General features: G+C 34.8%; 1 protein-coding gene across 1 annotated transcript; it reads left to right on the top strand.

The window, feature by feature from the left end:
• Nucleotides 1–3,194: 3,194 nt before the first annotated feature.
• On the top strand, nt 3,195–59,310 carry LOC136026038 (transcription factor IIIB 90 kDa subunit-like). Its single transcript, XM_065702198.1, has 10 exons — nt 3,195–3,241; nt 18,896–19,104; nt 22,523–22,764; nt 25,689–25,944; nt 28,045–28,205; nt 32,845–33,013; nt 45,569–45,756; nt 51,910–52,126; nt 54,996–55,232; nt 58,139–59,310. The coding sequence occupies exons 2-10, from the start codon at nt 18,912–18,914 to the stop codon at nt 58,360–58,362; spliced, it is 1,887 nt and encodes a 628-aa protein (XP_065558270.1). The 5' UTR covers nt 3,195–3,241; nt 18,896–18,911; the 3' UTR covers nt 58,363–59,310.
• Nucleotides 59,311–60,948: the final 1,638 nt, after the last annotated feature.

Genomic DNA, 60,948 nt, shown 5'->3' with positions numbered 1-60,948 from the left:
AGATAAATTTCACCGTAGTCACACTGATGTTTGAAGGATTTAGCTATGTGGAAAGATTTTGGATGTCTCCATAAAATAAAAAAAAATTTCGGCATTCACTTATATCCAGTGAATGCTACTTAGTATCTGGGACCATGCTGGCTATACATAACAGTAATTTACTCACACTTTTTCCTTCTCAAGACCCGAACATAACTTGCACTTCACTGAAAACTAAACACATTATAAATGTTTTGAATTTTTTTTATTTTAATAAGAAAATCCTTAAAACTTTAAGGAATAAATATTAATTAGTATATGTTTATTAAACTGACAACCCACGTTCATTTGTTTTTTATTTTAATTTTTTTCAGTAACGTACAAATTATGTCCTGGTCTTGAGAAGGCATGGGGGTTGTCAGCACAACTCGTGTCAATTTTTGCTCGTTTTGAGTATGACTCGGTTATTTGTTGTAATTTCTATTCATTTTGAGTTTCATTTATTTATTGATAGTGATTTGAGGTAGCTTCACGCTTTGAAGATTATTTGACTTTATTTCTGCTCTCTTTTGACCTAAAAGATTTCTTTTCTTTGTCTTTGGAAAAAATATTTCTTTGGAAAACTTATTTTGTGGAAAGAGTTTTTTAGATTAATATGATAAAGTGACGAAGAGTCAAGAACAATAATTGAAAAACAAACAGTCAAGGCTTGTTTTCAACCAGTGAATAAAAAAGGGTCGAAAGATATTTCGGCAAAGACATTGATATTTGATGTGTGTGGGTCGGGGTAGATCCCTCCGATCAGTTTTAATTGATAAAAATGTAACTAGAACTTGAAATTTCCGATAAAATGAGCAGCCTCTAAAGCTTATGTCACCACCCCTTACATAAAAATTTTATATTCCCCTGGGGTATAACTTAGAACGCTTGCGCTGGGCTAAGTTTTTATCGGATGGGTTTGGGGAACAGAGTTTGGGGGGGGTTAGTTGCCCAATGCTCTCTTTTAATCTTTAAAAAATGAACTAGAACTTTCCATTTCCTATCAAATAAGCCCCCTCTGAAGTTTATACGAGCATCCCTTTCATAGGAACCATATTTACCCCCAGGTCATAACTTAAAACCCCTACCCTGGCCCCTAAGGGGTTGTGTCTACACCCGAATTTTGTCATTTGACTTTTGAACTATTTCTTACAAAATGCCTATCTCAAAATTTTTATCAGGTCCATTTGAAGACAAAAAGGCATTTGGAGGTTAATCGTCCTCTGATCACTTTTGATGACTCTTGAAAAGTTAAGAGCTTTTTATTAGCTCTTAACTTTTCAAGAGTCATCAAAAGTGATCAGAGGACGATTAACCTCCAAATGCCTTTTTGTCTTCAAATGGACCTGATAAAAATTTTGAGATAGGCATTTTGTAAGAAATAGTTCAACGTTTTCACTGCACGCATTGGGGATAAAAGGCTTTGGGGGGGGGGATCTATTTGCCCTACGATCACTTTTGACTCTTAAAATTGGCACTAAAATTCTGATTTACCATCAAATGAGCCCCATACGAAGTTATACACTTATCCCTTCCATAAAAACCTTATAAGCCCCAGAGCACAATTTACAATACTTGTGGGTTCTGGAGAGCTGCGTTAACCTTGAAGTTTCTGTTATTTGATCTTGGGTATATGTTGAACAAAATGGCTAAATAATAAAATTGGTTAAGTAAATTTTGGAAAAAAGGGGTTGAGAGAGGGATGCTAATTGCCATCGGATCACTTTTGACTCTTAAAAAGTGAATTAGAACTTTCAATTTCTTCCTTAACCTTAAATGCCCCCGGGGCATAAGCAGTGACCACTCCCTGGGCTCGGGGGGGGGGGGGGACATTTTGAACCCAAAGTTTTGTTAATTTGGGTAAATTCAACGTCCAATCCCTTTTAACTTTTAAAAAGGGCAATTAAACCTCCAATTTCCATTCAAACGAGTCCACTTTGAGTCTGTAAGACCTTCCTTTCAATATGAAATGTCTCTGGGGGAAAAAACAGTTAAATATTGATAAAACATTGGAAACTTATGGCCTTTACTTTAGTCAACGTTATAGCATTGATCCTTTTTTTATTTATTTTTGTTGATTTATTTTAATTAATATTGCAGATCTTTCATATAATTCACAATTTTAAGAGCTATAACCAGGTACGGAGGTAAAATTTTAGCTTAGATGAACATGTATCTAAGAGCAACACATAATTTGAAAAAATAAATAATTTTTTCGGAAATATTAGATATTGGGGAGGGGGAGCTGCAAATTCCAGAAGCCTAAAATTTTGGTGCCAATTGCTTGAAGATCACCTTATTCTGCCTTTTGCCTGATAACCAAATAACAACATATTTTGGTGGAATTCTAAACAAAATACTTTTCTCTATCTTCGAAAGTGTTTAGGTTAGGAAAAATAAAACTTATATCAATCAATATATCAAGGGCCGAAAAAATTCTCCGGGAGGGTACTGCCAATATACTATGTTAACCCATTTCTAGTTTCTAAGTATTAACGAATTTGCCAACTTGACAGGTTCTGCCTAATGGAATTTTAATAAAACAACATTATATCTTCATACTTAATTGCATTTTCTTTTCCACTGGTTTTAGTTTTGAAAATGAGACTGCTGTGATTTTTAAAAGAATTTTAAGCCATATCAATATTTTTTTTTGAATTTAGTAAATGTACATACAGATCTCTGAAAACTCATAAATTCAGATTAAGCATATTTGTGAAACTGAAAATTCTTTTTTGTACTTCATTTAAGCAGAAGATCAATTTTGCAAGGTTCTGCTTTTATAAAACAAAGATTTTCAAAACTTAGCAAACGTCAGTGCTCTATAAAGGGAGAGAGAGTGCAGATATGTAATTCAAAACAAATTTCTGGGACATATTACAGTCTGTAGATCCAGCCCTGAAAGTTTCATTTTACGAAACTAACCACTTTCTGAGATAGCGAAAAGCACCTAATATAGAGTTTTATCCACATTTTTCTGCATTGATAAACCAACTATTGAAGATACTAAGCGAATATTGCCGAAAATCTGCTTTTATACTTAAAAACGGTTACATTATGACATTAAAAAGAAAAAAAAATTAGATTTAAAGTTTCGACACCATAATCACTTTCTGGACCGAAATTTTCAGCAGAGTCATTCGTGTAATATATCGGCAACTTTGTATATACAAATGCCGGCACTTGTCTACTTTGTTTTTGAAGAAGCTGAATATTGCATTAGGTGAAATTTTCTTTTAAAAAGCAATTAAAGTTACAGAAATTTTAACTTCTCAACAATAAAAACCACTTGTTAAGCATATTAGATTTTTAGATCACAGGGTAGGCTAGCCTACCAGTGTAACATCATCCTAGCCCTCCCCCTGTATTTATTAAGGCCTAGGTAGACTAAAATAATATACCTTTTGTTTCCTATGTTCCATAGGAAAGCTCTGTTCCACGTAGCCTTATCATTACACGGCTACGTGGAACAGAGCTTTCCTATGGAACATACGCTCCAAAGGAAAGATTAAATTGATAAAGCATTTTGCTAATTTTCTTATTTTCTTTGTTTTACTGTTTAAACAGTTAATATTAAGGTATTTAAGATATTTTTCCTTCTCTTCTTTTCACCCTGTGACTGGTTTTGTGGAATTTCTTTCTACTTTTTTTTTCTGTTGTGATTGGAAAGGCTTTCATCATGCCTAACCCCCATGATTCAGGGGGATCTGGTGTTCTCATGGGTGAGGACAGTATCATTAGAGTATGGTTGACTAAAACAGGGCAGCCTGGTCTTCATAATCCACCACTGGGTGTAATCATGAAAGGAATTATGTTGTTGAGAAATCAATTTAATGAATGCCAAAAAGATACAATTTTGGTAGAATCCTCAAATGGTTCTAACTGCCTTAAGATCAGAAATCAAGCAGTACTGAACAAGATACTAGCGATAGGGGAGCTAGTTTTGGATAATAACCAATCATTAACATTCTCATGTGAGAAGGATTCCTCAGCTCAAGGCTCTCAGGGATTGCACTCAAACTCCCCCAACGGTTTCATGCCTGAGGGGCTGGTATTCTTTGACAAGGGTATTTTTACAAGTGAAATCTTATTAGATGAACTGATGGATCAAGGTTTCACAAGAGTACGTCCACTTTTTGGTCAACAGACATCTGACAAGATGAATGTTGATGGGTTTATCCTTACTCCTTCACTTGACCTTCCTGAATTTATTTGTATTCTGGGTATGGAAAAAAAAGTCAAGACATATATTCCCCATGTCGTGATCTGCAATCACTGCCAAAGGCATGGCCACACTGCCAAAGTATGTTGCAGTAAACCTAGATGTTCAAGATGTGCCAACAACCATCTAACATCTTCTTGTATTATTAAGAGAGACAATATTACACTATTCAAGTGCCCCAATTGTCTTGGCAACCATCACGCTAAAGACAAAGCATGTCCTGTAACAAAAAATGTTGAAAAGGTTATTGTTAAGGCAGTACAAGAAAAAATCACTATTGGTGCTGCAAAAATAAGTATGCAGATATCCTTAAATCCAACATGCAACTAAATGACACAACTCCAGCTCTTTCTAATGAAGAATTCCCTCCCATTCCATCCCCTGAAAACCCCACTCCTAGCCCATTCATGTCAACTCAACAAACAGTCTTAGAACCCCTAATCAAGAAAATAATTGATGATATCTTGACAGTTAGAATTCCTGAAATGATCAGCTCATTCCTATCCTCAAAATTTAAACAAATTGAAGATTCTATCTCAGGCCGTTTGGAAAAAATGTTTCAAGACTTTAGTTCCTCACATGCACCATCTGATAGAACATTTAAAGATCTCACCTCAAATCATTCTATTTCTGAAGATGATTTGGAATCTCTTGACTCTGTCCCAATCTCTACTTCACCTGTAAAACCAACATCAGAAATCTCCAAAAAACCTTCTCCAGCAAAAAATCAATTCCTTAAAAGAAATGCAAATGCTCTCTCACCTATCTTGAAACAGAAAGCAACTAAAAACAAATGGAAACAATCCTTAATATCAAAGACAGCTAACAGTTTAGAATGAAAATAGTTCAATTTAACACTACAGGTCTACCCATTGATCGTTTGGTTGAGTTAAAAAGATTTTTGGACATTGAATCCCCAGAAATTGTCTGCATCCAAGAATCCCATTTGTCCCCTGGAAGAAATTTTATTATACATCACATAGAAAAGATAGGATCCTAAATTCCTCTTCTCAAAAAGGTGGAGGCCTATTGACTCTTGTGAGAAAGGACTTGATTAGCTCTGTTGTCAATATTGATGTCCAGTCATCAATGGAAATACTAGTTATAAAGGTTGAGATGGATGACCTTCCCCCCTTGTCAGTAGTCAATATCTATATAAATAAACCCTCTTCTTTCAATAACCCAACCTTCAAGAAATTATTAGATCTTTCCCCAAACCAACTAATACTTGGAGATTTCAATCTTCACCATCCCCTGTGGGACTCAACCCACCCTAGAGACCCTCAATCATTGTTGCTCTTGGATTCAATCTCTATCAGTCAGATTTCCCACACACTAATCACACCTAAGAATTTAGGAACTTATGTGCACTCCTCCAATGGTAAAAACTCAACCATTGATCTTTGTTTTGTTGGTAGCAGACTATCTGCTTATAGTAAGGTGTCCAGGTTCCATGACAATCTTGGTAGCCAGCATTACCCACTTATTACAGAACTGTCAAAAAGACCAGTTCTCTCTAAATTTAACATTGCTCCTAGATGGATTTTCAATGATGATAATTGGAAACCATGGGCACTTAAATCGGGGAGTATGGTACCAGCCCTAATTAATGATATAGATGTTTTAAATGAAAATATCACTAAAAGCATCATTGATGCTTCAAATTTATTTTTTAAACTCCAAACACAACTAGTAAAAAATAGGAAAAAAAATGTTCTCTTTTGGAATAATAATTTAGAATCACTAAAACAAAATAAGTGTAATGCTAGAAAAATCTGGCTTTCAGATAAAAGCAACCTTTTCAAAAAAATTGAAATGAGAAAGGCCGAAGCTACTTTTAAGAAACATGTCCTAGCTGAAAGAAAAGCAGCTTGGGAAGATATTTGTGAAAATCAGTTTAATCAGTCAACTCCTTCTAAAACACTTTGGAAAAATTTCAGAAAATTTGCAGGTTATCAGCATAGTGATCAGTCTACTCCAAAGATTAAGTCCAATGGTGGTTCAATTATGTACAAGCCATATGAAGTGGCAGAGTCTTTGAATAGTTATTTTGCAGGTCAATCTTCAAATAGTAACACATATAATAACTCTATGTTTATGGAAGCTCAGTTTCCCCCAGGGTCTGTCACTAATCTTGACAAAGATTTTGATATGGATGTGCTAACTTCTACAATACAGTCTCTAAATGACTCAGCATGGGTGAAGATTTGGTCCACAATAAGATGCTTAGAGCTCTTCCACCGACTTTCTTGGTCCCTCTTCTTTACTTGTTTAACAGATGTTGGGAAAGTGGCACTGTCCCATCTGCTTGGAAGTCTTCTATTCTAGTCCCAATATATAAAGGTAAAGGGGATCGTTCAGACCCAGCTTCATACCGCCCAATTGCCTTAACCTCATGCATTGCTAAACTCTATGAGAAAATGATTAAGCTGAGATTTGAACCCCTTATTGATAATTCTCTTATTGCTGAACAAGCAGGTTTTCGGAAAGGTGGATCAACCCTTGATAACCTAATTCAACTTGATCATGACATTAAGAAAGCTTTTACAAGAAAGAGAGTTGTTTCTGCAGTCTTCTTTGATATTAAGAAAGCTTATGATACATTGGACCCCTTTGCAATCCTAAGACAGGCTCATAAATTTAATGTTGGAAATAATTTCTGGAAGTGGTGCAGGGCAATGCTTTTTAATAGGATTATTAAAACCAGAGTTGGATAGTTGGATCCATATGCTCCTCTGCTAGTACAGTCTCATTAGGTGTTCCCCAAGGAGGAGTTTTGAATCCTCTTCTTTTTAACATACTGATTAATGATATTATTTTGGCTGATATGCCCTCAATAAAGTTTGTCTTATATGCAGATGACTTAGCTCTTTGGACTGAAGGCTCCTCTCCTGAAGCTTGTCAACCCAAGCTCCAGGGAGCAATTGATAAACTGTCAATATGGCTTAATACAAAAAAATCTGGTTTTTTCTATCCCAAAGACCACTGGCATGGTTTTTTCTAGGAAAATTGACCTTAGGCAAGATTGTCTCTCAATTAATCTGACTCTATATAAACAACAAATTCATTTTGCCAGGAATGTCAAATTCCTTGGTATGTGGCTGGATAGTAAGTTAAATTGGAATGTTCATATCTCTCATCTTTGTGATGCACTTGAAAAACGACTGAATTTTATGCGTGCTATTGCTGGGCAAAAGTGGGGAGCTAGCCGAGATAGTCTTCGAAAACTATTCACATCTATAATATATGGAAAGATTGAATATTGTCTCCCTGTCTATTACTCAGCTTCGAAAAAGTTAATTTCTAAAATTGAATCAATAGTTCACCATGGCCTGAGATTAATCACAGGTGCACTAAAAAGTACTCCTATTGCAGCTCTGTTCAATGAGGTTAATATACCTTCTTTAGAAGAAAGATTCTTGAAACTTTCTTCTAATTACTTTATGAAAGTAAATACTAACCAAAACCTCCATGTTCTCAAGGAGTGTCTCATAAATCATACATTTCTCTATGAAAATCGGAAGACATATAGTAGTCCAGCCATTATCAAGTTGGTCTCCTTGCTCAATGGCATAGGTGTTCCTGAAAACCTAATCTTTTCTTGTCAGACCCAGATATCTCCCAACACCCCTAATAGCATTGATAATGTTATAGATATAAAAATCCCTGGCATGGATTGTCCTAAGAATAAAATGAATAGTCTAATCCTTCATCAACTTACACTAGCTAAAATGGTTGAATTTTATAATTGGAAAAAGATATTTACTGATGGATCTGTCTCAAATGATGGGAAGGCATCCATAGGCATTTTTTCTGAGTGGAATGGCTCATCAGTTGGGATTAGAGTTTCAGATGGAATCTCCATTTTCCATGCAGAATGTCTTGCTCTCCAAAAAGCTTTGGATACAGTGCTGGAAGTAGGATCAGGCTCATTTGTTATCTTTTCTGACTCTGAAAGTGTTCTTTCTGATCTAAAAAAGAGGCAAGGAAAAGTTATTCCAATTGTTGTTCATCTACAGGGAAAAATTCAGAAAATAATGTCTTCTGATGGTCTTCAACTGAAAATGGTCTGGGTTCCTTCTCACATAAGGATTAAGGGAAATGAAATTGCTGACAGTATTGCAAAACAGGCTATCCACCACCCAATTATTTGGAAGGTTGCTCTCACTGTAAATGAAACTTCAAAGTTAATAACCTCTGCTGCAAGTTCTATTAGAATTAATAATAGATGTATTGCAACAACAAATATTTATGTTTTGTCTTTTGAGGGGCATTATATCCCACATCACCTTATCCATCCAAATAGGAAAATTGCAAACTCTATTTTCCGTCTGAGAACTGGTCATGCAATGACCAGATCTCGTCAAGCACTATATCATCTTACAGATAGCAAGTCATGCCCTTTTTTTAGGTGTGTAAATATTGATGAAACTATAGATCACATTCTCTCAGAATGCCCTCGTTTCACAACTGAGAGAAATATTCTGATCAGAAAAATTGAATCATTGGGCCTGAAGACGTCCACTTCTCTCGTTTTAGGTTTCACTCGTGTTAGTAAAGATAAGGAGTTAAAAATATTGGAGGCATTGGGAGTTTTTGTGTCTTCAACAAAGATTTTCAACTGGTTGTAATTTTTTTTTTTTTTTTTTTTTTTTTTTTTTTTTTTTTTTTTCATTCACAAGAGTGTGGTGAGAAGAGAAGATGATTTGATTTATTTGATTTGTATGTTCTTTTCGTTTCTGTGATTTTAAGTTTAATTATTGTTTGGTGACGCAGAGGGCGAAAGCCGAGCGTATTTTCTCTACAACAACAACCTTTTGTCTGGTGCTATCTTACTCTTATTTGGCAAATTTGGAGAAATTTCCTTTAATGATCTTTGAATTATGAGAATATACCATTTGATGTCTTCTATTAGCCTGTGCTCTTTTCAAGAATAGGCCAATAATTGTTTTACTTGGAAATCCAGTTTTGAGCCCTTTTCTGACCCTCAGAGGTGTTATTACTAAAATTTTGATTTACACTATCTTGGAAAGGGATGAAGCTAGATAAAATGAAACTTTTGGGGGTCTAAATATTGAATTATAACCTTTAACAAAAGTAAAACAGTTCAAAATAGGGATGAAATCTTTTTATTGACAGTGAACAGATATAAAATTTAACTGGATATTTCAAACACATATAAGTGTTCATCATCAGCAGTAAAACTTTTACTGCTGATGATGTAAATTACTGCAGGAGTTTTACTGCTTATGATGAACACTTATATGTGTTCATAATATCCAGTTAAATTTTATATCTGTTCATTGTCAATAAAAAAGTCTCATCCCTATTTTGAACTGTTTTACTTTTGTCATGGAAAGGCAGTGTGGTCTTCAAAGTTATCTATATAACCTTTAAAATTCTTTGTGTTGTGAAAGTGAAATGTTAGAAGACAGATCATCTGCTTAAATGCAGTACAAGAAAACTGTTTTCAGCTTCACAACTTTGGTTGATCCCAATTTATGAGGTTTCAAAGATCTGCAAGTATATTTTCTACCTCTGGATAGTCCTAGGCCCACATTCTATTGATATGTGGTGAAGCAACCAATAGTTGGCCACTTTGATCACTCAGCACATTTTTTGACATTTTATCTACTATAATTACTCTATTATGCCACCTAGAAAGTTGATTTTTTCACAGTTAGGATTGCCTCTGTTTTCTGAACAAATAGGTCATTAATTTGAATAGTTTTGCTTATACTATGCTACCTATTTTCAAATTTAGCAATAGCTATCAGTTCAGCTAATAAATCAACATATGTTTCTCTTACTGACAAAGATATTATGCAATAATACACAATCTCAGCCAGAGTCTTGCCTTTTCTCAGTCACTTCAAAAAACCTGTTTAGACATTCTTTGCTGAGATCTATGACTCAGGCTCTTTGTCTTGTTATTAGACATTTTAATGTCTTGAATTTTTTTATTTTGAATTGGATTTTCAGAGAGTAAATAGTAGATCCAGGATTTTTTTTTTTTGGGGGGGGGTGTGCATAATAAGTGCTCGATTAAACTTGCAAACAAAGAAATATCCACAATTCAAAGGGAACCTCAACAGTTATGCATTTTAGGTAGGTAGTGGAAATGGTCTAAAGTGCTAAAGAGTTTGGCCTTTATTTTAATACAAACCAGTAAAACTGCTCAATGCATCAGCTCTTTGTCTCAATACATATTAATTTTTAAAAGGTTAAATATTTTTGGATAAATTTAAGAAATTTGTTATTTTAAATTGGATTTTCAGAGAGAAAATACTGGATCCAGGATTTTTTGGGGAGGAAACATAATAGGTTGCTCGGATAAACTCACAATTGGGTAAACAAAGAAAGGTACTACCCAAAGAAATACCCTCAATTTAAAGAGAGCCTCAACAATTATGCATCATGGTAGGCAGTGGAAATGGTCATAAATTTAATCTAAAATCTGGTGAGGGATAAAGTTCTAATGAGTCTGTTGAAACTAAAATGGTAAAAAATATTGTAAAATACCTCGCTCTTTACACTAAAATATAACTTTTGTCCCAATTGGTTAAGAATGACTCCTGAAATACATGGTCCATTTAATAAGAGTAATAAACTTTTTTGAATGTTCTAAAAAAAAAACTTTGGAATAAGGACCATGTGTGTGATTTTCTCTGTATCTCTCTCTCTCTCTCTCTCTCTCTCTCTCTCTCTCTCTCTCTCTCTCTCTCTCTCTCTCTCTCTCTCTCTCTCTCTCTCTCTCTCTCTCTCTCTCTCTCTGTGACAATGTTTCTGTTTGTCACTCCCTCAGAAATAATTACCCTAAGTATTTTTCTGATGGCTCAATGAATTCTGGGATATTTTGACATTAAAATGCACCATTTTGAATCATCTCCCTCTCTAAGTACAAAACAATCAGAAATCCCCATTCTAGAAGTTTAAGTACTTTTTAAGTTTAGGAATTTGTCCATTGCTTACAAACCATGTTTGTTATTGGGAATCATATGGACATTTTTTGCTGGGAATATTTGGTAGGAATAAAATTTTTTGAAAGATATTATATAATTCTTTTACATAGGCTAATTCTTTTTATTTGTCTTTATTCCTCTTTGGATGCACAATTTTATCCAGAGAATGTTGCAATGGAAATTGTCCAGAGGAAATTTTCAGCAAATTGAATGAAATTGTCCAGCAAGATTTTCCCATGAAAAATATGATTAATATCTACCAAGATGCTTCTTGTTATTGTATAGATAGATAGATAGATAAGTTTATTTGAAAAGCCCAAGGGCAATATACACACAAAAATATAAATAAATAAAAAACAAGCAAGGAAATTAAACAACAGTAGAAATTACAAGCATGCACAGAAACAGAATACAATGCAAAAATACTTAATCTAATGACAAAATAAATTAATCATATAAACTTTTTCTTCTTACTAAGGATTTATCTATTTACACTCCCACTCGAAATATTATAGTTGGGTTACTATTTTGTAGAATATTTTCTCAAATGCCTTACTTAAAGCAGGGACAAGCACTATTAAACAATAATTCACATGAGCTTCCAGGTTTCCTTTCTTAAAAAGAGGTATAAACAATGATGTCTTCCAAACGCTTGGCCATTGTCATGAAGTTAACACCTTATTACAAAGAACAATTATTGGCATAAAAAGGTACAAAAGTTCTTAAATAACTTTATTGGTGTACCATCAACACCCACACCAGTACCACTTTTGAAATTCTTAAATACCAACTTAATCTCTTGGCCATTCATATCACCCACTAAATCATAATCGTGTTCCCTCATAAGATATCTAACCGTCTCTGGGATGATATGCTATTGCATATTTGAAACACACTCAATACAAGTAACCTAGCTTCGATTCTTATCTTTCTGGTCTTATCCCTTTAAAACTAAAACCTGTCATTGGATCTCAAATTGCAATTTAAAAGTCTATTCAATCTTCAGTCAAAGCGCTTTACCTAAGTTAATGGGCTTTAGGTAAACAAACTTGTGTCCCTAGATGAGACTATATAGCCTAAAAAGAAGCTTGGGTTTGTTTATTTTAATTTTAATACCATTTAAGGCATGCTGGGGTGAGGGATTGCCAAAAGAAACCTTAAAAAACAAATAAAAGCTACGTTTGTGTATTTTTAATATGTCTTTTTGTATTGGAGATCTCCAATACATTGAAATGGAAATTTCAATGTATTCAAATTCAATTCAATTTCCATTGAAATGGAAATCTCCGCCATACACAGTTTTAGGCTCTCTCCTTGTTTCTGGGGCAGATTCATGGATGATGTGATTTGCATTTGGAAACACGGTTTAGAGTCTTTAGACGTTTCCCATAAACATTTAAATAGTTTTGACAAAAACGTAAAATTTACAGTGGAGTTTGAAGAAGATGAAAAAGTATCTTTTCTGGATATCTTATTGATTAAAAGTGAGTTCCATTTACTTTTTTCAGTATATACAAAGCCTACTCACAGTGATAGGTATTTGAACTTTCACTTGTGCCACCCTATTTCAGTGAAACGAGGGGTTGTGATTGCACTGGTGGATAGAGCTTTCAGAATTTGTTCCAGGCTATAGAAATTAAAAAAAAACCATATATTTGCTAATATTTCAATAAATAGAGACACAGGGAATTTAAATATTGACCCAATTTATGGTGTTCTTTTGAAAAATGAGCCAATATTCAATAAAGGAGTTAAAATTTTACGCAATCACCAGGGGACAAGATTAGCTACTAGACCAAAAAGAGTTGCTTCAATATTATCTTACAGGAGGATTATTTCGCAACAGAATAATTAACTAAGTTTCAACTTTCATAATTTTTCCTCAGTTGCTCTTTGATTCTCATTGAAGTAACTCAAATAGCTGCTTTTCCCTACATTTGAGCCAATATTGAATATTGGCTCATTTTTCAAAAGAACACCATAAATTGGGTCAATATTTAAATTCCCTGTGTCTCTATTTATTGAAATATTAGCAAATATATGTTTTTTTTTTAATTTCTATAGCCTCCCTTGCCCACTGAGAAAAACCTCTATCATTAAAAACAGCTGTAGCCTCATCAAATTGTATAAAATGTTTGGGATAAAAGAATGTAAGTTCAGCTAGAGCTGAAACAAAAGTTTCCAGAGGCTTTCTTAATTGTAGGGTTTTTTCTATTGAGTTGTGATGCTCAATAAATCTTTCAGTAAATTGTTGGTGAGTTCTACCAATATAAAACTTTCCACAGGAACAAGGAATTTTATACACCCCACTAACTAAATTTCCCCAGGTTAAATCCTTCCCAGAATTAAGAAAGCTACCTAATGGTCTCACTGATTGGAAACAAGTATCAACGTTATGTTTACCTAAAATTCTTTTAAGCATCTCTCCCAAAGTAGGTACATAAGGTAAAGAAATGAAACTTTTCGGTAAGTTTAATTCTGTGCACTGTGAAACCCCAATAACCCTATTGTTGTGTTTAATGCATCTATTTTTTATTATTTTATCAATGAATTTAATCGGGTAGCTATTACAAAATGAAACATCCCTCAAATACAACAATTCAGAATCTAAAAACTCCCTGGAACAAATTCTGAAAGCTCTATCCACCAGTGCAATCACAACCCCTCATTTCACTGAAATAGGGCGGCACGAGTGAAAGTTCAAATACCTATCACTGTAAGTAGGTTTTGTATATACTGAAAAAAGTAAATGGAACTCACTTTTAATCAATAAGATATCCCGAAAAGGTACTTTTTCATCTTCTTCAAACTCCACTGTAAATTTTACGTTTTCGTCAAAACTATTTAAATGTTTATGGGAAACGTCTAAAGACTCTAAACCGTGTTTCCAAATGCAAACCACATCAGCCATGAATCTGCCCCAGAAACAAGGAGAGAGCCTAAAACTATGTATGGCGGAGGTTTCCATTTCAATGGAAATTGAATTGAATTTGAATACATTGAAATTTCCATTTCACTGTATTGAAGGTCTCCAATACAAAAAGACGTATTAAAAATACACAAACGTAGCTTTTATTTGTTTTTTAAGGTTTCTTTTGGCAACCCCTCGCCCCAGCATGCCTTAAATGGTATTAAAATTAAAATAAACAAACCCAAGTTTCTTTTTAGGCTATATAGTCTCATCTAGGGACACAAGTTTGTAAACCTAAAGCCCATTAACTTAGGTAAAGTGCTTTGACTGAAAATTGAATAGACTTTGAAAAGCTGTAACAAAGGGTATTGAAATACTTTTCATTTTTAATTTATAAAAAATAAATTTGAACTTGATTTTTTAGTTCTCAGCTTACTATGTTTTATGATGTTTCAATAAGTATCTGGTTACATGGATAGCTCGCCTTTATTGATAGTTCTGTTGGTGAAAGCTGGCAAAATTGATTAAGAAAGGCAGCATACACCTCTTATGCATACCTCAGGTACTTAGGCATCAATTTCCTAGTTATTGCCATTGGGTCTATGCAAGTTAGTATTGCATGGGGTCCAAAATGATCTTGTGCTGCCACCCGATCATCCTTTGTCCATACCCACTCTTTTTCAGTCCTATCCTGGCCCTGGCTAAGCTGTAGCATGCAACATTTTGTCCAATGGTTATGAATATTGAGAATCAAGGGTTGTCAATTATTTGTATAAACAAAGAAGGTTAAGAAGGTTGACGTGTAGTGTACAGTGTTGTGACAAGTATCAAATATTAAGTACGTTCAATTTTGGTACTTAAGTATCAAGTATTAAGTACCAGACCACAACTATACTTAAGCAGTAATTGAGTTTTAAGTACAGAACTTGTACTTCAGTAGTACTTCAAGTACTACTTTAAGTACCACTATACTAGCACCATTTCTAGCTCAGTCATCTCTAGTTATATAATGGAAATAAAATACAGTCATATAATAAAGGCATTATGCAGTTTAAATAAATAATTAAACACCACAAAAGACAGTAGAGCTCCACTTCTTTGAACGTTAGTTAGTTTTAAACATTACCAGTGCCACACGTATCCACTGACGAAAGTTAACAGTCTATTAAAGTAACTAATTACAGGATTCTAGGCAGTTCTAGGAATTCTTCAATGGTTTTTTCTTCTATTTCCATTTAGTCCAAACTGCACCGTACTAGGTCAAGAAACATTGAAGGAAGTGTAGCCTCCCTTGCTCAAGGTTAATGATTTGTCTTCTGGTGGAAATGCTGGTACTGGGAATATGCTTTTAGCACTGCTAAGCACTCAAGCTTTTGGTCTCCTAGCAAATTCCTTTGTGGAGACCAAATGGATCCTCCAGTTAAAAAAAGTCTTTCAACAGGAGCTGAAGATGGCAATACACAGTTGTATTGTCGAAAAACTTGCTGCACATGAGGGTAATCCTTAAGAACGCAAAGGTCCCTTCGTTTGTCTCCTAGAAACTGCAAAACCTCTATATTCACTTTGTTAAGTGCAGAGTTAGACTGCAATGAATTGCTCTCATCTTCTGAGAATTCATAGAAACCATCAACTGACAAGTGGCTGGACTTGCCATTATAAGGATCACATGTTCTCATCCTTTTAGCCTCCTCAACCCGCATTGTTGTAGCTGCTTCTTTCCAGCTGTTGAGGAATATTTTGTTCTTAAACATGGATGTGCTGCAGGGTATGAGGACGTAGTCTTTGCAGCTTTGGACGGAACCCCCCAGAAAGCTAAACCACCACTCAACACCATCTAGTAGTGCGCTAACCAATGGAGCAGTGTACTTCACAGGCTGCTTGAGCTTCGTCAGGTTTTTGATTGTCAGGTAAATGCTACCAAAGAAACATTTTTCTTTCAGAAAAATATTTTCAAACAATTTTTTTTTCAAATTTTGAAATCCTACTACTTTTGAGTCTTGAAATTCCTTTTTTTTTTTGAAATATCCTTTTCTGTAAAAAAAAGTAATTCCGTTGAAGTGGAATGTACTTGGAAGAGTACTTGAAAGTACTTAAGAATTATTGGTTCTTGTGACTTTCAAGTCCCTATTTATTTTACTTAAGTATTAAGTACTTCAGGTAGAATGTATTGAGGTAAAACTCAAGTACCTTTATTTTATACTTTAGTAGCACTTAAAGTACAAGTATTGAAGTACTTCCCAACGCTGGTAGTGTAGGACCATTATGAGATAACTAAGAGGTAAACACAATTTGATGCACTGTTCAATGCTCAATCTTAAACAAATTATCACTTCGCTTGCAAATTCATTTTAGAAATTTGGAACATTCTTGAGCATGTATATTCTGGAATCTGAAAGACAGGTTTGATTTACTTTTTGGCTTACTCAGGAATAGGGGTCTTTGCTAGGATTTAGGGTCTGGAAATATCAGTGTGCAATGTTATATCAAAATAAAGTGTTTTATTAATGCTAAACACCATGTTAGAAGATAACTGAGTGATGGATTTTACTGTCCATTCAATACATAAGGCAAAAGATGTGTTGGATTTGGGCTAAAACAGTTTCTAGCTATTTTACCAAGACTGAGGTTTACTTTTTGGTTTACAATCTAGAAATACTAGTTAACAATGTTGCAATTGTTTAGTTTAGGCTATGCTAAATTTATCCTTTTTTTTTAATCACCTCAACAACTAAAAGGCTAATTATTTAGAGTATGAACTTTTAAGAGCTGACTGCTTCTAAAGGAAGCTTGTTAATAAAATAAAAAGATAAATTTTTCATTCCACAGATTTATGAGATAGCCAAGATACAGGCTTACCTTTACATTCAGATTTTAGTCCTGAATCTAAATACAACATTGATATCCATTGCAACCCCCCCTCCCCTTAATGGTCAAATAAATGTCCCAAATAATATGTACCCAATTCTTTTCCATCAAATGGATTTCATGGCAAACAGGCAAGGAAATAACAGTAATTGTCATTGCTTATGTACAATTTTGGCTATAAATTTGGTCAATAAGGGGGAGGGGAAGATAAATGAAGGTTATGTTTGGATTTAGGATGACATTCTGATTGCGAAGGTAAGTGTGAAGGTAATTTCTTAGCTATCTCAATAATCTGTGGATAAAAACAAATAAACAACAATTAGAACAAGTACTAATAGTTTTCTTCTTTCATGCTCTTTCCAGAAACCATAGTCATTTTTTGGAAAATTAACCCCCAATTGTGTCCTCTTAATCACATTATTAAGTATTTTAATTGAAATATTTTATATTACAGTTACATAAGTAGTGGTATGAATTCTCAAATGTACAATTTCAGAGTCACAGTATACAGCATAGATTAGATAGACAAACAACACTTACGTCGTCTTTCAATTAAAAAACAAACAACACAATGAATAAAACATTCTATATGATTACATATAAATTATTAACAACTTCCCTGAAGGTTATGTTTCAACTACCCTTGAATAGTCTAATATGATCTGCTAGCCTCATACCCTTCAGTAAAAAAAAAAAAATCCACACCTATATTCTTGCAAAATGCAGAAAACAAGGTCATTATCAATTACTTTAAGCCTGAGACACTATCCCCAAAGAACAGGAAAAAGAGTTGGAGCCAAATATATCCGAAAAGCACTCTGGTTAGAAACAACTCAAGATTTGCAATCTTGTATTTTTTTCCAGTTCATCATTGATAGCTCACATGATACCCCAAAACAAAAAAAAACTTTTTTTTGTAGCAAATGACATTATTTAAAACTTGACACTGAAAAACTAGTCCACAAACAAATGCAGCCAATGCTGTAAATGCATTGTTTTGGTATAAATATATCTTCTACTAATTTTTTGTAAGAAAGTGGATAGCCATGACTGTCATGAGCTATAATTTCTTAAGAAAAATAATTTAGTTATGACCAAACCAGTACTTGATTATAAAATGTCTTACAAATTAACAGGTTTTAATAAGTTAACTCGAGTTAAGTAGAAATAGGTTTCCTAAGAATCCTAATAAGCATAGCAGGCGCTACAGGGGAACAGGATATTATTGGCATAATAAATAAATGTTGATGGTTTTAAGGCTTCAGTGTGTGGAGATAGGTTTGAGAAGCAATATTGAGGTGACACAGTTTATAAAGTTAGAAATAAACATTGTTGAAAAGGGGATACTAGGTAACAAGAAGTTAACAAAGTGAACGGGTTTATTTGCCTAGGTAGCACTACTTGAAGGGATAGTGCATACAGGGAGAATTTGAATAAAAGAATAATCAAGGTGCATGGTGTTTTTAAAAAGTTCAAAGGATTCAGAAGATATGTTATAAAACTTGAAGTTATGTTGAGGAAAATAGGCTGATGTTTCTTAGAGAGATTATCCAAGGATGGTGTAAGGTGTTCTTTTGAAAAATCCTGTATCAAATAGTAAGCTGTACAAAAAGCTCGATTTGATCTGAATTTATAGGGCTATAATGTAAGAAAGCTTTATATGGTTGAGGTTGGATTTTACTGATAAAGGATGATATGTTGCTAAATATTAATTTTTTTGGTAATCTATCTGCCAACAAATGAAAAGAGAGACCTCTGATCAATTACTTAAGCTCCAAATGGAGTAGGGTGGAGGAGGGTCACAGTAATTGGTGCAGTTTAGTACAATCTTGCTTATTTTTGATTAATGCACCTAAAATAAAGCACATCGCTCATCATGAATCTTAATAATGTAATGTTTATATTTTTTATCCTTAGATATCTGTGAGGGAGAATGGATCAAAAATGTCCCAGCTGTTTCAGCACAAATGTGTCTTATGATGGAAAAAGTGGAGAACTAGTATGTGAAGAATGTGGGACTATAATTGATGCATTTGCTGTTGATGATTCTGTAGAGTTCGTTGAGAATACTACTGGTGGTGCTTCACTTGTATCCAGATTTGTTACTCATGAGGGAGAAGGTGCAGGTAAATAATTTATTCCTTTCTTGCTATAGAAAAGTTTCCACACAGAATGTATTTTTTGGGCACAGAATAAAGCAATAATAATGTAATATAGTTTAGATTATTCATGCAGGACAGTGATTTCCAAAGTTGTCCAGGTAGAACCCCAGGGGTTCACAAGAGACTCGACAAAGGTCTATGTTGGCACGGCAAAAAAAAGGGGTCAACCATTGGTAAACACGGGTCTACAAAAATTTATCTGGTTTAAATTGGGAAGAACTAAATTGTTGCCTTGACTTCCCCTGTCAATGTAGGCAGATTGTATATTAAGACGCTCTGTGACTGTTACTTGTAAAAACAGTAACCATAATTCATTGTGTCATCCACCAACAACACCTAATAGGAAATAACTGATAGATTGAACCAATCACTTTAATTTTTAATTAAAGTGAGTACATTGAGTACTCCATTTATTTACACAATTGTGCAATACAAATGATGAAGACTTTCAACAAATGCCTTTATGGATGGTTGTTGAGAGGTGCATGTTCGAAAAGATTTTACTCAATTTTTCAATCAGTTTTAGAGTTGCTGGAAAATAAAGATCCAAATTTAAAAGAAGACTTGATCTATTTGAAAGCAGAAATTGCATATTTAACAGGCTCTTTAAAAAAAATCAGTAATATTAACTTATAATTACAAGGGACAGGTTTCAGTTTCGAAAAAAAGGTGTAATTTCAGGTTTTCTTGGAAAATTGAAACATATTAAGTAAAATATTATTCAACGCGAATTTTCCTGGTTTTCAAACTTATGACAGGTAGGTTGTCTTGATGAATATATTCAGACATACCTTCAACATCTAATTGCCCTGCATGATAACTTCGAAATAAGATTTGAAAATATTCTGAGAGTAGAAATATCACCATGGATCATAAATCCATTTGATGAAATAGAAATGAATAATGTAATACTACAAAGGGAGCTGGTCGAGCCTAGGACTAATGGGGATCTGAAGGTAAAATTTAAAATGTGGTATCAAGATAGCTGCAGGCACAAATATCCAAAAAGTATCCTGGACTTTGGGGAATTGCGATAAAGTTTTGATAGGGTTTCCCTTGTCATATCTTGTCGAAAAAAGTTTTACAAACATTTTATGATCTAGCGTTTGAAACTATTTAGTTTCTAGCTTATTGGTAAAATTCTAAATAAAAATGTAGCTTATGAAACAATGTCAATATGCTGCAAAGCTGCTATACTCTTTTAAGATCAATAAAATGGTAGCCCATACAAAGAAGGGGAATGTTGTTGCTGTGAAGCACATTCTCGAACGTCGAACTCTTACCTGAGTGAAGCGAGTGTAATCAGAAACTAGACAAAGGGCTTTTTTGTTTTGTTTGTTATATTTATTTGTGGTTTCCCAACAATAATAAATTGATCCACAGAAATATTAACGGGAACCTTAGGGTCCTCAGAAACCTTGATTTAGAACCCCAATTTATTGTATATAGTGAAACTAGTTCAAAAAAATTCTTCCCAAAATTGCTATGTTTCTAGTTAGAATGAGGTTGTGACCTTTATTTTCGTTTATGCCAAAAAAATGTTGTGTCTGACATGTTCATAGTTAAACAAGAAAACGAAATGAGCTTTGGAAAATTTTTGTGGTCAATTCATTTTCCTGATTAGTTCCCTGACTCGTGAGACTAGTTTTCTTATTTTTGTTCTTGAAAGTATAATGTTTTTATTTTTAAATGTTATTGGAGCAATAACCGTTTTGACTTTCTGGTTCCTCAAACACTCCAATTTCTATCGCCATTTTTTAGTACAGCGGTTAGCATGTTGTACATTGTTCAAACCAGAATCGTTTAAGAATTTTCGATCTGTTTCGATCCAGCGCTTCTCTCCTCGCCCTCCACACTACAAACCTTTTACCAAAAAGGTAGACATCTTGCACCTTTTTTTGCCGAAATCATGTAGAGAATTTAAATGTGTCTTGATTTGAGAACTAAAGTGGGTTCGTGGCCCTACCAACCAACTTTTTAGCATAAAGATAGGCAGGTGGTCTGGTAGGGACTGTAAAGTCCAATGGCGTATTCTTTGCCTTTTTAATGTATACATTTATATATGTATATATATATATATATATATATATATATATATATATATATATATATATATATATATATATATATATATATATATATAAATATATAAATATATATATATCCCCCGAAGTTTCAAACTTTGAAGCGTTTTAGCACCTGGACTGAAAGGGCTAGCAGACCAAAATCTCCTTTAGAAAGTCTTCTTGGCTGTAGTTACCTTTTCACAAAATTTTTAGCGGGTCCATACTCCTATGAAAATTCATGCCCTCTGTCCCTTTGCCCAAAGCTCGTGTCAAGAAATCTTCAAATAGGGTTTTGGGTACTTTTGCCTAGAGATTGGAGTTGACTATACGTCTCTAAAAAACTATCTATCATGACATCCAGCAAAACCAGCTAAATCCTACCTCTGTTCCAAAACGAGCTTAATCTAACCTAAAGACTTACAGGATTCGTTTTGACTGATCCAGGGCGCGTACAAGTTAAATCCAAGCAACGAGATCCCATATTCGTATTAGAGTCAATATTTTTGAAAGTCCTAGTGTACTTTCTTTCAGCCCACTATTAGAAAAGGGAAACAAAACACCATTTTGAAAAAGGGAAATAAGATGCTTGCCTCCATCTTTTCCTTTTCTTATATTTCTTTTCTTTTCCATTAGAATTGCAAGTAATACATTGTTATCAAAGCTTCAATTCAAAATTTCTTAATTTAAAAAGAATATGCTTTCCTTTTAACGGTAAGCATATTTTGGTGTTTCAGACGTTCAACAGGAACCACTTTCGTAGCTGGACTAAATAGCTAGAATATCATATATTTGAGTAACAGTTTGCACTCCTAATCATGCAAAATCTTCAGAATGTTTTTTACACTTTGGGTAGCTGCAAATAGTCAACCTGTGGATAGTGCATTAGTGAATCAACTCCATTTTTTAGACAATCCCTTCTTTTGCAATGAAAATCCCGTTTGTTTGCCGTCCTCTCTAAATATTCTATTAACCAAAATGGGAAATTAATAAAAAGAATGATATAGTTCTCAAAAGATAGGTTTCATTACTGCAGAGTAAACTGACATATTCTCAACATGGAAGAAGAGTCTCACAACCACTGTTTAGCGTGAGTTACTTTTTAAGGAAGTATGTTTAATTATATTGCAATTCGAGGGTCTGCTACTCTACTGTATCTATACTAGCAGAAGTTGCGAGGGAATTTTACGAGATATAATGGATAGTATATGTTCTTTTTTTAAAATAAAATCTACCCTTGACTCGGGTGGGTTGTAGACATTATTTATTCTTATTATAGGCATCATTTCCTGTCTGTACGTCTCTGATACTTTTTGTAGGAATTGTTGCATCCAGATCTGTTACATTTAAGAAAGGAGGAGATCGCATTGAAAATGTTTCTGCACTCTTACGGATAGATGGAGACAGAAATGTTGTAGACTTTGCCAAATCTATATATCAAGATGCTGTTGAGAAAAGACTGACTTATCGCCGATCTGCGAGAATTACTGCGGCTGCTTGCGTATACCTGGCTGCCAGATATAAAAATAAAGAGCTCATGTTAATAGATATGGCTGAGAAGGTGAGATCCCAGTATTGTTGAACCAAAGGACTTTATTTTCTTTCAAACTCTGTAGGAAATAAGTTAAAACCGTCGTTTTTTTTCAGATATTCCATTACAATCAAGATAATAACAGTTTTGTAACATCTCTAGATTTTATAATATAGCAATTTCGGTGTTGCTGAATGTAATGCGTATTTTAAAATTTCAGACATTAAAGGGTACTTTTCATAAACTTTCTTTCTTCAAATTGTACTCCTAATAGAGTATCCAACTAATTTGTAAAACAGTAACATGAGATTAGACTATAGATTGAATTAGATATTCATTTTAAATTGTTCTTCACACTCAGTTTTTTTTTTATGGTTATGGTTTAAGCTCCCTGTGATGGCTGTAGATTGTTATTTTCTGTATTTCTATGGTTTTAATGTTTGGCCTAAGACGCCAATTTGGCTACTTTTCGATAGCTGAAGTTCAACTTTATACATCTGCCAAATCATATTTCTAAGATGTGCTTTGCATTCATGTAGATTAAAAAATACGTTGAGATCTGGCTGGAAATTGTTAACGAAGGAAAGTTTTCTTATTGTTAAGTAAGTTTAGGTAATTCTTTAAGAAAAGTTAAGTAATGTCATGATTCTTGCCTGATGGATGGATAAGCCTGAAACCATTGGACCTAATTTTATAAGTAGATTGTCCTTTGGTGCTAGTTATAGCTGTGTGCTTATCGCAAATTTCAATCTTTCAGAGATAACATAAACCTTAAACTTCTGAAACCCTTTGTTCTTAATTGTACAGAAAATATTATTTGCTCATGTCTTGTCTGCCTTGTAATTCATAACCACTTTTATTGGACATGTAAATTTATATCATCAACTTAACCTCTATAAAATATTTTACATATTTTGGCATTCGAGAATCGAAACTTTTTAGGTAAATTTGTTGCGGACTTTGTATATGTTGCTAATTCGCCCTGTCGCATCAATATGCCAGATTGTTAAAACCAGTCAATAGCTACATTTCAGTTTGTTCCTACTTAGACTATAATTTATCTACTCTTACCTCGATATAGTGAGCGGTGCAGGGGAATTCCCCTGAGATTTATCTGGAAAAATCTAATCCCTCCGAAAAAAGTTGTTGTCTAATATTCCTAAGGTTTGAACTTACTTGATTTTGTGTCAGTTGCTATCATGAAGAAGTAGGCAATTGCTTTCTTTCTTTTTTATAGCACAAAATAGTCCTGTAGGTAATTCAGTTTGAAATAAAATGAAATATTGTTTTCCTCTGAGAGTTCTTTCTTTGCCTTTTTCTGCTTTTACCAATAAATTTCTGTTTGTTAAATCTGAATTGACCTTGTAAAATGATATTCGTTTTGTATAAATGTATGGACTTATGTATTATGTAATTATGTATGGACTTATGTATGTATGGTTTTATGTATGAACTACAGCAAAAGAGTGGGGTACAGACAACTGGAATATCAAGAAAGAGTACTATTTAGTACTATTGAAGATATTTTAATCATCTAGTCCTACAATAAAATTTATCAAACTGTATGCTAAATCTGTAATTATGTGCAGTGACGCCAGATGACAGAAGATAGTTTTCTCTCGATGGACGTTTGCCTGTGCTAATTTTTGTTTGTGTGTTTGGATTGTCTTCTGGAGAGAGTCAATAGACTTGTATGATGTGTCAATTTCTCAGGCATTTGGAGTCTATTCTTTTGGTGTCTGCTCTGGGTAATAATTGAATTAATTCGCTTTTCCCCGTCTTAATTGGTGTGGGCTTTTCGTAATTGGCAGCTAACGGTAGTAGGGATCCTTTATTTTTGAACCATAACGTGAATAGGGTGAATTGTGCTATTAACGTGTTAAATGTACACTGTAAGTACTTAAAATTTATTTGTCTTCGATTCAGTAACACAAAATATGTTATACCACATTATTATTTAATCGAAGACTATTCTTTATTGATTCTAAGTCACAGAATTTTAAGGCCACTAAAATTCGCTCATATTTATAGAATTTTTTTTTTTGATCTAAAATTAACTCTTGATTTTGATTGACTTAATCCAAGAATAAACAAAAAAAAATCAAACAGGCACATACTTTTCCACAGGGGTTGAAAAGAATCCCAACTCTATCCGAGACCAATTTTGAAGACTATTCCTGGGAAAAAGTGACATTAATGCCCTAATAAAGCTATTTGTTCTCGATTCGGATTCAAACCGTATGCACCGATTTTAAAATACTGTATAAAGTTCAGTTTGCTAAATCTTTTTTCCTTGAGGAGTGGGGATACTAAATGGAGCCAAAAATTGCTGCAACCTTGCAGTGCTTTGCTAGCATCAGGTAGCTTTGTACTGTGATCAGCTGTTAGGTGTATCAGGTGTATCATGTACAAAATTCATAATTAAGGGCTGTTGCTGAACTATTTGCAGTATTGTTTTGAGAATTTGGCGGCAACTACTAAGGTCTAAACGGTACGGATTATGATATTAACACTTATTATCCTGACTCTGTAAATAATGCAGACCCTTGAAGCTCATGTTTTGACCAAGAGGGGTACTTTAAGATTAACCTATCATTTATTGTGAAATCGGATTCAATGCCATTAGTAAAATTACCTCTGTATAGGAATTTGTAAAATCGTCAGTACAATTAAAACTCGGGTGTATTGATTCATTTAAGCCAAGAATTTTTGTTCTAAGCTTTGGGAAGTTTATCGTTCACACTTCTTATAAATCAGGCCCGCGGGAGATAACACCCAAGAAAAGTTTTCGCTTGTCTTTTGTAGACTACAAAGTCTACAAAGACTACAAAGTCTTTTGTAGATCTAAACCCTTCGAGGATGCAATCTTCTGGATACCATAGCTCATATAAGTTCCAAACTAAGTGCATAAAAGCTATTTTCTGAAATTTTACTTTAAGAATTTTTTTTTTCAGTGTCAATTAGATGTCACCAATGTATTCCGCGCGTTTTCAGATTTGTGTTTCAAACTGAACTTAAAAGTACCGTTTCATGATCCTTGTTTATTTGTTGCTCGGTTTGCTTATGCTTTGGGATTGGGTCAACAAACCAGTGATGTTATTAAGATATCAACTACGTTCGTAAGACGAATGAAAACTGACTTTATCACTCTTGGAAGGTATCCAACTGGTGTAATAGCTGCTGCCCTGATTTTTGCTTGTAGAAGTCTTGGTAAGTTGTACATCTCATCTTTAATAAAATCTATTTAATGTGAGGGGAATAAAGTACCTAAAAGGTGAATGAAATTACAAATGCAAAATAATGTGTATAAGGGGGAGGGGATGATTCCATTTTGCTGGGCTGTTTCGTCATTTTCATCAAATTACAGATAGATTAACTGAACTTTGAAGGATTTTAATCGAGAGACGATAATTATTCCAAATTTTGTGTTTTGTACCTAAGATTTTAATTTGAACCCAAGCTTGCAATGAAAATTATAGCACAGGAATTCCATTTAAGCAAATGATTTTTTTTTTAGCAAGAGTTAGGATTCTAGGACCAATTACTTCCAATTTAATCTTTGTACCACGGATCGTGGCTGTTCAAATTAAAAACTCCACCTCTTGATAGGAATCGATTTATTTTCATGTTCCTTAGACAAATCCTCTGGTAACTAAGAAAAGCCTTTCTACTTTGAATTTAGCAGACGGAATAGAGAAACACTTTCTGGTAATGATAATGGAGTGAGAGAACTGCTCTTGTCCCCTTTACAAAGCTGAAGTTTATCTGCGTTCCTATGGTGAGTCTAATAGATGGCTGAAATTTCTTTAAAGTTCCATTTCAGAGCCAACCAAACCATCACTGATTGTTTACAAATCTTAGTCTTTGTCAGACATGAGGTCAGATAATATTGGGTATATATCAGTCGTAATTCTTGGCAATTAGGAAAAGACAAGATTAAGCTTTATCTTGAATCATCAAACCAATTAGCTGGGCAAAATAGTAAATGAAACTAAGAAAGAGACAGATAAACCTAATTTATTTAAGGAAACATGTACTTAGTGATAAAGAGGTGCTTAGTAACAAAGTGATAAATGGACGGGGCCGTAGAGAGTTCTGAAAATTAGGAAAAATATTCTCAGTGCGGGTATTCTTCTCTTTTTTTGTTTTTGGAGCATGAACAGATGTTTTTCCGCCTCACATGACGTCTGAAATCCAGAGGTTTCTTGGGAATTTGTTTAACCGCGAGATCTCTAGACTTGGTCCGAGTATTGGAAATGGCGGAATTAGCATATCGCAACCAAATGCCATTTCTCTTTTCTTTTAAGTTGGCAAAGCAGGGCTTTCAGTACGAATGAGAATGGGATTTGCTCTTATTTGTACAAAATCCTGGACGATTAATTTTAGACCAACTCAATTTTACAGCTAAGTTCACTGGAAAGGCGCGGATAACAGAACGGACAGGCGTATTAAAAATGACAGTAGGACAAAACAGGAGGAATGCATACTTTTGTACTTAAATTTATCCAGAAGTTTAGGCAAGGAGAGTGACGTATTTGCTTATTTGTTGATATTTAAAATAATTATATACCGCTTAAGATTAACGGAAACTTCGATGCCAAGGAGTTCGACATCTTTCACTAGCATTGCGGGTGGGATAGGGTCTGACAAATGGGAGCATATTCCAGGAAGTTCATGGTCAGGATATTTGACTTATGAGTATTTACTTTCATCTTTAGATTATTTAGCTTCGTCCAAAATATGGGATAGGTTTTTAAGGAGGTCGCTTTCAACACTTCTCTGACAGACTTCGAGGATTGTTAGATCAACCACGTATTTCTGTATTTGAAAGAGCTCGCTTGTTAATCATAAAAGCTACATTTGAGCAATCTGTAGCTCAATCTTCCTAGAAAATTGAAAGGAAAACCTATTGCTGATTTTGACCCAATGCGTTATTTGCTCGCCTGAAGAAAAAAATATTTAGGAATATTTGGTGTTCGATTAGGGAAAATGTAGGATGACCTCAGTGAAATTGGCCTGTTAAGAAAAAAATATTAGATGGTGTCTCGTTTTTCTGACGAAATGTAAGCATTAAATGCCCAAAAAATTAAATCAAGGACCTTGTGTCAATTAAAATCTCTCGTTTTTTTTAATCATTTTTCATCCATATCTTCAGTTAAAAGTAATTTTAGAAAAGGTTCCGAAAACTCCTCTGCTTTAAAGCTGGAGAAATTTGAACTGGCTTATTTCTGTTTTAAAATCGTAGCTTGGACCTTCTTATGTCTTGTGTATTCTCAATTTTTATTCATTGTAGCACACATACTGTTTCAGGCATACATAAAAGTGTGGACGATTTGGTAAAAGTGGTTAATTTGCATCATTCAACAATCAAAAAAAGAATGATGGAGTTCGCTCAAACTGAATCTGCCAAATTGACAACAGAAGAACTTAGACGAAGGGATGCGACTGGACAAAATCTACCTGGATCTGATGTGAGCGTAATTATTAAGCATAGCCTCGCCAATGGCATAGTTTAATTACGTGTAGACAATCAAATTTTTGGTGCAGGGGGGGGGGGGGCTTCCAAAAAAGGGGGCTTTCATAGCATAGAGCGAGTTACTATAAAGAAAAATTTCATTATTTTGGTGACTTCTTTTTTTTTAACACACCAAGTTCTTTTTTTTAAGATTGGTCATTTGGATATTTTTGTTAGAGATGCAATACTACCTAGCTGTTTGTTTTATGTTGACTATTTTCAGGTTGCATGACAATAATATACTTATTTGGGCATTAATTTTGGTCTCTATTTATCGTGGAGATAAACAGAAACTTTAGTTTCTGTTTTCTTTTTTTTTTTTTAACGGTACATTTAGAAAAAAAAATTCTTGCGTATATTGTTTCAGTTTTCTTAAAAAAATGGTATACAAAGGTTTAGTAAAATTAACTCAAAGGAGGGTCGAGATAAAGAAATTTGGTTTGAATTTTTTCTTTTTTTTATTTCCCAAAAATGCATTACTTGTTTTTTTTCTATTTTTACTGCAATTTATTGCCACCAGTTTGAAATTTGAATTTTTGAAGAATCAAATATTTATTTCAATGGGAAGACTTAGATGGGGGTAGAGTAATCTTTCAGGTTATATAAGGCCATTGTATTTTCCCCGACTTGACTGGCATACAAACGAAAGTCTCAATTTATTATGTAAATAGCAGTGTTCTGTCAAAAGGATTGTATAGTTTTTGAAGCACGGGAGAAAGACTAAAATGAAAGTGTAATTGGGATGGTTAATTTGCGATAGCAGAGAGAAAACTTAAAGGAAATGTGGAATACCGAGATTTCCAAAACATTTGCTTGACAAGTACCCGTTATCGATGCTTGTTAAAAAAAATCTAGTATAAATAAAATGATGAAATCGCTTGAATGAAACCCCTCTTCAAAAGAAGCTATAACCGAAGCTTTAAGCCTGAAAAAAATCACTGCTGATCGCAATCACTTAGAATCTCTGATATCTCAAAAGGTAGTCGCTAGATGGTTTATGTGCTCTGTTTTTGAAGAGCTGTGAAGCTGTAAAATGTCTATCAAATACTATTTAAGTATCACTATTCGTTTTCCAGGATAAAGCTTTGAAACTAGACTTCAATTAACACCGTCTAAGTGTGCACGGAATTAGGGGTTTAGTAGGTTTCTAGGCCCAGTTTTTCATTCTTTCCTTTGAAAGTCGTTCAGATCAATTTTGTTTGTGGGAACAGAAGAATGGGGCCTACACAGCATTCAAATTAAATATTTCCTTTAGTTTTCTTTCTTGTCCGTTTAATTGGTCTGTTAGCCTTTTGTACAGACATTAATTGAGGTCGAGAGTTATTAGTTAATAAGAATTAGTAAAATTTTTGTCATTAAAATCAAGGGACGTTAAAGTTAAAAAAGAACAGAGATTGCCTCATCTATGGAGAAGGCTCTGACTCTTGGACCTTTGATCTTTATCCTGGTCCCTAGAAAAAAGCTTAAATTATAACTTAAATCAAGTAGATTACAGCCAAATTTTATTGCGATGGGGAGGGTAGTTCCCTAACATATAGCTTGATTCTTGTTTTCTAAAGTACGATATATTGTAAACGATTTCAGACTTCAATATAAGACTTTTACTTTGCGATTTTGCGGCATAAGACCTGAGTTTTATACGGGACTTAATAAAAAACAACAATATTCTTTTCACGTGATATTAAAGAGCAGCATTAAAACCCAAAACGAGTAGAAATTAGCCCCTATATGGGGGGTGGGGGAGTGGCTGCCATCCCCTCAACCCTTTGCTCTCTACGTGATAGTTTATAGCATTGAACTTATAGCATTTTAGGGTGCCAAAGATAAGGCCAGTTGGTTAGTCCAGGTGTTTTATTTAACGATTGCCTTAAAAAAAATTTAACTTCTGGTTTTATTGTTTAAAGCAAATGTTAATTTAAAAGGTAGGGTAAAAAATAAATGATTTTTTTATGACATTGCTTTTATATTAAATTTTTCTTTAAGCATTGGGGGAGAAAAGTTCAAAATATAATCCAGTATGTAAAAAGGGCAGAATTCTCGTTTTGCATATGAAGAATAGTCCCCATTTTTATGACCTTACATTTCGTTTAAAAACTCTTTATAAAATGTGTTTTAATAATTTATGTTCGTTTTTAGTATCCTATTCAGGGCTGCGTAAGTATGAGGGAAGCTCCCGCCCCAACTGCCTCTGGCCTTAGCACTAGAATTTAGGTTTCCATTATTTTGAAGATAAGATTCGCCCACAAAAGAAACCCAATGACTATAATCTGGGATGAATGTATGATGGCACCTAGCACGGCATTCGAAGCTATGGATGAGATTTTAAAAGAGACCATGAAACTTCCAAAACCATTTGGTGGTAATACATAGGTTGTTTGTGGAGATTTTTGTCAAGCATTTACTGTAATACATATTGGCACTCCAACTACCATTTTAGAAGTAAGCATAGAGTATAGTGAACATCGGAGGAAGTTCAATTTTTCAAAACATTACGTCTGGCTGTAAATACTGAATTTAATCATTGTTTAGTTAAATTAGGTTACAACCCTTTAAATAACAAGTATAGGTCTTCTGATGATGCACTAGAAATTTCTCAAAAATACTGGTCCAAGATTTTTTAATTATAGAAATGATTAACCAATGTGGATGCTGAAGGTTATTCCATCCGAGCTGTACTGTGTTGTAAAATTTGGAACTTGAATGAATAATTTGGAAAGCATTCTATATACTTGAAGGCCAAGAAGTAACATGTCTTAGTGGAGCCTCCTTTGATGAGGCAAATAATGAAGATAGGCAACATTATCCTATTAAATTTCTTAATAAACAGTTCCTTCGGGAATGCCACTATAAATACCACGGCTAAAATAAGTTGCTGATGATGCTTTTATGGAATCTTAATGGAATTCAGTTTTGTGCTAGAGATTTAAAATCAAATTTACATTAAAATTGTATAAATTTTTGAATCAGCCAGATGAAAAAGAAACTATTTTTTCCTAAAATAGGTTTAGCCTGAATGACCACAGAGCTGCCATTTATTCTTTCAAGAATAAAGTTTTCAGTATGACAATGCCAGTGAACGAGTCGCAAGTGCTACCTTTAAATATGTTTGCAATATATCATATGTCTTTATATATTTGTAGTTATGTGCAGATAATTATGCAGACTATTGTAAGCTACTAGGGCAATCCAGATTTAGCGAAGAATCATCAACTGTTCAGGAAGACCTCAACAAGCCTTTAAAATAGTCCGAAGACCGGGACCTGAAGTTCAATGCATCCAATTGTAAAGTTCTTCTTTGTGGCCGAAATAACACCAACCGATCATGTACCATCGGGACCAACAACTCGGGGTGATACTGGAGAAAAAGACTTAGGTGTTATTATTGACAGGGAGCTCAAGTTCTATAGCCGTACACGAGATCAAGCTGCAGATGTAAACCAGGCTCTTGGGCTCATCAAGAGAAACTTTTACCACGAGGAAGCCATTGTGGTAAGGAAACTCTATGAGGCATTAGTCTTCCCATATTTAGAGTTTGAGATGCTATTGGCGTTTCCTCAGTATAAAATGGATGCTACGGCACTTGAGAGTATTCAGTGCCTAGCCACCAAGCTAATACTGCACTAACGAGGAAAAACCTTATGAAGAGCGTCTTAGATCCCTAAAACTCACAATGACGGTATACAGAAGAAAAGGGGGAGACGTCATCATGACTAGCAAGCTGCTTGAACACGCAAGTCTAAGTTCAATTGTCTCTCCATTCTCTCCAGTGCCACCAGGGAACACAGCCAGAAACTGCAGATCCCCAGAAGCCAACGACGTTTGTGACAGAACTTCTACGCTGTTTGCTCCGTACCATTGTGTAATAGTCCCTAAGACGTTATTGTTCAATCCAAGACTGGTGAATCAGTCAATAAGGTGTCAATCGTGACTGGACGAATGCGGAATAGAAGCTGACCTGAGATCCTCCCTAACCTTGATAAAGTTCACAGCCCCAGTGAAATTCTCTACTTCAATACCGCCTTATCTCGCTGGCCAATATGGTTTAAGATTGTTAACTTATCTTTTAGAGAATCATCTTATTTTGAAAATAGGTGAGGAGCTGTTATGGTTTATAGCCAAGAGTTTGTAAAACTAATAAGAAGGAGTTTTGGCACTCTGATGTAGGTTTAATTAGAATTAAAAAGACAAGCACTATTGGTAGTGCAGCGCTACTTTGTAGAATGAAAAAGCAAAACAAGAATATAACAAAAGAAGCTTAATGGTAATTTGCTGTGTTTTGGTTTGAATGAAAGGTCCAAGGCTAGTTAGATTGCAGCCAGACATGTCTGGAAGTAGGTAGCTTTCTTTGTTTTTCAAGTTATTTTTTACTGAAGAGATTTCACCTTTTTGGGGGCGCAATTACTTTGCAAGATAACACTAGATAATGCTAGTTTTTTTTTTCATTGACCTGACAGGGTTTCTGTATTGTAAGTTTTTCATATTCTGTGATCTGTACTTGATAGATGGCATTTAGGATCTCACTTTAATTACTTAGAATAGTTCTTTTAACATGAAAACGGATTGACGAAATGAATTCTAAAACTTGTTCTTTTTAGCTGCCACCTTGTGTTGTGGGCCAAAAAATCAAAGCTAGAATGCCTCAGCCCAAACCCCCATCAGCTGAAGAAATCAATTCAATGGTAAAACTAATCAATTCAAAGTTGGAGAAAGCTCGAGAACGATATCAACGAATGATCATGGCAAGGTACATGACTGGCAATCTAGGTAGAATTTAATTTGTTTTTCTATAGTATGGTAACGTGTCTAGGTAGATCTGCAGACAGCTGTATTTTCTCATTATTTTTTTCTTCAAGGCCATACGATACCTTAGAGAATCACACTATGTCGTTCAACATAAACCTTTTAGTTTGTGTAGCTAAACTGCTTAGAATTGTTTGGACAGTCTTTCCAAAACCTGTACTGATTTTATAATAGATCCGGATAAACGACAGAAAACTAAAAGCTTACACATACCTGGAAATCTTAATGAAACTCATATCATCAGAAAATGTAATTCTTTTTTTTATTAGAGTGAGCAGAATTTTCCTTTTTAAAATTCAGCAAAGGATAGTCCCGAAAAACTTTCTAGCATACATGCCTGGAAAATGCTGAAGATCGGTTCAAAGGAATTATATATTTGATTAGTTGGGCTGCTTTAAAAGCTTTCTCTGGAGAACTTTGGGTGGTTGATTTGAAAGTACCGTCTTTGAGTGATAAACTCGCCGACAAAAAAGGAAGTGAATTTCACTGTCTTTTTTAGTCAAATTTAACAGATTCTCGGTAGCCTCAGATGATTGCTAGTCCCCTGGGATGATTCGTTTGTCTTTGAGACAGTCCGCCAACGCTGAAGCTCCCAAAAATATTTTTAATGAATCGCGTCCTCTTAACTGTCATGATTATTTTATTGCAGAAGGCACAGCTAATAGTTCGGGGTCTGTTGGAGCAACAGATGAACCGATTTGGTGCTCCAAATGAGCTTCGCTTTTATATATATATATATATATATATATATATATATATATATATATATATATATATATATATATATATATATATATATATATATATATATATATATATATATATATATATATATAGCCCAATTGCATGTAATACGGAAATACGATAGAATGCCAATTGTGCGTCGTTTTATGTGACTTATAATAAATAAATATATTCGCAAATTTGATGGCAGGCCGTTAAGCCTCTACAAAACGAAAATCTTAATTTGCATTTCTTCTAAATTTGCATAAGGAGAAAATGTCACTTGAATAATATTCATCAACTTCCTTCTTGAATGTCCGTAGGTTTGTGGAGCAGATTACTTTTTCTGGTAAGTTGTTCCAATGCTGAACAACTCGGTTGCCGAAAGTCCATCGGCCCATGCCCTTGTAAAAGCGTTCCATACTCACTTTGTACTGATATCCTCGGAGATGATTTTTATTGAACTGCACGATTCTCTGGGCTGGTACGTTATCATAGGCTCCATTGCAGAGCTTGTACATTCAATAAGATCACCACGATGGAATCTATAGGCGAGGGTTGGGATTTCAAGCTTTCTAAGCCGCTCTTCGTAGGGAAGGAAGCGTAACCTGGGAGAGAATTTAGTTATCCTCCTCTGAACATTTTCTAGAGCATCTATGTCCTTGTTGCAGTATGGTCTTGTAGAACAATGTCCATACTCAAGAATCTGGCGGACAAGGGAGTTATAGAGCGTAGCAAGCATTTTGTCGTCCTCGCACGAGAAGTTTCTTCTGATCATACCAGCAACTTTGGAAGCCTTCTTGACGACAGCTTCATAGTGGCTACTGAAGTCCAGTTCAGAATCCACTAAGATGCCTAGGTCTCTTTCTTCTCTACTTTGTCAAAGGCTTTCTTGAGATACAAGTATACGAGATCAATCTGGAACCCCTTGTCGATGTTTTTCTTCCAATCATGTGTGGCACAAAGCAGTTGGATCTCTGCAGATCGTTCCTTAAGAAAACCAAACTGCTTTTCGGTAAGTATTTTTTCTCGTTTTAAGTGTTCTAGGGTGTGGTCTGCAATGAGAGACTCAAGTACTTTACACGTAATACAAGTGAGGCTTATCGGTCTGTAGTTTGATGGGTCTTCTCGTTTCCCACCTTTGGATATTGGGACGACAATAGCTTTTTTCCAAATAGCGGGAAGCTCACCGAGTTCAAGAGACTTTCTGTAAATGTAGACTAGTGGCTCTGTTATTACCGTTGCAAGTTCTTTGAGCAGTTTTGGATGTAGATTGTCTGGGCCTGTGGACTTGCTTGGGTTAAGTTCTCTGAGTTTCTTTAGAACATCGCTATGTTTGATCTCTATCGGTCTTATCGATTCGCTTATACCCTGAATTGGTTCCTCGCGGCTAAAGTGGTCTTCGTTCTCAGGTTCCTGAGTAAAAACAGAAGAGAACTGGCTGTTGAGAAAATTTGCCTTGTCCGTGGGGTCGTGTACCAGCTTTTGTTTCACGGGATCGTAAAGAGATGAAACACCACCTTTGTTTTTCCTTTTGCTGTTCACGTGTTTCCAGAAACTTTTTGGGTTTTCTTTCAAGGAGAAAGCTAATTTACATTCTCTAAGCTTTCCTTCTCTTCTTGTTACTTTTCAAACCCTGTGCGGAGCTTCTTGAATGTTTTCTCTCGGTCGTTACTTTGTCGATTGCTTTTGTAGTCTCTCCATGCTTCTTGTTTTGCTTTAATCAGCTCAATATTGGCTTTAGGTAATGCAACACGGGTGTATTTATTGTGCATAGGAATAAATTGTTCTTCCAATGAGGCTACAATCTTAGTGAACCTTGTGTAAATGGTGTCTAGCGACTCCAACCCACTGAATTCTTCAATCCAGTTGACATCCGAAAGCTCTCTTCTCATAGCAACGTAATCTCCCTTGTAGTAGTTACGTTTCGATGCCACACGTGTCCTCAAAACCTCCGTTTCCAAGCTAAACACAATTACCGAGTGATCCGATTTACCGATTGGTGACAACTGCTTAATATCTGATACCAGGTCTCCATCGCTTACAAGTAACAAATCGAGGATACTTGGTGCGTCAGATCCCCGCATCCTTGTTGGCTCAGATATTAGCTGCTCTAGAAAGTGTTCGTTAATAACGTCCAGGAATTTACTCGTCAAGCTTGCGGTAGATTCCGTGGTGTATCGCCTATTCCAGTCTATATTAGGGAGATTAAAATCTCCTATAATAGCAAGCTTTTGGTTGGTATTCTTAGCGAATGCTGCTATTTGCGAGAACAGAGCTTCGTCGGATGTGTTAGTGTTGTTGGGGCTACGATAACAGATCCCAAGAACAGTGTCGCTGGTCGTTTTAGACTTAATGCAGATCCACAGACTTTCTTTGGGCTCAATCGTGTCGGTTGACGTCGATATTGGATGCACCCGTTGATGCCTTTTCGACAATAGCAGACTATCCCTCTACCTGTATTCTCTTCCAGATTTTGTTCATACAGATAATAATCTTCGATACTGAGCTCTGTGACGGTAGGTAAGTATCTGTAGTTTTTGGTTTAACTTCTACTATTGCCACAATATCCGGATTTTCCAGTTTGATAACCTGCTTTGCTTCCTCCATTTTGTTTAAGAGAGAGTCAGCGTTGAAATAGAGGCATTTTATTCTTTTGTCGGATTCATTTGTATGGCTTGGGCCTTTTCCTCGTCAATTTTGGGGCTGTCGTTGGCTGGGACCATTTGATGGTCTCGCTTGTTGTCTCATTCTCTGGTTCCCGTTGGACCTGGAATTGGTGCTTCCAGTAACATTAGAGTGTTGCTGTGCTTGCTGACCTTGGCTCGACTTTGCTCGACGTTGTTGTGCCAGTTGTGCCCTTTGCATTGGTGTTCGATCAGGGTTTATGTAGACCTGGTTTTTTACAAGTTCGTTGGTCGATTTTCTTAGATTTGGGGCTGCGCTGAGAATCTTCTGTCGCTTCTTGATTGTGTCGATTTAGTCCTTCAGTTTGACTACTAAGGCGCGTGGCTTACTGCCATTTATTTGACTTCCCACGCGTACGACCTCACGAATGTCGTCATGCTGCAGGTGAGCTCCCAAATCATTCTGTGTAGTTAGGTTAATCACCAAGTCTTTGTCAGAGGTGTCTTCTGACTCCGGGAGACCAAAGATCGCAACATCTGTCCGTTTTCCTTCTCTAAGTTGTTTTTCTTTATCAGCCTTCAGTATCACATCAACAGTAGTATCATAGCTTTGGATGGTGCTTTCCGTTGGAACAGGAGCTGGGAGCGAAGGACTGGGTGCATTTAACTGGAGCGCTTCCCTCAGTTTTAGCTGCAGGAACGATACGTTTCTTTTGTTGCAGCTCTCGCATTCGTATTTGAAAAGACGTGAATCAGGATCTAGGCTCTTAATTGTTAGGAATAGATCGGCGTTTAATTGTCTACATCCCGCGTGCTCGTATTCACCACAGAAAAAGCATTTGATGGCCGTGGAATTTTCTGTCGGTAGATGACAGTAGCTGCATAGTTCATTTGCAGCGCTGAGCTCGACCGCTTCAGGTAAGGTGGCTTTTTCCTGTCCCAAGCTCTGATCCGAGATGTTGTTGTTGCCTCTGAATGTTGTTGGCATATCGTTGTTTGTGCTGATCGGAGTTTAGTTGTTTTTCGGCGGTAGATTTGGACTAGGGGCTACTTCTGGGTTCGATCGGGTTTTGACTCCCGATGCAGGTGAGCTTGTATTCGCAAGGCTTGCAGCTAGGGCAAACAAAGATGCTTGCTAGTTCACGTGAGTATTTTGTCTTTCCGCACGTCAGATGGCACCACTTATGGCATTTCGTGCATTTTGCACCGACGCTGCTTTTGGTTACATTTTGACTGCAAACAGAACATGGTGGTTGGTTCATTTGTTTAGTTGCAAATCAAGTAGTTGCGCCGAGTGTTTTGAGCTCGAAATGTCGTCTGCCTATTGAACCCTTACCCCGCAGTTAAGGAAGGTGGGCCAAAAAGATGTCCGAATCACTTCGCCGCGATGCTCTGGCAACAATGAATAGAAAAGTAAGGGAAGTGTTGAGGGTTCGTCTTTTTTTTAAACCAAAGAATATTGACAATTGGTACTAATCTATTCTTAAAAAAATGAAATTTATTGATCGATTTAGCTTTAGAAAAGACCACAAATGACAAACGACACGAATTGCCTCCATAGAAATCGATTATGTCGAAATAATCAAATGAGAAAAAACCTACTGCAGTCTATATTTCTTCCTATTTACGAGTATAATATTATAGGTGTATTGTCTTCAAGTTATAAGTTTTAGGTGGAGGCATATTAGTTAGTTTTTTGGTGTATTCAAGATAAGGTTTCGCATGTGAACTTATAGTAAGAAGGTATATCTCTCTTTTTTGAAGCTACGTTAAATGTTTTCCACCCTATGGACAAGCTTTGCTTTTTGGGTTGGTTTTTCATTATGTTGTATCTTTGATTTAACTGAAGGATTTCACAATACAACAAAAAATGTTGCATCCTAAGTGGATCCTTCCTGTCAGTAAACACATCTCTTGGCCTAGCTTTATTAAGATCAATCCTATTAAGAACTGAACCCATTTTTCAGTTCTGTTCAGTTCAGTTCTCTAATGCAATTAGGTGTATTAGAGAAAGGATAGCGCACTCGTGGGAATTAAAGATCATTAGAAAGACAAATCATGAAATATACAACAAGTATTTCTAAAATTAAGCTCTTCCTAATTATGTTCTGAAATTGTTTCCTAAAGCCAAACCTTAATTGGCAAAAGTGACTTGTCTAAGTTGGCAAATAACAGCAATAAGGATCCCTCATTTTTGGGTTATAGACTGAGGCGAATAGTTTTGAAGCAATAAATGGTTACAGCGCGGAGTGGCTATTAGTTTGGATCAGGGCTTTGGAGTGTGAGCCGTGGAGTCGGAGTTTTAGTAAATATTTGCTGAATGGAGTCGGAGTACCAGGAATAATGTAGGAACCTTTGAGTTAGAGTTGGAGCTACGGAAACGCATAAAGGCTGGAGTCAAGCCAGATACACCTAAATACTACTACCAAGTGGCAAGAATAAATAAAATTAATATTATAGGCCAATCCTAGTGCATAGGATTTTTTTGTTCCTTAGTACTACAGTACTACTACAGAAATAATTTATTCAATTATTTGTATATCACTATGCAAAAATATACATATAATATTTGCAAATGTATTACATTTACAATGCAGAAAGATAGAAAAATGCTTAACAGACTGACAGAGATACCTCTTTCGCACTCGACAGCAACTCTGGCAATGCAAAATATAAGATAAATATTATATATTAACAGGGTTATTAAAATCATACTTAAAAAAGAATTTTAGAAAACTAAGTTCTTTTTACGAACAGGGAAGAAAAAGGGCCTTAACAAAAAGGGTAGTATTACAGCTCGAAGTCAGAGCAATTATGTGTATACTTTCAGGAGTTGGAATCGGTACATTGAAAATGTTTGGAGTCAGAGTTGAAGTCAGAGTCGGTATAACGTATAAATGACCCCAATGCCCGGGTTTGGAATGAGAGGAAGGCCGGTTTCTTCTAAGCGTCTTATACACGCATTAAGACAATGCACAATCTGTTGGGTGTAATTTGAATGTAAGCTCCCTGAGCTTTAGAATCCTTATGAGCCTCAATACACCAATTTAGCATAAGAATCATATAATTTTTCCTTCACAAAAATTACTCCAAACAAAGGTAGGGAATAACCATGATCGAGACAAAAATGTGGCGTAAGTGTAGATGATGGGCTTTTTGGTACCTTGGAAACTTGTTGAGCTAGGCAGCTGAAACTTTCACGAGGGGTTCTACAACCCAAATTATATCCCAGAAAAGTATTTTCCAGCTCATTATTCTACCTATTCCCAATCTAAGGCTTAGAAGATTCCATGGAAGATATCAATCAAAATCTTAATTTTGCTTTGAATTTGCTTTTATGTCTCTCTAGGTGTACAAAATGCGATTCCAGTGATTTGAATTGGATTTTGTTTACATGCAGATTGTAAAATGCAGGAAGAGATGCTTATTGAATCCTGGGTGTATGATTGGTTTCAGACTCTTATGGATTGTTCGCTGGGTCAAGAGGATCTAACGTTTTGTTGAAACCTCGTCCCCAGAAATCATGCCAAAAAACTTATTCTTCCTGGGCCAAGAAGAACCTAATGTTTATAAAAATTAATTAAGGTTCTGCCCCCCCCCCCAACCTCCATGACAAGGTCAAAAGCTTTTTTTTCAATCTTATTGAAACTTATTTCCTTAAGCCGATATCCCAAGGTTGAAAACAATAGTAAGAAGACTTTGTACTAAAAAATAAAATTATCCGACTTGTCATTGGTCTTAAAAATGCAGGCTCCCTCTCCCCAACAATAATTCCCTTGGTAAATATTGGGTAAGTCCTTGGGGTGAGGGGGACCTAATGCTTAAGGAAAAATAGAGAGAAAAATGTTCTTACCCTCCCTCTCCTGAAAGTGGAGCATGATCAAGGGCAAAAAATGCCTAAAAAGCTTTGGTGTTTCCCTCTACCACTTCGAACAGAAGGAGAAACTTGGGAGATTGATCATCTCGTTGGAAATTGAATGTCCTAGGGACATTTTTAAGTACCAATAGTATTTGGAAGGCAACCAGCCCAGCTCATGGGCCCCTTTTTAGTTAATTTTTCATTGCAATCACTTCCCATCCCTCTATGAGCCTGGTGGTATCGGATGAAAATTATAGGTACAGAATCCTTGAGTATATATCGTTAAGAAACTTGAGTATATTGAGTATATATCGTTGAGAAAAGTCTAAGGTAATCCTCTTTGGTCGATGTCGCTCCCACAGTCCCAGGGGCAATGGCTCTAATTTATGTAAACTGCCCATTATTCACTGATAGAATTTAATTGAAAAGGTGACCAAGTTTGTTCTTGTCTGTTCAATCGGCTTGGAATTCTTAAGATCGTTGGCTAGGCCAAGATCCCCAGTGTTTCCAAGAGTGTACTCTAGAAATAACAAATGCACTTGAATGAATCAGAAGACACTATTTGCAACCGAATTTTCAAGTTATTTGCGATACCTCGGAAATAGCTTGGAGGATCAAGTTCAAACTTTCGTGGCTTATTGGGGGGATCCAGTAAACCTCAAATCTTGACTTAGGAGAAGGGGCAGCTGTAGATTGGAAGATACCACGTGTGTCTGACTCGCCGAATTAGCACATGTGCAGTGTACGTGTATAACATATACGTACTCATTGGCAGATGAAGTAACTGCTAGGGAGGGGGATTGTGAACAGGCAAATTTAGTCTTATGTTGGGCGAGGGGAGGGGACTAAACAATTTCTGATCCAAAGGGACTGAAGCCTCTGATAAAAAAAAAAAAGACGCTTTTGTACCATAAGCTAGTGTCGGCACTATAATCGGTGCACTGTTTTGCAGCGAGATAAATCGAAAAAACGCTACGTGTTACAAGGTTATCAAAGTGGCTTGTTTACAGTATCTTGAAGAGGGCCTTGGGAATCAAGTTGAAGTTTTGAAAGATATTTGAGGGAGAGGGGAACGGAGTAAGTGAAAGTTGAATTAAGATTTGGGGGAGAATGCTGAGCTAGAATTTGTAGCATTCGAGTTTTGGGCATGGGAATCACATGCCCGAGGTATTTTCGCTTACGGTATTGGAGTAATCAGCGGCTGAGACATCTTCTGTCGTACAGTAGTATACCTTATTTTATGGGTTGGATGGATATTTAGAATGGACCTTGAGAACATATTTTCGGGCGTGAAGAATTTTCTTTCAAGGTTTTCGTCTATGTGCCAAGTTCCAAAACCGTAGCAACCTGTCAAGAGGAAGTTGCTGTCGAACAGCCTCAGCTTGAGTCGGAAAAGACACTGCTGGCTCCGTCAAATTTGGATTAGTTTCCTAAAAGAAGCATTTGCGTAGCCGATTCTAAGTCTCTCCTTTGTGATAAGAGCTGGTTTTGTTGACGGGGCTCTCCAAACACCTAACTCAATGACTTGTTCAATAAAATACCATTTCTGTAATATCTTGGAAACGGCTCAGGGATGGAGTTAGTTCTAACTTTCAGGTAGTGCTGGAAAAAGAATGAAAGGGGCAAGAGGAACTTTATGTTGGGTGGGGAGAGGTGCTGTGTCTGGTCTCCGATCAATTAGAAAATATTTGTACTTTAAGCCGCTATCGGACTTGGGAGACCGAGTTGAAACTTCAAGATTTGCTTTTTTGGCTGGGTGGAAGGGGGGCATTTAGATCTCAAATTTTAGCGTGGAGGATGAGGAAAGGGGGGTAAAAAATTGTTTAGTCTCAGATATGCCTCAAAGTTTTGACAATTTAAGTATCTTTGTGAGTAAAATCTATTAAATCGGATGTTTTATTATGTTTTATAAAAGGTTTTCTGTCCATCTAGCTAAACTTCTTTCCACTTTAAGGATTTATGGGATCTTTAATCTATTCACGGCTAAATATTGCTGCTATCTAAACTGTCTGCAATATCCCCTGAAATGAGCTTCGTGGGGGCGTGTTCAAGTTGAAGGTTCCAGGGATTAATGGGGGATGGGATGGAACTTGACTTTGGGGAAGGGGCAGAGGGAGCAGGTCTATAGATTTTGTCTCAAACGAGTTTAGTATTTTTTGCCTTTTAAGCCCCTTTGGGACTAGAGTCGACACCCGGTAATGTATGGGTATTGACTGTCAGACACTATCTGTAAAGATTTCTATCAAAACAGCGTATCTGAATTGTTTCAGGAATATTGATAGTCGTGGGTGATGGGGGTCAAGTGGACTTTGACTTTTGACTTCGGGAGTTCGGGGTACAGGTCAATCGAAAAGCTCAGTACATCCAGTTTATAAGAACAGCAAATCTGCACCATTTTGGGAATGACTTTTGGGGATCGAGATGAAACCTTTGGATTGTTAGGGGTGGAGGGTGCAAGGGGGCTTCATATTTTGTGTTAAGAGGGATGCATAGAGGGCGCCAGTAAATTTATGTCCCCGATCCGCCTAAAACTCTGGGTACTTTTAGCCTAAGTGAAACTTTGAATCTATTCGCGTTGAAGTAAATAAGATATATTGAAAGACAGTACTTGTATCAAGGCTATTAAATTAGCGTATCTATAATACGAGTACGACTTGTTATCTTGGTAACGACTGCGGTGGGGAATGAGAAGGAATTGACTTAACTTTTCAAGAAGGGCGTGAGGACTTCTAATATTATGGGTAATAACATACTTTTGTGTTTCCTAAACATCTAACAAGGGCCGACAATTTTTTTTAAAAGTTTGAAACTCGTATCCATAAGCTATTCAGTCACAAAAGAGACCAGTAGGCTCTTTTGTACAAAAAAAGCTTGAAAGCAGAAATTGCTTCGCCGGAAAATGGGCCAGAAACTTTTTCCTAATAAGCTTTGACTCAACACTTTTGTTTAGTCCAGTTACTTGACTCCTTTGAATGTTTTGACCGTTCCAGAAACAAAATCTAAGAGACTCTAAATGCACAAAAACAAGGTCTTAGATTTCGTCCCTCCCATTCGCTTGAAAATTGCATTCTTAAGTTTTTGGTACGATGAATCTTAATACAGCAAATAAGTTTGAAACTAATTTTTCCTGTATCGATTCGTGACGCCTGAAAATGGATTGAAAATGTATATACACAGGGCTAAGTAGACCTCATTATAAATAAAAGTATCTTGAAGATTAACTTTACGTGGCCACTGAAATTGGGCCAACAAGTTCCGTTCTCTCGGGTGGGCTTAATCTTACAGAGGTTGTAGACAGAGACAAGGGTACTTCAATGAAGACTAAATCTATTGCAGAAATTTTTGTTTAGATTCCTTACCCTCAAGTAGGCCAAGTATGTTTTGTCTCTGATCTGTCTAAAACTTTCACGGTAAGTAAACTGAACCAAGGGGAACTTAACGAAAACAGTAAATATAGATAGAATTTTTTTGTTTTTCGATTTTTTCACGAAAAATTCGATTTTTCTTATGTTCATCTGCTTAAAATTCTCATGTTATACTTATGGGAACCTCAATTAAGACGAAAAATTAAGGAAGCAAATTTTGTTGTTTTAATTCATAATGTCTAATTTTATGTTTATTTATTTTATTACATTTTTTGTGTATTGTTAAGACAGCAAAATACAACTCTTTTCTGTAAACGACCTAAAGATGCATTTATTTAAACAAACAAGCAGTTACAAGAAAAAATAACAAATATAAAAGATTGTTTTAATAAAATTCCGGGATAAGATGTGTGTGAATTCAAGGGTGTCTGTAGGATAGGGGTCAGATGGCTTCAGCGTTATAGAAGGGCGAAAATTCCGCTGATCTTCAGTTCATATGAAGAATAATCTCCCTACCCATCCACCATTGATTATTTATTAAAAGAAAATAATAAAAGTTTATTGCACAACTCTACTGCTTACTGGAAATTTTGTCCAAAATATAAAATATAATTTAGTATTTAATTTTAAGGAGAAAAACTGACACAACTGATACATTTTAATAAATTGTCCGACTAGGAAGCTTTTAAAAGAAAACTGAAGATCTTTATTAAAACCTTAGACGAGCAGAGATAAAGTCGCATAAAAGAATCAAACTTGAAACAATAGAAATTTCTATTAGTGAGTAAATGAAACCCAAAACACACAGAAATTAAAATGGATGATCACATCAAACATCAACATAACCGATACTGCTGTAGATGAATAGATGAATCCTAAAACGAACACAAATTAAAACGATGGTTAAATAAATCTTAAAACGAACAGGAGTTATTACAAACATGAGTGGTGCTACAATCCACTTGCCTTCACAAGGCCAGAGCGTCATTTGCACTTAAGCCCCATAAAATATGTTTTAATGAGATTCTCTTTTATAATTATAACGTTGAAAGATTATAAATTGCCAAGACTTCCAGAAACTGATATTGTTATAGAATAAACAATCATTTTACTTTCATTTATTATTTTTAGTAAAATTGATTATAATGGTGATTGTCGTACCTTCTTTTGTCAATGTTCGGATAAATAAAAACCAGATTGTTAAAAATACGTCTCATTGCTGTTATTTATAAATCTTGATTAGTCCTTTGGGACTATTTTTCGTTGTGAGCGCAAACCATGCTTTGCCCTTTGAGAAGGTTTATAAATACTGTACTGCTATTCATTAACTTCTTCAATGGAAAATGTTTTAAAAAATGAATGCTGGTAAAGGAAAAAGTTCTTATCTTTGTTGGACTTCTTTTTTTCTAAGATATTTGTTTGTAAAATATTAATTATCTCTTTCAATACAAAATAAAGCTAGATTCAACTAAAGATAGTAGTTTCTACAGATATTTTCTTGTTGATGTAAAGTTTAATTCTAAAAATATATTTCATTGTGTTATCGCAAGAAATCCTGTTCAATTCAAGTTAGAAGTAAAAAATAAAAAAAATAGAAATAACTTGAAGTATATTTATTAGATGGTGATTTTCAAGATCCGACAAAAAGAAAAAAACAACGCATCTAATAGATTTGTGTAACAGATAGTGTGTAAGGCTTTTTTCTTTATCATTTTACAGGTTATTGTTTTGATTCAAAATATGCGAAAATTTAGCTAGACATTGACTTAGAACATTAAGCTGGATTGTTATTCGTAAATGACGACCCTGTGAGTAAAGCGTATAATTTAACAAAAGATTTAGCTTGGATACGTGATTTTTTTATTTTTGCTCACTTCTCATTGTTTGAATGACTCATTCGCTTCTGTTTCTAGCATTATTGCTTAGTTTCTTTTTTATACTATAGATGATAGAGAAGTAGAAAAAGAGACAGAAGAAATTATTACAGAGGATGTTGACGCTATCCTTAATGAGGATCTAAGTGATGAAAACGAGGAAGAAATTGAACCAGCAATGGAAAGGAAGAAACAAAAGCAATTAGAATACACATCAACTCTTGTAGGAACCGGTTTTGATGACGAAGACAGAGATCAGGTAGTTTATATTTTAAAATATCTATTTTGTTCATTGATCAGTGTCTATTTCTTATCTTAAGCTAAGGAAGTTATGAAAAAGTTCACTTTATTTCTAGTACAAAACATCGTAATTTTATTCGTGATTTCCACCGTCATAATTTTCATTTGGCCAGTTGGAATACCAAAAAGGAAGATTTTCGGTAACATGTCACCCATAAAACGTCTCCTAACCATCTTACATTTATTTGATCTTAGCTCTTAAGGATTGGATCGAACCAAGCTGTTTACATAGTTTTGATTCATATATTTGAGCTCAAATGAATGCTTAAAATTATCATTAGACAATTCCTTTCGAAACCGTTTAGTATATTTTTCTTCACTTTTTGATCCACCAATTTTTAAGGGCCAAGATTGACCGCCATTATCACAGTGGCTTCTAGTATTCTATTGTTGACTCTTAAACTTATCTTACTTATTTTCCCCTATTTTTATTTATTGCAAAGAGCGTTGGTTATTCCACCTTTTAAATCACTATTATGTCTGTTATCTCTGGTAATCTTGCTACTTAGGGGAATAGGGTCAATCGTGGCGCTTAAACACTGGTGATTCGAAAAGTCGAGAAAAATATACTAAACGGTTTCCAGTGGAATTGTCTAATTTGAATTCGAATATTCGAATCCACTGAGTCAGTTTTATTTTTGCCCAACAACACCTCAAGTCACTTAGTCTCTGTTTTTTTAAACCTTTTCTCGCACCGTTATCCTTCAAATCTTCCAAGTTAACTTTGAGACAGAGTAATCTCCTTCCCACAACTAGCTCAAGTTTCTCAATGCACATGCGGTCGAATCTAATTAAAAATCTATGTTTTGTTTGTTGTAGGAAGTAGGTGGAGGGTAGGTAAAATGTACTTTTCAGGATTTGGGCGTGGGTGGGGGGTTAGTTTGTTATTTTTTTTTTTTTAATGAAAATACAAAAAGGGTATTTTCAGTGAAAATAGTAGGAATTTTTGTATTATTTAGAGGAGGGGGTAAATGCACCCCTCTCCCTCTGACTCATCATTACAAGCTGTTTTTAGAAGATTGAAACTATTCACCCGTTAAATGTCAACTATGGATAAGAGTGCATCTCTTGTTTCTATTCATGCATGGCTGCTCCATTCTTTATTGATGTTTCGGACGGAAATGGCGCTATTATTTAAGAGATTTTTAGATAAAGTTTTATTTCTCGAGGGGAATCACACTATTCAAATAGTTCTCCTAGTTATTTAAATTAAATGCTAATCCGTGATTAATGTACAGCACGGAAAATTTTTCTCTGTTGGCAGAGTATGCTTGAGCTAATAATCTCCCTAGTTTAAACTATTTAGGAATGGAATGGTAGTATTTTCATGATTATATAGCTACGGTGTCAAAAATTAAGGCGCCCAGTTCCTTTTTGTTTTGTTTGTTTATTTGTGTTCTTTATGTTTATTTGTGTATTTTTTTCTTTATTTGACAATCAGTTCAATTTTTATTAGCTATTGGTCCTTTGGAATAGCTTTTATGGCTTAGAAAACCTTCCTTTTTTCCTTAATGGAGGGGATTGGAAGCACGGTTGGTGGTTTCTGTGAGGACTTTTTTATGCATTTACAACTGAGTTATCATGCCGGTCTATATCACCTGCATAATTGAGGCCTGTGACAGCACGTCTGGGAGAGATATCAATTCCTTGGGATGGTGCCATTAAACTGGTCATTATCAAGTCGGTTATAAAATTAAAATTATTGGTGAGAGCATGCGTCTTTGCTTCAGTCCGTAGTCGTCGAGGAAGGTCTTGTTGGCATTACCGTTAGCTTAGACCCCTGCAACCATCATCTTATGATAAGTCTGGATCTGTTTCATGAGTCGATCGGGTAGTCTAACTTATTTCATCGTGTACTATTATCGTGTATTATTTCATCGTGTACCGCTTCTCACTAGAGAGTCAAACGCCGTGACAAAGTAAATAAGCAGGACTACTGTGATACTATGATGTTTAAATAAATGTTGTTGTTTTTTTGGTGATATATGCATAGCTGATCAGTACAACCCATATCAGGACGAAGCCTAGCTTGATTTGGTTTATTCAAACTAAATGTAAAGCCACCCAAAGTTGAACTGAAAATACGAACCTCAAAATTACAAAATCGCCTTTTGCTTTTGAAGAAATAAAAACTTCTGAAGACTTAAGATCGGAAATGATGAAATTTCAGATATAGTTTTGGACCTAGGACCTAGCTTTTGAATTGAAAAACTTGATCTGGTAGTGGGAAGGGAACTACCGAATCTCAAAGCTAACTTTCAAAACCGCGTGGAACAACAAGCTGTATCTACTATTTATTTACTGACTTCGAAAAGAAATTTGACTCATTCGACTGAGAATACTTGTGGATTATTACGGAGTGCCAGTAAAGTTAGTGATTATGATTGTATTCCTCTATGAAAAGACTGAATGTTGAGACCGAAAATGGCATAACCAGATTTTTCAAAATCATGTCTGGTGTCTGTCAGGGATGTGTACTTTTCCCATTTATTTTCTTAGTTGTAATGGACTACATATCAAGACAAAGCTCTAAATATGGCATAAAAGCAAGAAGTAAGCAACTATGTAAATAACGACGAAGACCACATTGTCTTTCAATCATAAACATCAACAACAAGAAGAAACAAAGGGAACTCTTTTCGCAAGACGATGGAATTTTATATTTGAATGGATATTTCGACCCTATGTCCAAGGGCCGTCCTCAGCACAATATAAGAAAAAATATTTAAAAGAGAAATTTAGATTAATTTGTGAACTATAAAACTAAAAATGTTTTTTAATTTTTTCAAAACATTAAAAAAAAACTTTTTAAAACAGCCCTAGCATCAATACTTCAACGAAGTTCAACCAGGAATGATGGATAAATTGAGGTGAGATGATAAAATTCATTCAAACGAAATAAAGTAAATAAATAAAGGCTTTCAGAGCTAATCTTGCTTGATTGGCAGCAACCTCAAAGGCCTTTTTGTGAAAAAAAAGGCCGGTATTATTGACTCTGATTTAGATTTGACGGTCTTGCTAGAATATTCTAAACATGGGTTCCTACTTGTCGGAATTTTCAGAAAATGTCAGGCTAACCATCAATATTATCAATATCAAATATCAATATCGACAAATCAAAGAGTATGTCCATCACAAGCTCGTCGCTTGCTCTGCAGTGGAAGAAAAAAAAAGATAGAAACAGGTCGAAAATTCAAATACTGGGTAGCTGGATCAATTGTGATGGTAAAGTAATGACTGAGATAAAACGCAGAATTGGTCAGTCAAACAGATCTTTTAATAGACTAAAGTCCATTTGGAGTAGCAGCAAATATTTTCTGTAACTAAACCTACGTTTCTTCAGCAGCGATGTGTTCTCCATACTCCTTGACGCTAGTGAGTTCGAAAAAAATAACCAAAAAATTGAAAAGAGAATCCTTTCATTCGAAAATATTTATCAGAGGAGATTTATAAATATAAGCTTTTTAATAGAGTCAGTAACTCTGAAATCCGCAGTAAAATGTCTCAGTCTCTCATTGCTGTTGTTCTAAGGAAAAAGAGGCGGATATATTTAGGACATTTACTGAGTAAGAAAAAACTCGTAATAGCCATATTCTCCGCCTTCCTCGGATAGTCTACGATTGGGAACTAGCCTGCAGAAGAAGACAAGGTCGTCAAAAAACATGTTGTGGCGGGTTTTTTACCGAGATATGAGGACGGCTGAAACCTCATTAGTACCTGATTAAGAAAATGTCATAACTTCGGGACAAATGGGAAGGCTACTAGAACCTAAGGTCAAAGAAAGTTGCATCAGTCGGCCTTAATCAAGTAGGATTCAAAAAGGAATGGGCTGTGACCTTGCCAGTGCAGCATTTGATGCAATTAATAATGAGTCAAGGTCTTTTGCAACCACTCCCCTTCTTTTTACGCTTTTAATTTATATAAAAGGAGCCATTGGCAATATTTCAGATGGTTCCACTCTTTCAGCTCCAATTAGTGGTGGGATTCACCTTTTTGTGGTTAGAGTTCTTAGATACTGGTATTGGGGGCTTTAAATATAAATTGCTGTTTCTGATTCTGATTATTTTCCTAATCCAGTTTCTGTTGGTTGTGAGGTTAGAAAAGATAGTTTTTTATCATCTTATATTTTAATATATGTTTGGCAGAGTGTTTACCTTCTAAAGCTAGTTTAATTGAAAATTTTATACCCTTTTAGTAAGCTTAAAGATAGAGGCCTATCAGTATCATAAATGTCAACATTTTCCCATCAAAGACAATTACCGAGCTGAACACTTCATTTCTGGCTTCTAATACAGTTCTTTATCTGGGGCTACCTTATTGTGCTTCAGCTCGAAATTCGAAGTCAATGCAAATCTTAAATATTCAAGAAAAAATTAGAAAAGCATTTGGTTCTACAATACGGCATCGTGGTATATGTGGTCGGAATATTTTAGGTTCTCTTTTTAATGCAGTTGCTCTCTTTTATGTTCTCTATCTTGTCCTTTATTTTTGGAAGTTTTTTTTTTTAAATTTGGGATTTGTCTTCAATTTATGTTTGCTATTTTAAATATTTTAAATTTTTTACTTGGTTTCCAATTTGTTTTAGTAATACTAAATTAGTTTTGAGATTTAAAATTAAAGAGCCGTTGTAATTACCAAGGATTAAGAAGGACAGTTTTTATCGTAAGTCTGAAACTTTCCTCTTAATGTGCAACTTTTTCCCTTTTCCCAGAATTTAAATAATGTTTAATATTTTTTTTATGGCACTTGGTTCTAACCAAGTGACATATAGCAATGTCAAATTCTGTCGGTCTGTCGGTCCTGGTTTGCTACTTTAATTCTGAAAAATTAGAAAAATGAGGTATTTTTAACTTACGAACGGGTGTTCGGATCTCAGTGAAATTAGATATTTATATGAATATCGTGTCTCAGAGCCCTTGTTTTAAATCCTGACCAGATCTCGATCAGACCAGATTGTTTTAAACCTGGGGATTTTGGGGCGGGGGAACCTAAAATCATGGAAAACGCTTAGATTGGTGGGATCGGGATGAAATCTGGTGAAATAAGCAGAAGTCTTAGATACGTGATTTACATAATTGGAACGGATCTGCTCTTTTTTATGGGGGGGGGGGGTTAATTCTGAAAAATTATAAAAAATTACATATTTTTAACTTTTGAAGGATTGATCGGATCTTCATGAAAATTCATATTTAGAAGGACCTCGTAACTCAGATCTCATACTTTAAATAGCAACCGGATCCAACCTTATTGGAGGAGGCAGTTGGGGGGAGGGGACCGAACATCTTAGAAAATACTTAAAGCGGAGAGATCAGGATGAAACTGGATGGGAATAATAAAAACCTGTCTAAGATACGTGACTGGCATAACTGGACCGGATCTGCTCTCTTTGAGGGAGCTGGGGGGAGGTGTTCAGTTATTTGGCGAGTTTGACGCTTCTTGGACGTGCTAGGACGATGAAAATTGGTAGGCGTATCAGGGAACTGCACAAATTGACTTCATAAAGAGAAAGGGGACAAAAGGGAAAGCAAAAATTAGAAAAAATTTGGTATTTATAACTTACGAGTGGGTGATCGGATCTTAATGAATTTTGATGTTTAGAAGGACATCGTGACTCAGAGCTCTTATTTCAAATCCTGACCGGCATTACGCCTCTGATTTCCCTTTTAAATCAATCTATTGATTCATAGAATTTTGTTAGAGCTCATACCATATGAGCTCTTGGCTCTTAGCTCTTTTTGACTCGTCACAAGTGCCATATGAGGTCTTAGCTCTTGTTTCTTACTTATTTTCTACAGTTATGTTCTTAAGCCTATTCTAAATCAACTCTCTTTTTCTTTTCTTTGAGTATTTTGTTGTTTTTTTCTTGTAATTGTATTTATATATTTATTATACTCCTCGATTTTGAAAGAAGTTAACAGACAAAGTATTTAGTCTGTCCTTATTATTCAAAGTATCCGAAGGTCCGACAAGACAGTGCTAAAAAAACTATCCAAAGTAGTAAAAGATTTTGTTTATTTATCTTTTTGTGTTTTATTAGGCTCATAGGCTGACATAAATACACAGGACGTTTTAAAGTATTATTTATATTCAAAGTTATTTTTTCATTTTGCAGAGTAGATGCCCAAAGTTTCCCAAATTGTGGGAATGGGCCCAAAGAGGTGATAGAAAAACATTTGAAATGTGTGCTAAAGACGATGGAGATCTTGATCTTACTGGTATCAACGATGAGGAATTGTCCACTTATCTCTGTGCTAGTGATCATGAAGTTCTTAACAGAAAACGTTGCTTTTGGAATCCAGAATATGATGTTTTCTTGAAAGAAAAAGCTAGTAAGTATGCGCTTTATCCTTATCTAAGCTCGAAAGCACAGAACCTTTTACCATTGGTCCGATATTTTGTTGACCAAAATCACCCGTGGGTTTTCTAGTTTCTAGTTGATTGAAATGTCTGCAGTTATCACTATCTAGTTGTGGTAACTTATCACAGTAGCAAGCTGCTTCTACTTCTTTTAAATCCTTTTTTATGACCTCGTCATATACGTTTGAAGACAGCTCTTCGTGTGGTTCGCTGGCTCGATGAAAAGTATAGTTTTTGGCTATCTATAGCATATTGCGTCGTAGGTATATGATAAAAAAGTAGTTTCAATAACTCCCTAAGAGCCTACTGCCTATAGTCAACTTTTCTATCCTACTAAGAAAGAATATCGTGATTGTGAAATTTTTATTTTTTGTGCTGGTCATGTCGTAGCATCCAAAACTAAAGAAAAGTCTAGTAGTGGCATAAATTTATTGACGTTTTTTTTTTTTTAATTGTTGTAGCTCAAATTGATTGTTTTTTTCAAGAAAAATGATGAAAAAAGCTACTTTAGACATAAAGACCGAATTTATTTAGTTGACTTGGTAACAAATTTAATTTTGATAAAACCAAAAATAAGCCTTATTTCAGTTATTTGGGGTTTTGCTTGGAATTTCTTCTTTTAAGCTTTGAATGTATAAGCTGTGTAATATGTTAAGTTTGGAGCTCTATCCCTCGATCCTATGATTAGGAGATTTATTGATCACACCCTCTGTTCTACTAACTGAACTATTGAGGCTAGTTAAACGATTATACACCTTTGTTGTATTTATATGTTGTATTATACTTATGTTGTAATTATAATAAAAAAATAAATAGGTTTGTTCTGTAGAATTATGGGCATGGCTAATTATATACGTAAATTTGCAGTCTTATACGTTAGTCGGTGTTACACTTGATAGTTAATAGGGGAGAGCTTAAATGTGTCGGACAACTTTTAAATGAAGTTTTCACTCGCATAGTTTAACGACTTATTTAGAGTATTAAAGACTGGTGTATGGAAAACGATAATTGAACCTGCGGGAATATGTCATTTACCTATTCATGTGGAATTTTTTATTTATCTTTTCCACCTATTTATAAAGTGTTGTATTAGTTGCTGAATTTCTGCTTCTGTGCTTTCTTTTACAATGTAGCTAAAAAAAAATGTCAATATTTCTAATCAAATACTTTTGCGACGTTTCGAAGCGGTCTGGCAAAAAAAAAAAAATAAAAAATAAAAGCGAGAAAACATGACTAGTGTTTGCCACTTCCATCGTTTGTGTTTTGGGTAAAAATTCGGCATTGGTTTCATGATTTGCATTTTTCTTTTTTGTAAGTCTTTTTCTTGATTAGCCGAATAAAATGTAGAATTTCTTTTGACTATGCATGTATCAATAAATGCAAAATAACTTTCATTCACTATATCAATATTTAACCAAGTTATGCTAAGGTTTTTTCTAACGTTGCTAAGGAAACAGCTCTTTCACATGTCAGAAGGATTTTTCTTTTTTTGTATTTCTCGCAAACCCGTAGAATGAGGTGTTGAAAATTGGCTTTGCAGTGATATAGTGAATAGAAACTGTTATTTTACTTCGTTTATTCATGCACGCACAGTCAATAGAAGATCTATAGTTACTTGAAAAATCAAGAAAAGGCTTTTAAATACCAATGTAAGTCATAATAATAAAAATTCCTAGTTTATTTGTCTTTTTTTTCTTTTTTTCTGATATTCTAATGTCAACTTCCTCTTTCCTGTTTCTCTACTTTCTTGGTTTGTTCTTATTTCTTTTATTATAATTCCTCCTAGCCCTTAACAAGCAAAGCTTCTTGGGTCGAATGACTTTTTTATGTTTGTAATAGTGTTTTAGTATTAATAAAATGGTTGATGATTGATTAATAATTAACCCCTTACCGAATGTTCGCCTATCTGACCATATGCCTTCATTCTTGGTTACTGTTTTCTCTTTTAAAGTTCTTTATTTCCTGGTTAGGGAGATTTATTATACCTATGTTGATTGTTAACAAATTTCAAGTCAAACAAGCCTAAGTTTTGTAGAGGAGAACCCGCAATACTTCAAAAGATGGCTAGCTATGGAACACAAATTATTTAGGCGATAGAAGAAAACTAAAAAAAAAACTTGGGTTGGTAACAGTGGTGATATTACTTCTTATTATTGTTAAACAGAAGATTATTTTAAGGCGTCTGGGACGTGGTCAAATAGTTTTTGTGTCAAAGCTTCGATAGCTGACTTTAGTCCATGAATCTAACTTCAAAGGTCGGGAAATCTTCGGTTTGCCTGAATATTTTAAATACAAAAGAAAGTAGGAAATAATCGAGAAACCTGGATGCTAAAAATCTATGTACAAGAAAATATCATGTGCTACTTTTATTACACAGTCATGCTAAACATTTGCTGAAGGCTACTGCTTGAATTTCAAATTTCCGCTTGATTTTTTTTTTTTTTTTTTTTTTTTTTTTTTTTTTTTTTTTTTTTTTTTTTTTTTTTTTTTTTTTTTTTTTTTTTTTTTTTTTTTTTTTTTACGGTAAATATTTCCTTGACATATGAAATGGTTGTTACTATCAAATAATGGTTGTTAGAATAATTTATTATTCTATATGAAGTAATATTAAAAATATTACTGCATTAAAACATTGTTCTAAATGATTTAGGATTAACCAGTTGTTATAAAATTATTTAGCTTTGATTGCCAAAACCCCCTTTTCGGCAATCGTAAACGTTTTCAATGAAGTTGTTGTTCTGACAGTTTCATGAATATGGTAGTAAAGTTTCTGTAATAATTATTTACATGTAACTTCTATTACCTGTATAACTCTTATTTGTTATATCGTTTTTGTTTAAGGAAGAAGGATATTACGTCAGAAATTATCAAGCAAGACAAAACAGCGGAAAAAGCGCGTGCCAAAAGTGAAGCAAAGTGAATTGCGTGGCAACACTGCTGCCGAGTCTTTTGAGAAGATGGTGAAAAAAACTCCACTTGGGAAAAAAATTGACAGTGAACATTATAAAAATGTTATGAAATTTCTAGGAGAAGGTGAAGAAGTCACAGAGAAAGATTTTAGCCTAGTCAGTAAGCAAGGTTAGTTTGCCCCTTTTTTCTTTTTTTGGTTTCGAAAGCTGCTTTTCTTCTTTCCGAGACGTCTGGAATTCATACCAAAAATACTGTGCCTATTCCATTGAATAGTGATCCCATTATTGTGCTTTGGTTACTACTATAAACTTCCATAGTTTCCAGAAATTTGAAAATTTAAACGGGTAATGTTCTCCGTTAATATACTGTTTGATATAATAAATGGTGGCCAGCTTATTATTTGGGTATTTATATTAATTGCTAACATTTCTGCTCAAGTGCAATTGGTCGCCTATGCTCTACAATGTTTTAGCGTCATTTACTGAAATTCTTTTTAACTTTCTTTTATGGGTGAGACTGATCTGGACAAATAATAAGGTTTGGTTTTTGACACAGATTAGTCATCCCCTAAACCAATTTGCCAAGACGAACTATTTTAATAGCCTCATTTTAGTTTTTGGTTTTAATTCCTTCATTCCTTCCTTCATTCCTTTCTGAAATAAAGGGTTCCAACAAACAAAGGGTCAAAAGAAAATATTTTGGTTTCTTTGACATAACGAAACTTTGAATGTAACATAAACTATTCTTTAAGAAGAGCCCAAAGCCATCATCCCTGCTTTAGAGTTTCCCATTGCTACATAACTGCTCAACCTACGATATAATATAACGGCTTGGAACTCCCGTTACAATAATAACGATTCTGTCTCTTCTTAAATCTGCCTTTCAGTTGTTGAATTACTGGTGAAACTCATTTGCAAACATATTTTTTGCATTAACCTGAAAAAGCTCCTTTGTTCGCCTTTTTATACTTCTGTATTATTTAGCTTTAATGTATATGGTTTTATTAGGGCTGTGGTTATTTTTATTTTTTGTTTTTAGGTATGGTTTTTTACGGCTTCGCTGATTTTAGGTCTATGTTTTGATTAGGTCTGGTAAAGTTTTGTTAGGTTTAAGGTTTTTAAGGCTATTTTCAACATAAAAGCCACATATAATATATAAATATATAATATACAAATTTATTATTTCAACATTTTGTGACAACCCTGCAGTTGTAACAGAAGAGGCAACATACTTTTATTATTATTTTTGTTCATTCTAAATATGCTTATTCACCTATAAAAAAAAGTTGAATGCTATAAAAAAAACTGATTTATTCGAGTTGAGCTGTTACAGTCAGATGTGTCCATAAATATTTATTTCAAGGGACGAGGTAATCATGAAAACTTTTACATCTTAAGAAAATTGCACTTTGGGAAAAATATGGTAAAAGCCATTAATTATAATGAGGAACTATTAAAATATCTTATTTTCTTATAGATAGTATATTATTATTTTTATTAATTCTAGATATGCTTATTCACCGAGCCATAATTTTGATATTATTTTAACCTTTTTCTTAGAAAATGACTTCGGTCAAAAATAGGAACGTAGACCTCTATCTATTTTGGCATGGTTTTCGTGCCTTTTTAACGATTTTTTTAATCGAGTTAAAGCGAGTAAAAAGTTTCAAATATGATTTGGCCAATGGATAAAGCGTATTTTCTACTATCGATTATCGATAGCTACCATTATTCGATATCTTTATCATTATATAATAATATCATTATTCGATAGCTATCAGGTATCGAAAATGATCGTCTTACGCTTAAAGCGAGTGACTGTTGAAAAACAGCATGCCAAAAACTTGCATAGGAAGCATAATCCTTGATATACGATTCATGCAATGTATAAGTCTCTTTTTCCGTATCCTTTTTAATGGTTCTGTACTATGTGATTTCATGGCTTTATCCCAGCATTTGAAGAGACATGCATGACTTATTTAGGGGGGGGGTATCCTCCTCCTTTGCTGAGACATGATCGTATATTCAAGTTTGCAAGAAAGCAAATATTTCAGTTGAACATACTGGTATCTTAATTCAGACTGGCCTGTCCAAATTTTATTTGAAAAATCAGTATTTCGATAATTTTTGATTGCCACGTATTTCTGAAATCCTTTTGTGTTAAATCATTACATTTCTTTGTCCACTGGGCTTGGTCACTCTTTCTTCCCTATAAATCAGCAATTAGGAAAGGTTATACATCATAAACTCAGGAACAGGAAAAGAAATTATATTCTAAAGCTTATATTTTAGAGGTAGTAAATAAAGAATAAAAATTTCATATGAAAAATACGATGAAAAGAAGGCAAAAATTTCTTTGAAATTCTGGTTATTATGATGGATAATCCTGAATCTGCATATTTTTTAGGGCCGAACTTGTAAATAAATCATAGTGCTAGAATACCAGTAGTTTCATCTCTAGGTACAATATTCTGCAATAGTGTCCGGAACCCTATTGCCCATAGGGTGGGGAAGTGAGCCCTTGAAGGCAAAAGTTTCTTTGAATATCTGTTATTATGATGGATAATCTTGAAATGCATATTTTCTAGGGCCGAAATTGTAAATAAATCATAGTGTTAAAATACCAGTAGTTTCATCTCTAGGTACAATATTCTGCTATAATGTCCGGAACCCTATTGCCTATAGGGTGGGGAAGTGAGCCCTAGAAGGCAAAAGTTTCTTTGAAAATCCGGTTTTTATGATGGATAATCTTGAATAGGCATATTTTCTAGGGCCAAAATTGTAAAAAAAAATCATAGTGTTAGAATACTAGTAGTTTCATCTCTAGGTACAATATTCTACTATAGTGTCCGGAACACTATTCCCCATAGGGTAGGGAAGTGAGCCCTAGAAAGTCTGTTTTTTGCAATTACCTAAGGAAGTAAGTGAAGAAACCAGAAACAACAGACACCTAGTCAGTGGCAGGGGTTAAGGCACTATTTTGACCTCGTAAAATTCGCTTTGTTTCCAATTTACGTCGTTGTATTATCTCTGTTTTTAAATGTTTGTTTAAGAGTATTTCTCTATTACTTCTAGAATGTGTGGACAAACCAACGTCGTCCATAACAGATATGAAGAAAGAATTTACAAAAAAGGAAGATTTGAGCCTGATAGCAGATGACTATATTGCCAAGGAAGATTTGGGAAAAACTAGTTATGTTCAACCCTTTGCCCCAGAGGATATTGTTTTAGATGATAATGACTATTTTGAGGAAGACGACCATTTGGAAGAAGAGGAAGAACCCTTCGAAGAATATTGACCCCTTCTGTTGTATATTAGATGTGATAAATCTTTGTTATGTCATGTTTTACATGTATCAATCTCTCTCTTTTTTTTTTTTTTTTTTTTTTTTTTTTTACCAAATTCTTATTAAATCGTAGTATACCTCAATTAATTTATTTTAACTGAGCTCTAATGTACTTGGGCATTACATTAATACTTGAGAAAATTGTACTAGAAGGCGAAAATTACAAATATGAGGGTATTTAAGTAAATAAGGATTCACCATGAAGGGTTGATTGAAGATTCCATATGTATCAATTCTATTTTGATACATATCCACCAGTAGTGGGTACGAATTCGCCTACTCTCTGCTCACCCAGCAGATCAACAAAGGGGCTCTCAAGCCCAAGCGCATCGTTCCTGATCTTTTAATCCTTTTGGGTGAAGTAGTGTAATGCCACTTCAATCCCAGAACTTGCATTATTATTAACCTCTTTTTAACTTGATTTTATTTTTAATCTAAAATTCGTGCTTTATGGATAGATGTCTTTTGATTTACCGTAGTCCTTTTCTGAACGACGATTTTTCATCATTTTTTTGTAAAGCCAGCTTTCTACAAAGAGCTCTTTGTTAGCGACTGTCAAAGAGCCAAAATGCGTTTTTAGTCTCCCGCTCGTCGTTAAATTATGTGTTGTGTAACATAACTCTTTTTTATATATTGTGGTCGATCTCAAGTCTAGCTTTCTTAATTCAATTTTTGTGAAGGATGTCGTATCGGAGATAATCTGTTTACAAAATTTTCGTTGAAATACTGACTTATTTTTGATAAGATCTTCATAAATAAACAATGTATGAGCTTTCGGTCGTAGGATTTTGTAACAGATGCTAGCTAATTTATTTGTCTTGTTCGATTTTAATCTCGAGAACACATAAACTTTTGCTTTGTTTATTTTTCCCTAAAATAAATAAAGTATTATCTCCTGAGCTTGTTTTTCGTTTTAATTTAGTTGTACTCAAGATTAGTGAAGAAAGACAAAAACACGGAAAATCTTTCCTTAAAGAATGATCTTTCAGTGTTAGATGTCTCTTTATAAATACGATTTGGCTTTGAGTAGTATTATTGCAAGTAGAAATCCAGCTTGATCATTTTGGAAAAGGAGGGGCTTTAAAAAAAAACCGATAAAACACATAATATTACACTTACTACTTTACTTTATTCCTGATATGCTAAGATCAGTTGCTGCAAGTGTGAAATTTCAATTTGGAGTTTTTTTTTCTTTCTACCACGGTAAAGGGTACTTTTACTTGTTTTAAACAGCAAAACCATTCGATAAGGGAATAAAGCAGACAGTAGAAAGTAAAAGAATAGTTGTTTTTTTTTAGATGGACCGCTAAACAAAGAAGATTTCTTCCCTTTTTCCGGCAGAAATAATCCTAGAGTGCCATTCTGGGAAATCCCGTACTTAATCTCGGAGTGCCATGCTGGGAAATACCGTATTTTTAATTAATTCTAAATCATTCAATAATACAGGAATGTTTATTTTTCACAATAGGTAATTGATTGAAAATAGTACTGCAAGTCTCCAAAAACTATCTGAAAATTCAGTTTTTTAGTAATTATAAAGCTTGATTTATAAGTAAAAGTTAGAGAAGTTAAAAGCTATTGAACAGCAAAATCATTCATGTGAAGGTTCACTATGCATTTAAAACCTCGATATTTCGGAACGAGTTAAATAAATAGCGGTATATCAGATACCTTTAAGTACCTGGCGCCGTGAATATAGAAATTTAAAAACAAAGCAAAAGATGTAGATTCATTTTTTTTATTTTCTTAATAGTTTTGTTCCAAAGATTGTATGAATTTGAGTAGAAACTGAAAACTACACGCAGGCCAAGGGGGAGAGGACAGATTCGTATAAATATTAATGAAAACTGTGCTCAAGCCAAGGGGTCTTCCCCCCACACCGACCTAAGTAAATTTGTCGCTAAATAAATAAATTTGCAGTAAACATGTGCTCTGGAAACCGACTATTGACCTATTAGTTAGGGCTATATTTCCCTGGCCATAGCCGTAGATTTTAAGGTAGACAACTGAACGAAGAAGACGTGGTTCGAATCTACTTCCATGCCTTGATTCTTGTTAAATATCTAACCTTGTTAAGTGCGAGGGGGGGGGGTTACAGAATATTTAAGTCTGTAACTTTTGGTTTTGCGCTGAAGCTGCAAAGGATATGATTCAGTATAAAAGCTCTCACAATCAAGAATAATTTCCAATCAAATGACGCTCGTACTCAGAGTATAACGGAAAAACCCACTAGATTTGCACTTATTAAAAACTGAATAAAAACTAGTATAAATAAATTTTAGAAGCGGTTTCGCTCGAACGGTAGGTAGGTTTTATCTATCTTCGGATCGTTTACTTTTTTTCATCATAAATGCTGGTAATATATTTCTATGTTTTCCTCTGTTAAGCAAAAAATTCCCGAAGTCAAACTAAAAGCGATGCTCGTGAGGAGACGGTAGTTATAAAGTAGATTGTGCCCATTTATAGCCTTTATAAGCGTTACACAGAATTACTTTAGCAGCTTTTTTATGCAATTGAATAATAAAAAAACAAGTTTTT

Source organism: Artemia franciscana, chromosome 4, assembly GCF_032884065.1.
Source record: "Artemia franciscana chromosome 4, ASM3288406v1, whole genome shotgun sequence".
Lineage (NCBI taxonomy): Eukaryota > Metazoa > Arthropoda > Branchiopoda > Anostraca > Artemiidae > Artemia > Artemia franciscana.
The sequence above is the reverse complement of the archived record's forward strand: the minus strand, read 5'-3'. Positions and strand labels throughout refer to the sequence as shown.

Excerpts from the sequence above, each read along its gene's own strand:
- LOC136026038 (XM_065702198.1), top strand. The coding sequence starts at position 18,912 with ATGGATCAAAAATGTCCCAGCTGTTTCAGCACAAATGTGTCTTATGAT. Across the intron at positions 19,105-22,522 it reads TCATGAGGGAGAAGGTGCAG|GAATTGTTGCATCCAGATCT; the intron begins GTAAATAATTTA and ends TACTTTTTGTAG. Across the intron at positions 25,945-28,044 it reads TTTTGCTTGTAGAAGTCTTG|GCATACATAAAAGTGTGGAC; the intron begins GTAAGTTGTACA and ends ATACTGTTTCAG.